Genomic DNA, 63,675 nt, shown 5'->3' with positions numbered 1-63,675 from the left:
CAGGTCGATCTCAGTCCTCGGGGGAGGCTTTGCCCTGGAGGAGGTGGGAATGGGGGGTAGGCTGGGGGGAAGGGGAGGGGGGCAGGAAGGGGGAGAACAAGGGAATCTGTGGCTGTTATGTAGAACTGAATGGTATTGTAAAATAAAATATGAAAAAAAAGCGATACTACCTACCAACACTGTCACACTTGAGACTAAATTTAGAGCAGATAAGCCCATGAGGGCCAAACCACATTGAACCAAAGAACTGTGGTGTGAATCTTGATACAATGAAGATCTGTATCAATCTTGGGACATTCCCACTAAAATATGTTTCTTTAATATTATTTTTCACCATACACACCAATTGATACCTCCCTATTGAGCATCTTTTAAGTGGCCATCAGGTACTTTAAAATTATCCAATTTTTTTTGTCTTATTTGGTTTGTTTGCTTGTTTTGTTGTATTTTAAAGAAAGATATATATTTAAAAATATATGGAATATTCAGTATTTTTCTTTTATTCCAATCAGCATAACTGGAGGCTCATTCAATCATTCATATTATTGCATATTATTGGCGGTCCAGCCATATAAGTAGTATGTTTAAGGACATTCCTAGGTAACACCTATGGTACTTCATTTTAAACCATTGCACTATTGATAGATTTGTGGTTGCATCCATTTTGGAAATATAATTGTTAAAATCATTTGTAAAGAATCTTTTAAAGGGCATGAGAATTTAATTTTTAAACTCTACCACAAAGACGATTATAACCAGTGTGTGTATTATAATTGCTTTTCTCTCTTGTATTTACAGTTTATATTCTATATATTAAAATATTTCAACTGGACTAAGATTGTTGGAGAGAATATCTTAGATGAAAATCAATATGATATCTCTTATGTCTGCATTCTCATAATTGATTTCAACCACATCAGTTGGTGAGCTTTCCATTGCAAGGCTTTATGGGAAGAAAGTTCTTTCAGATGCAGCATGGACTTGTCCTCTTTGTATGCATTCCATAGATATAACATAAGTTGTGTCTGTTTGTCTAAAACACAATCATACTAGGCACCTTAGTCAATCTTCCTACCAGCATTCCACTAATAGTGATTTTATTTACAAACCCAACCAATGGGAAAATAAGTGTAGCTTCCAAATCATTTGTGGATTGTGTATTTTTCCAATATGTAATCAAATTTAAGTAATATACAATCTCCAAGTAGCTCTAATATATACACATTCCCCATTTTCTTTATATCACTATTTTTAATCAATAAGTGCTTGGTGGCATGGCTATATGATTGTCTTGCAAAAATAACTGACATGGTGTTCAATTGGTTTTGAGTATTTTTAAGGTACGAAATTTTGAATAAATTCAAAATTATTACCTGATTTTAGTAACTTAACTCAACTAAATTACTTTTACCAGAGTAGATGCTACTGATTAACTATTCAGATGGTCTTGTCCTCTCATAATTTCCTGTCCACTGTGCCTATTTTACACCTCACTGCTGTGAATTTACTCACCCTCTTCGTATTAGTGTTTCTCCTGCAAACCAAGGGAACTGTGGGAAATCATGAGTGTGATTCCTCATAACTAGAAGATGCTATTATCATACAGAGACACATTTTTTTTGTTTGTTTGTTTTTGGTTTTTCGAGACAGGGTTTCTCTGTGTAGCTTTGCGCCTTTCCTGGAACTCACTTGGTAGCCCAGGCTGGCCTCGAACTCACAAAGATCCGCCTGGCTCTGCCTCCCGAGTGCTGGGATTAAAGGCGTGCGCCACCACCGCCCGGCTAAGAGACACATTTTTAATCTGTAAATCCAAAAGTCACATTATTTAGCTCAGTATTTGCAATCTTTTTGTGTATGCGTGTGTGTGTGTTTTAAATTTTGTTGGTTTTTAATCATCCTACACTCTATGTCCATTTGTGGGTTTTTTATGACAGCAAACTACATTCAACTAAATATTAAGGTTAAATGTTCCAGTCAATAGGTGGGCAGAGTGTTGTCAATACATCATTTAAAAATGAATACATGGCTGGGTGTTGGTAGAGCATGCCTTTAATCCCAACACTAAGGAGGCAGAGGAAACAGATCTCTGTGATTTAAAGGTCAGCCTAAACTATAGAGCAAGTTCCAGGACATCCCGGGCTATACAGAGAAACCCTGTCTTGAAAAAACAAATTTAAGAAATTAAATACATATTAATATATATATTTGCTTCAGTGAAGCAACAGAAAAAATATTTGCATTCTCCTTTATGTCAATCAACACAGCTTTTGACTATGTGTAAAAGAAAATTATAAATGTTTCTGAAAAATATTTTACTAAGTTACTGTGGAGTCTCCAGCAGTTAACAATGTCAATTCACTGTATAAATTTAATAGTTAATACTCTCAACAAAAAAAATTCAGAGTCAATTATCTACTTATAAAGTCAATAAAAATAAGAAATTGTGATTCAAAATATTCACAAGTCTGGATGTGTGATCATAATCAGTTAAGTTTCTACGTAATTTCTTTTCATGTTTTCCTAATTTTGGAACAGAATCAAAAGAAAAAAAGAATTAACTAGAGCTTGAAGCATAACATCAAATGTAAGCCTTGATGAGTTATTTTCTTTGTATGCTAATGATAAAATAATCATACCCAGAAAATAAACAATCTCTTGAAAACCAATAAAAAAATGTGAATATTTGTATTTTCATCAGCAAATTTTCAGGCTATAGCAAACTAGTAATGCAAAACCACCAAATAATAGTGAACGACAGTCCTTACAAACATTGAAGAGAATATAGAACAGATACACTCAGTTATATTTAGATATCACATATTTGAACATTTATTATTTTACAAAATATTTAGCAGCCTAAACTAAAGATTTTTATAATATTAAACCAGTGCATTCACTTCTTGGTAAATAACCAATCAAATATGTATCTATGTTCACCAAAATATGTACAGGAATGTTCCTAGTATCTTTAGTTTTCTTATTAGAAAACAGGAAAGAAACAGATTATTCACTAGTAGAATACGCTGTATTTGACTTTTACAATGAAATTGAATGTCATATAAAAATTTAAGCACTGTTCCCTTTCATAGAGATCCTTTCTCTTCATAGAATACTCCACACTGTTGATGGCAACTTTTCTCAAATTATACATATTCTTACAATATTAATCAAAATCTTAAGATATTTTGCAGGTATCAGAAAGGGAATTCAAAACTTCATGAGAAAACAAAACAAAAAGTAAAGAAAACAGAAGAGTCAACAGAATCCCACAGACCACATCTGGCATTATTTAGTTCACAATTGTCTGTAAAATAGAAGTGATTACGAAAGTGTGCAGAGTAGTATATGTCAATATTCCTGGAACTCCAGAGGTGGAAGCATGGAGAACAGGATGTGTGTGTGTGTGTGTGTGTGTGTGTGTGTGTGTGTGTGTGTGTGTGTGTGTTCTTCCTAATGTTTATAAGGAAATAGATTACACGTGTATTTCACTTATGAAGGGAAAACACATTAAGCTCTACTAATTTAAATGAATGGAAAGACTATGCTTTGAAGCATGGCATTTTATCAAAAGTCCTTTTCTCACCAGAAATCTCCTGTCAATCTGCGGTGGTTCCACAGTTCTCAAACATGTTAAAATGTGTTCAAGTCAGTCAGTGCATCCTAGAGCACGAACCCAGAACCTGAGTGTGGTGCCGAGGCATCAATCTCCACCCTCTAAGGTTTTAACCCTATTTATAAAAAGGCCTTACAGCAGCAACCAGCCTTCCTCGGTCCTCTTAACTGTGCCCTAGTCAAGAGGACCGGAGTCCAGGGCCCTTGACACACTTAGCAGAGGATGAACTTGGGTGTCAGTCATGTGACTCTAGTTCTGAAGCCGGCAATGCAGCATCTGAAGTCATGGCACGCGCCACACCCGCGCTCCTGTGCCTTCTGTGGGGGCCACCACTCACTTGACCCCGGCTGCCATCCTCCCGTCCGCGCCGCGCCTGCGCAGCCCGCCGCGCCTGCGCCCTTCCCTCTGCAGACATTGCTCCAGCCCTGAGACTTGGATGAGTCCTGGGTTCGAGAAGCACCTCCTCCCGTGGAGGCTGCCGTGTTCCCGGGTGGGCGGCGTGAACACCAGCTCCGGCGAGCCCGAGCGACCCTCCAGCCCCTGCCCAGGACCAGGCCTGTTGGGGACGGCCGGGTCGGTAGGGCTGACAACCGCCTGTGTCGCCAGCCTCCGGGGTCCCACACCCCGGGCCCCACGGGCCTGTGCGCACGTGCACACACACATACACACGCGCGGGAAATAAACGGGGAGACGGGAACAGTCCCTGGCTCCGGGCATCATTAGATAGCATGGGTGTGAGGCTGGTGACGCTGTCAGTTCTCGGATGCCCAGGGCGGCACTGGGGGACCTGCCCTCAGATCCTTTGTGGAGCCACAGGTGCTGCGGGTGGCATCGGGTACCTGCCCTGGCGCTGAGGGCGGCGGCAATGGGCCAGCAAGGCCTCTTGTGTAGGGCTGGGCGAATCCAGGTTCGCCAGGATGCAGCTGGTGATGCAAGGCAAGGCACTGTCTGCCGCCATGCCCGCAAACATTAAGGTATCAGCACAATAATATTAATATTATATAATATCAGCACCCAAATATTAAAAGAGGTCAATGTAACCTGCTTTCCACGTCTGCCTTTAGGTTCCTGTCGCTGCATTTATAAATGCTACACAAATGCCACCATGTCACCAGCATGAAGAAGAGAAATTCTTCCTCAAGGCTAAAGGCCAGATGGAAACCCAGCATCTGGGACTCACCCACCAAACAACTGTCTTTTGTCCTGCCTTGAAACCGTGTAACTTCTGCTTGAGTTCCTTCCCTACTTGGTAATTAGGGGAGAAAAGGAATCATGCACTGTTTGCCCTCACTGAGAGGAGTGCGTGGTTGGCAGCTGGGATTGGGAAGAGGGAAAGTGAGATGGCAGGATTGAGGCTTTCTAGAGAAGTCCTAGGATGAGAACAAGGGACATTCTGGGTGGCCTGAGTGACATCCCAGAGGGTCTTGGTAGATGACAGGCACACCTTCCCTGTGTGAATGGAGTATGCTGGGCTAGCTAACTCGTTTTCAAAAGCAATCTCTAACATATTTTTTCCCTTTGGTGCCTGTGACGGTGGATGAAGCCCTGAACTACCTAGAGAAGAGACAGGTATCACACTTCTCTTTCAATGTCACACCTCCAGTTAAAACTAAAGCAGGTCACCAACTGTAGACCCGGAGCTAGGAGCACTGTGGGAGGCAGGCCCTGAGCTAGGAGCACTGTGGGAGGCAGGCCCTGAGCTAGGAGCACTGTGGGAGGCAGGCCCAGCATGCAGCATGCTCCCTCCAGAGGCAGACAAACAGGAAGCTGGCATTTCTCTCAAGTCCCCTCCCTCACCTCCTAATTCTCTCTTGCCTGGTGATATAGATTGTGTGACAGTGGATGTGTGCGGCTCACTTCTGTGACATCTTTCAAAAGAGGTATGTACGTGTGTATATTTGTAGACAACTTTCAGCTGCACCTCCCCAAACCAAACTATCCACACCTGCACTTCAGGAGCTGCTAATGTTGGCCAGCAATTCTGCTGCATTTCTGCACTCCCTGACACAATCCCCTCCCTCCCACTTTCTCTTCCTTTCCCTCAGTGTGTGTTTCAGAAATCATTTAGCAGGGTCACATCAGATGCAGCCTGAGGTGATTTCAATATGGATTTTCATGGGGATCCCTACAGCCAATGAACTGTCAGGCGTTCTGTGTTCCAGTGAAAAGTACAAAGTTAATAGTCCTTAGAAAATTTGTGGGGTATGTTTGTTTGTTTGTTTTTTGTTCATTTTTTTTTTGTAGTAAGCTTAAAATTTCTTTTGTTGCTTGTTTTTGAAGTATGGTAGAAACGCACTTTTGGTAATTGTATGCATGTGTGTCTTAGAGAGTTTATTTAATCAAAAGTTAAAATGATGTTAAAGAGTTTAAAAATATCTGCAAAACAAAGAAAAGAAAAGAAACAGAAGAGGGGAGATGGCTCTGTAGTTAAGAGTGAGTGTTGCTCTTGCAGAGGACCTGGGTTTGGTTCCCAGCCCCCATGTCAGCTGGTTCCTAACTGCCAGTCACTCCAGCTCCGGGGGTCTGGATGCCCTCTTCTGGCCTCTGAGGGCACTCGCATACATTTGTGTATATACGTATATACACATACATATACTTACACACACATAAAAATAAAATAAAGCTTTTTAACAAAAGAAAACAGAAATAAGTACTTAATTAGGAGTTAGATGGACTGAGACAAAATGAGCCTATTGGACTAGGAGAGCCAAGGAAAGGACACTGGGACTGAAATGCAAATTCTAGTAAGAACTAAAGAGCGATAGTCAAGGCAGAAGGGTGTGGTAGCCCCAGTCAGCTTCCCCAAACCATAGTGGCCTCATCATAGGATGAACCATCCATTCCGCCTGACAGCTATAGACATTTCACAGAAACTGCCAACAGGCCAGAGAGGTGGACCTTCAGGATAACCTACTCACCTCCAAACTCCGTTTTCACTTAGAGTTATGAACAGATTTAAATGATCCTGTCACCAAACCCATTCAGTATAGTAGCTTTAAAAATTATGTGTCAAATGACAAATATAAATTTGAATTACACTCTAATTAGACGTTTTAAACCAAAACATCTAACAATCTTCTGGTTCAGGTGTATTCCTCAAAAGTGAGTGTGACTAACTTCAGGTGAAAAAAACAAGTTTAGGGCCTTTAGATGGCTCAGCAAGAAAGGCACTTGCTGCTAAACCTCAAGACCCGAATTTAATTCCCAGGACCCACATGGTGGGAGGGGAGAAGCAACTCCATGTCACCCTCTGGCCTCAACATGGCCACCATAGCCCTGCCCCGTATAAATAAATAAATAAATAAATAAATAAATAAATAAATAAATAAATAAATAAATAAATAAATAAATAAAAATAAATGTATGTTCCTTGAAGTTAAAAGAAAGGCTGTCCTTGGTTTCACTCCATTCTCATCCTTCCTCTCAAAAGTAAATGCTCTTAAGTCTTTACCTCACTTGGCACATGACCTTTCTGAACTGAATTTCCAGAAAAGAAAAAAGAAAAGCCACAGTTATGTAAAAGGTTCTGCAAGACTGGTTAATTAGAATTTCCATGACTCTAGGGAGCTATTGTGTTGCAGGCCCAGAGGCAAATTATTTTGTGCTATCTTTAGCCTTCCTGAGGCCATTCATTGTCCACTCTATATTTGACCAAGCATCTTTGTGACCATTAAGTAAATGAGTTTACCTAACTAGTGTAGACCACCAGCTTCTACAAGCCCAAAGGCTAAGAACGTCATCATATAACACTGAGACCTATAGCAGAGATCCACCTGCGTGAAAGCCATCTGCCTGCCTGGTGTTTACACCAATGTGTTTTAAATGTGCTTGGATTCATGATTCTCTCTGTTCTGCTACAGTAAAAATGTCATGGGATTGTCACCATGCTGGAGCATGGTATTTCAGGTGTCCTGAATCTGAGATCCTCAGCCATGGTCACACAATATTTGTCTTTCAGCATAAACTATCATCCCTTATTCCCACTGCAGAGAAATTTGTGTTTTCACATTGATACCTTCCATTCTTTTTCCATGTACTTACACACACAAAAGTGAACACACACTTTTGTTAGGCAAAATAAAATCCTCCCAAGGATATCTGATGTTCCCTAGGCTAGTAGTCTCTGCCTTCTAGGGAATAATTCCTAGAATAAATTATCAGGGCAAAAAAGAATTAAAACTGCTAATCAGTTCACTTAAAATAGAGAGATCATGTTGAGTCACCTATGTGGGCCCAATGCAATTACAAAAGTCTTCAAATGTTGAGAATGTGAGCCCAAAGATGTCACTATCACCTAACAATGAAAATAAGGGGGTCCAGATCCAAGGAAAAGATCTGTAGAAGTTGGAAAGACAATTATAAAATGGTCTGTAAGAACCTTCAGGAAGCAACAAAGCCCAGGCAGCAGTATGATTTTATTCCAGCAAGGCTTATTTAGGACTTCTGACCCTGATAACTACAGACACATTAAAGCGATTATAAGCCACTCAATCTGTGCTGTTTGTTACAGTGGCAATAGGAACTAACACACTGACCCTGGGGTTTAGATGTACATCTCTAGTCCCTTTTACCTAAAGTGAAGGTCCACCCAGATACACATCCAGGCTCCAGTTAGCTTTTCTTCTACTCACTATCAAGAGCCTTCAGGCAAAGCCACAGAATTGCACAAAGCCTCAGACATGAAAGGCAGAGAAAATAAAATGTTTGAAGGCTTGACCTTGGCAAATTGAAAGATTTCTCCTGCATGAAGTAAGCCCAACTTGTCTTTCTCCATCATGATTCTGAGTGTCCTGTTTTCTTCCTGTTCAGATAATGGTCTGAAATTTCATGTTTAGATTTTCTTCCATCTATCTGTAATGAGCCTAAGCTGATAGTATCAGCCTTCTAGGACACATACAGATCATAATACATACAAATATTGTGAGACCAAAATGAGTCATCTTAGAAATAAGACCAAAATGCTTTCACCCAAAAACTAAGCCTAAGATTTCTCCTTCTAGGAATAGGTCAATAGTTACTGAAACAAGTCAGTCCAGATTCCAGAAACCAGGAAGTGTAAAAGTACAGAGTCACAAAGTAGTCACAAGGTAATGCCTGCCGGACTATAGAATGTCCTCTCCCTGGTTTCCAGGGTAACTGACCACCGAAATGCCCCCACCTGAGGGCAGCCAATGAGAAATGGTGGCGGGCAACCACTCCCTTAGAAGTAAGATTAAGCCATGATTTCTAGAAAGCCCCTAGAAGTGAGCCTATCAGAATTGTACCCATACTAGCACCCCTAAATGATGTAACCTTGTGATTTTTCCCTTTAAAAGCTGAGCTTGCAGACAGGTGGGCGCTTCCTCCAGCCTCCACTGTGTTGGATGTATTGGACAAAGTCCCTGCCTAGGCTTGTATTGCTTTTGGATATCCAGAATTAAACCTTGCTTTTGCATTCCAGCAGGCTCGTCTTTGGTGGTCTCTCTGGGGGTCACAATCTGGGCACAACAATATATTATTATATTATATTATATTATATTATATTATATTATATTATATTATATTATATTATATTATATTATTATGTTATGTTATATTATATTATATTAGTATATTATATATTATATTATATAATTTATATATTATAAATTCTTCCCAACCGTGGATAATTCTAGCTCCCAGAGTTTAGGGATTAGGAAGTTAATGCCTACAAAAGTCATTTGAAAAAGTAATTTGTTGTTGTTTATTTTCTTACTCTTGGTCTCTTTTGGGGGCCCACCACCCAGCTCTCAAATAAATCACACATAGAGGCTTATTCTTAATTATAAATTATAAATAGTTTGTTACTAGCCAGCTTTTCTTAACTTTAAATTATCCCATCTATCTTTTGCCTCTGGGCTTTTCCTATTCTTTTATTTCTGTAGTTCTTACTCTTACTTTGTGGCTTGCTGTGTAGCTGGGTGGCTGGCCCCTGGAGTCCTCCTCCTTCTCAGGCTACTTCTTTTCCCTCCCAGATTTTCCCTTTGATATATTCTCTCTGCCTGCCAGCCCAACCTATCCTTTTTCCTGCCTTGCCATTGGTTGTTCAGTTTTTTTTTTGTTTGTTTGTTTTTTTTTTTTTTTTTTTTTGGTTTTTCGAGACAGGGTTTCTCTGTGTAGCTTTGCGCCTTTCCTGGAGCTCACTTGGTAGCCCAGGCTGGCCTCGAACTCACAGAGATCCGCCCGGCCTCAGTTCTTTATTAGAACATCAGGTGTTTTAGACAGGCATAGTAACACAGCTTCACAGAGTTAAACAAATGCAGAATAAACAAAAATAACACACCTTAAAATAATATTCTACAACAGTAATTGTCAACTTAAGAGAAACTAGAATCACCTGGAATATGAGCCTCTGGGCATGCCTGTGTGGGATTACCTTGATTTCATTATTTGTGTGTGGGGGTGGCATTCCTGGGGAGAGAATCCTGGGATACAAAGTAGAGAGAGCAAGCTGAGCACTAGCATGTTAGCATTTACCTTTTCTCTCTGTTCCTGATTATGGAGAAAGTAAGGCCAGCTTCCTCAAACCGCTGCTGCTGTGACCTCCCCCTGCAATGGACTGTGACCTGCTACTGTGAGCGCCAAATAAACCTTTCTCCTGTAAGTTGTTTCCACCAGGGTGTTATATCAGAACACCAGAAGAAATTAAAACGAGTAAGTTCAAAGGTCAAGGACAAAGAAGAACAGTATTTATCACAGCCCTGTGTCTTCCCCATCAGCAGGTGTGTCTTCCTGTCACTCCATTTCTATATTCCTGAATTCCTTTTGCTTCCTTCCCTCTCTCCAGGCTCCAGAATTCCAGGTGGAAAGTTCCACACTGCCTGGACAGACTGACTTTGCATAAAAGCAACCGGAGAACTCTAATCACAGTCCTATTCTCAACACTTGGAGCAACTTTCACAAAAGGCAGTTGCCCACAGCCCACCCTCTGGTTCCTGTTGCAGAGGCAGAGTGGAGGGGTATTTACAAGACCTTTATTTCCAACAGAAGGTCCTGCTCTTGGTGTTTTTCCTTCAGCCCCCAGGGGGCACCATTCGTGAACCTTGGGCCTTGGTTTGCGTCTCCCTCAAGGAGACTGCTTAATCAAAATTCTTTTAGCTTCATCTAACAACAGGGGTATGTTGAATAAAACTCCCAGAGTGAGGAGAGGGCCCTGCCTCCTTGAGAGGAAAACAGCGAACAGGAAAGGCATCCCACTGAGATAAAAGCTATGCTAACAAGTGACAACATTTCCAAAACAAACCCCTGGAATGAGGGAGAGGAGGAGGGAGTGTGAGGGAAGAGCACAGGATGAACTGGGAAGGCAGGAGCTGGCAGAAAACTTTGATAGAAGATTTGTGTTTCTCACAGCTTCTTAAAGCCCCCTTATTTCCTTCCTATTCTCCATTTGCCCCACACTTCCCATTTTTTCAAATGTGCATGCTGAGAGGCCATGTTAGACTCTGGTTCTGTGCCAAAAATTATTTCCACCTTTTTCCCCTACTGCATTATTCCACTGGAGAGAAACAAGGAGCTGGTTAGGAAGAGCGAGCTTCCTTCAGCTCAGCCTGGCTGAGGAGTGGCAAGGAGAGCAGAGAAAGTGTGAACTATGCAAGCTTTTGGATGGTGGGGCCAAGATCAACCTACATCTCTGTCTTCTCTGTCTCTGCAGACAAGGCACACATATGTTATCTCAGAGAGGGTGGGGGATGTACAGCAGGAAGTCTTCACAGTGCAGACTTTCTTAGTACTTTCTCTGTGACAGGATGTGTTAGGTTGAAGGAAGCATAAAGATAAGCAAGACACTTGTATACCTACCGAGAGGCATGTCATCCATAAATACAGTGGACAAACAAGGCATGGAAGAACCAACCTGCCTCCATCTTAGGCTTGAAAGCCAACTTACAGTAAAAACAACTAGGCTCATTCCTGTTTATGGTTAAATCAGTTTCTCAAGGTTTGGGCAATGCCCCACCTGTCACCTTAACTACAAATGGTTCTGTACTGCATGTTCCAGGAATGGCAATCATGTCTGTGTTTCAAAAAGTCTTAATAACCATCTTGCAACCCTACCTTTGTTCCAAAATGTTATATGACCACCTATTGTTATGATATGGCACATAGGAGGCCTTGGCAGGTTGGGCCAAGGTGCCCCAATGGGTGAGGGAGACATGCCATGTAGACATGGTGGCCGGTAGTGGCAGGTGGCATGGCACAGTGGAAAGTCACTCACCCCAGGCACGGCATCCACATAGAAGTTTATTATAATAGAGAAATAGAGAAAGAGGGAAAGTGAAGGTATGCACACCTCATGATGAGAAAGGAAGGGGGAGAGAGGAAAAGGAAGGGAGGGGTTTTTCCTTAAAAGAGGATTTACATCAGGATGCCTGGCAGGTCCCCAAGTGGTGGGCCAGAATGCCAACACCTATGACTATTTGTTATGATTACCTGTTGTTATGACCACCATGTTATGACTACTTGTTGTTATGACCACCTTGTTATGGCCACCCTGAAACCATGTCTTTGTTTTAGGAGTACTAACCTGTTATGATGCTGTGCTCCTGTAACTCCACCTATTTTGCCTACCAAATCCCCCTTTGGAACCTTCATACCCCTGAGCTATAAAAGCCTTGTCTTTCTCACATTCAATGCTGATCTCTCCAACCCTACCTAGGTGAAGGCAGCCCATGTACACAAATAAAAAAAATCTTGCTTTAATTAATTTGGCCATGATTATTTGTGTCAATGGTCTTTCTCCTCCCATCTTTGAGATTAACAATATAAGCCAGTCATTCAGCAAGACTTGGTGACTATCTTCATTAAAATATCTTTAGTGCTAGATGGTGGTTAAGAGTATATACTGCTCTTGCAGAGGATTGCAGTTCAGTTCTCAGGCTCAAAATCAACTGCAACTTCAGCTCTGTGGAACTGGTCACCCTCTCTGGCCTCCACAGAAATTCCTCATCCCCACCCCAACGTGTATATACATACTTAAAAAATACTTTTAAAATATATTGGTGCATTGTGTGAGAGGAAAGATAAAACATCAGGAAACTCAGGAAACCCAACCCCAAATAAGATGGCTTACATCCTGCACATACATATTTGTACATCACATAAACAGAATTGAACTTTGGCTTTCTTTTTTTTTCTTTTTTCTTTTTTGTATTTTCAAGACAGGGTTTCTCTGTGTAGCTTTGGTGGCTGTCCTGGAACTCACTCTGTAGACCAGGCTGGCCGTGAACTCACAGAGATCCACCTACCTCTGCCTCCCGAGTACTGGGATTAGTATTAGGCCTTTGCATGTGCCACCACTGCCCGGCGAACTTTGGCTTTCATTAAACAAGTCTTGGCTTTATTTTGCAGGTTCTATTCTATTACATTTCTAATAAACAAAAAAAAAGTTGGAAGAATTATATACCCACCAGTTAATTTTAACAACCCAACCTAGTTTTAGACATTTGATTGATAAATGTTTCATATGTACATTAAAAACTAGAATTCAATGTCAGGGTTTTTTTTTTCCTCCATACAATCTCATATCACAAGTCCCCTTCTGATCACCACCTTCAAGTGATAATGTACATGATGTGTACTGGCTGAATGATGGACATGATGTGTACTGGCTGAATGATGGACATGATGTGTACTGGCTGAACTAACTTTTCTTTAAGACATGACATCACGGTCTTTCTGCTTTGGTGCCATCTCATTGGCTGTGGGATCATGATGTTTTTGCATGTCATGTTCTTTGGTGTTGGATGTCATTGCCTTCACAATGAGCTTACATCATGTATCCAATGACCACATAGGTGTCTCTTTGTTATCCAACAGTGAGAAAATGGATGAGCTACATAAAAGCTGATAAAGAATCATAAATGATATCTCCTTTCTATTCTACTTCTTGATAATATTACATTGGGGGCAGACAGAAAACAATTAGATGAACAGAATACTCTACTTTTGAGACATGATCTCGTGGAGTCTAGGATGGACTTGTTATGTAGCTGAGGCTGGTCCTGAGTCCTGATCCTCCTGGCTCCATCTCTCAACACTGGGATTACAGGCACTTTGATATCAAACCTGGCTTCATCTTTTTTCTTAATACTTAGCTCCTTAAAAGATAGCAGAATGGTTGAAGTACAAAGCAAAGTTCTTATTTTCCTATATGTGAGTTTTCCTTCAGTAATACATTAACATTCTATATCACTCCTTAATTGCACAGGATTCTAGGGGAAAGAGGCTGGCTTTCCACACATTAGAGACCAGGATGCTTAAGATTGATTATTATTGCCTAGAAATGTCTTACACTGATAGAATATTCATTTTACATCATTCTAATGTTCTTTTATTTAAACATTTAGCATTTTAACCATAGCAGGAAATGAACAACCCTACTGAGAAAAGCATGTGTCTGTGTTTGTAATAGCATTAATTTTCTAACTCTTTGGACAATTTCCATGCTTCTGAGTGTGTTTACTCTGGCCTTGCCCATCAACAGTGAACAGCTATTACCATAAATTAACATAGCTGTTGCAGCCCATAAACAATTGAGATAAGGAGTTTCTGTTTCCCTAGCCATGTAAAGTCTTCTTCAAGGTTTCCAGCATCAAATCGTATGGGTCAGATTGCTACTCTCTGTCAGATAAGGCACATGCTCCATGAGATGTTTTTAATAAACAGTTCAGACCAATTTTCTGCAAGAGCCACCCACCACTGACTCCTAAAACTAGCAATAAAGCATTTCTAGTGCCCTTTAAGAACTCCTTTCTTCTCATACCTGGAACAATGCTTCAACTGAATAAAATCAGAAGAATCATTTCAAGAAAATGTAATTATGAAAACAGCCATAGTAATAGTGCCATCATCTTGAAATGTTCGTACCCGGGCCACACTCGGCTGTGCATGTTAAAAACTCGGTGATGGGTCGTGTCAGCTGGTGCCACGCTTTCCTGCTGTGCAACTTCACACCTCCAGTCTCCTGCACAGTCCTACTCCTGGGTAAGCCACACGCACGCCACCCTTCTTTGTCCTGGGCAGTGTCTTCTTAACACACCATAAGACACCTTTCAAACCTTGAGCCCCAAATGGCCAGAGGGCCCCAAATACAGTCTGCTTGGAGTAGAGGGCAGCAGCAGGATCATCTAGCCTCTCTGTGGTCTGAATATTTCATTTGTGAGTTGGACAGCAATTGGTGCATGAGTAACCCACCTCTTACTTATTAAAGCATAGTCTATAGAACTGCTCATGTAAACTGTATGTATATCATGGAGACAAACCTTTATGTTAAAGGACAAAGAGTTTCCAGGGTTGGGAAAATATAAAAAAAAAAAAATGTTACTACCTGAGTGGTCCTGGCCAGTAGGAAAAAAACATAGCTCTTTGCTCTTAAGGACTGGGAAAGAAAAACTGGGTTGAAAAATAGTGAAATCTATAATGAAGGAGTTTGAATACAAGGTGGCATCACATAATATGGAGAGAGAAGAGTAAACTCAAACTCAAGGTCACAAGTGGATGGAGCATCACAGAGCATCCCATTTCTGCAATGTCCAGTAAGTGTGTTAACAAGATCTGTTCAATTAAGTGTTTCCTACTATATTCTCTGGAATACAAAGAGGATGCTGATATAGACAGATGATAGATGATAGATGGATAAATGGATAGATAGATAGATAGATAGATAGATAGATAGATAGATAGATAGATAGATAGATTTTGATGGTTTGAAGGAGAATGGCCCCCATAGACTCAGAAGTTTGAATACTTGGTCCTTAGTTGGTAGCAGTGTTTGGCTAATCTTAGAAAGTGCAGCCTTGCTGGAGGAAGGATGTCACTGGGGGCAGGATCTGAGTTTCAAAAGCCACCCATCATTCCCTGTTCACTTTCTCTGGTCTTGCTTGCAGTTCAAGATGTGAGCCCCTGCACCTTGCTCCAGCCTGTGGCCTGCTGTCATAGTTCTCTGCTATGATGGATTCCTATCCCTCTGCAATCTTGTCCTGACTGGGGTTTGTGGATGTTGTTGTTGCAATTGGTTTGTTTTGTTTTCTTTTGTTGGCATAACCTAGAGTTATCTGAGAAGAGGGAGCCACATTGAGAAAAAGACTCGATAAGACTGGCTTATAGGCAAGCCTGGGGGACATGTTCTTAATTAGTGACTGATGTGGGAGGGCCAAGCCTGTTGTGGGTTACAGCAGCCCTGAGCAGGTGGTCCTGGGAATAGAAGAAAGCAGGATGAGCAAGCCGTGGGGAGCATGGCAGTAAGCAGCTCTCCTTCCAATTCAGTTCCTGCCTCCAGCTTCCTGCCTTGAGTTCCTGCCACTTCCCTCGAGGATGGAGTGTGATCCAAAGCTGTGAGCTGAAACAGACCCTTTCCTCCCCAAACTGGTTTGGTCAGGGTGTTTTATCACAGCAATGGAGATCCTAACTAAGATGAACCATCAACCCTAACAAACCCTTTCTCCACCAGTGGCCTTTGCCACGATGTGTTATCACAGCAATCAAAACTGACCAATACCAAACTTGGTACTAGGGAGCAGGACATCGCTGTGATTGATCTGACCACGTTCTTTTTTGGGAAATGTGGAAAGCTTTGGAAGTCTGGACTAGAAAGGTGGTTGAACATTGCAAGAGGCCCTTCATGGGCCATCCTAGCAGGAGTTTGGAAGCCAGTGACCACTGAGACTGTAAAGGCCCAGGTCAAGAGTTTCAGAGGGCGAAAATACTAGCAACCAGACTAAAAAATAAAAATAAAACATGTGGTTGCTTTCTGCCCTTGTCCTAAATGTCCTTGAACATGCCTGAAGCCAAATTTAAAAAATAATGAACTAATTTATTTGGCAAAGGGAATTTCAAGACAGCCTAATACTAGCCTGTGGCATGGTTGGTAAACACTCTCACGTGGACCCACAATGAAAAGGAGGAAGTGGAGCACAAAGAAACACAAAATGCACAGTGAGCAGAGGAAAAGAGCACCAGGAAACTTAATGGAGCAGCCAAGGCTTACTGAAAGAGATTAGGGGATTAAGGAGACTAGAATCTGCATCGTATTAAAGGGACAGATGCCTTCAAGGCAGCACCTCTTCCTAGGTAAGCTTCCAACCTGTGAAATGAAAAAGCCTAATGAATTTTCTGCTCCTAGAAAAGAACAACAAACAAACCCTAGTGCAAATGTGATTCAAAGTGGCCAGGGTTCTTCCCAAGCTAACCAGTCTTGGCCTGTCATCCTTGTGGTACTGCCTTAGAGTCATGAAGGATACATGAGTGAAAGAGCTATGAAATCTTCCTCCCTCTTTTCAGAGAGCTGCTGAGACAGGCCAGGAAACGTGTGCCAGGAGAGTCCCTGCCAGGAGGTCCTGAGAGGCCATTCCACAAACCTGTGAAAGTGAAGCCTGGCTTGCACTGGAGACACCAAGATACTGGAGATGACAGCGCTGTGAGAGCTCGCCAAGGTGGCTGCACACGGGCAGTAGAAACATCCCAGGAGGGAGGAGGATGTCACAGGCGGGGACAGCAGAGCCACCCAGCCTTTTAACGTGGGATACGGAGCAAAGGACTTGGTATTTGTTCTGCTGGATTTTGGTCTTGTATCCATCCAGTATCTCCTCACTATGCTCCCATTCTTCCCTTTTGGAATGGCAATGTTTATTTTGTGCCACTGAATGTTGGAAGTATGTAATTTGCTTTTTGACTTTAGAGAGGCTTACAATTAGAAGATTCTCTTGAGTCTCAGGAGAGACTTCAGACTTTTAAACAGTCTTGAGACAGAGAGTATGGGGACTTTGGAAGCTGGACTAAATGCACTTTGAATTATGATGTGGCCAGGGAATAGAATGTGGTTGCTTGAACGAGAATGCCCCCCATAGGCTCTGGCATTTGAATACTTGATGCCCAGTTGGCAGCATTGTTGAGGGAGGCTTACAGGGTATGGACTTGCTGGAGGAGGTGTGTCACCGTGGGCAGGGTTTTAGGTTTCAAATCCCAGTTTGTTCTCTCCACTTTTCAGTTTGCAGCTTTAAGGTATGAGCTCCCAAGGGTGCTCCAGCTGCCATGACTGTCTGCTGCCATGCTTCCCACCGTGATGGTGATGGGCTCTTCCCTCTGGAACCGTGAGCCCAAATAAACCCTTCCTTCTGTAAGTTGCCTTGGCCACAGCCACGGAAGAGTAACCAGTGTACAGATAAAAGGTGATTAGATATATAAATAACAAGCAATAGATATATAAATGATAGACAGACAGACAGATAGACGGTTATGGAAGTCAGGATTTTTCTTCACACCAAGACAGCTATCATGTAATTCAGTCTAAGTACAAAGGTCTGGTCTATAACAACAGGAGATAATGGATGGCCCAGCCACACAGAAAGTGAAATCACCTTTTCTACCTTGTTCTGTATTCAGATGCTCAAAAGATTGGATAGTACTGATGCACATAGTGAGTGTGAGTCATCTTTACTCAGCCCAAAAATTCAGAGATTGTCCCTTCTGGAAGCGCCCTCACTGACACTCTGAGATAGAACTACTTTGCCTTTACAGGCATCCCTTATCCCAGTCCAGATAATCTGTAACATTAATCATCATGCTGACAGATCAGATGAAGCAGATATGGTTCTAAATACTATTCTGGTTTTGAATAAAACATTTGATCCCTGGTGGGGCAATCGGGAGTGGTAATTACAAATTATTTCTGGCATCACTTCCTGTGTATCTTCCTAATCTTTCCCTTGGAAGTTAGACGCAATCATTTAGTTGGTATGTGTGACCAAACTCCACTCTGACAACTGAAATGACGGTAAGAACGTGTCAAAATGGTGTCTCTGCCTTTAGTCTGTGACCGAGTTTTCTTCTGAACCTGCTTTGGACATGCAAAATGACTTCAAACTAGGATTCTATACTAGACAATTTTATGAGTTAAATGGACAACAAATACAATTCAAAACAGTGTGGTTATTTTTGCTGATTGTGAGCTTGTGTTAAAACCACTGGGAGTTGGGCTTGTTTTCATATTGCACCATAACCTAACCTATTCTGACTGACATTTCAGAAGGTTGAAAGATGGACCATGTAGTTTTCAGCATGACTCTCAGGGTCAATAAAAATGTGGGTTCCACATGTAGGCCTGAGGTGAGATCTGCTCTATTGGCCTGACAAGTCAGAAACCTGGTAGGATCCAAAACACTTGGCATCCAAAGGAAGGCCCTCTTTCCCCAGATCTTGGGAAGGAAATGCTTGCAAGGGGGCAGCATTCAGATAGAAAGCAGCTGACATCAGCAGAGTCTCTGTGTGAATTTACACGATTCAGCTTAAGAGTTTGGCTGGGATCTCCCCTTGTGAAGCAGAGAGAGCTGACTCCAGCTGGAGAAAACTGGATTTGATCAGAGCCAGCTGGAGAGGAAGAAACAGATTCTCACACTTTTTTGTTAAGCAGGCGCCCTCAGGTTTACCAGACCTTCTGTGGATAGCTGTGGGATGTTCTATGGTTTCCCCTTCTTGACTTCTCCTACATTACCTTCCTGCCTTTTGAAGGTTTGGCCCTCTACAGAGAAGCACTCTGCATGGGGTGACAGCATGGCAGCCAGAGTGAACAGACAGATGCCTCATCTCTGGAATTCACCCCAGAGACCCACAACCCAGGTCTAAACATGACTGATCCTTCCACTTTTTGACTCTGGATACAGTGAATGGCTACCACCTCATACCCCTGCCACTTCGCTTTCTACCCGGTAGACTGTATCCCTCAAACTGTAAGCCAAAAATGAATACTTCTCCCTTTAAATTGCTTCTCATCAAGTGATTGGTCACAGCAGAAAGAGAAGTAAGGAATACAATGATGAAGTGCACAGGCCAGTTTCTGTGAAGCCACACCCCAGAGGAGTTCAGGGCCAAAGCCCTCCACTCCACCTCCACATTTCCAGATAAAGGCTTCTAGTAACCCCTAACAAGAAGACAATGATTTGAACACAGCAGCCTCTGATAGAGTGATCATCCCTATAACCCCCACACCACGCCCCAGGGAGGACCTGTTCCCTAAGTGTGGGAAAAGATGCATGGCTTCCTATACATAAACTCACGTGGTCAGAATATATGCAATGGCTTTATTTTATTTTATGGTTTTTCAAAACAGCATTTCTCAGTGTAGTCCTGGCTGTCTGGAACTCGCTAGGTAGACGACACTGGCATCTAATTTACAAAGTTCCATCTGCCTCTGCCTCCCGAGTGCTGGGATTAAAGGAGTGCAGTACCACACATGTAAGTTTTGTTGTTTTGTTTGTTTGTTTATTTGTTTTTAACCTGGAAAGGACAGGTAGGCATTTCTAATCCCTCCCCCACACAACCACCAGCGGGAGCAGGGTTCCTTTTTCCTAGCAGTGTATATAGTTCCCCACTGTTGGTTGGTTGCCTGGCACAAGCTAGGGTCATCTGGTCAACCTGATACAAGCTAGGGTCATTTGGTCAACTTCACATAAGCTAGGGTCATTTGGCCAACCTGACACAAGCTAGGGTCATTTGGTCAACCTGACACAAGCTAGGGTCATTTGGGAAGAGGAAACCTTAATTAAGAAAATGCCTCCATAAGACTGGCCTATGGGCAAGTCTGTGGGGCACTCTATTGATTAATGATTGATGTGGGAGAGTTGTGCCACCCCGGGCAGGTGTCCTGGGGTGTGTAAGAAAGCAGGCTGAGTAATCCATAAGAAGCAAGCCAGCTTCAGTTCCTGCCTCAGGTTCCTGTCTTGAGTTCCTGCCCTGACTTCCCTTGGTAACAGAGTAACCTGAGAGTTGTAATAAACCCTGAAATAAACCCTTTCCTCCACAAGTTACTTCTGGTCATGGCATTTTAGCACAACACTAGAAACCCTAACGAGACACTGAGGGAGTTTAAATTCCAGTTCTTTTCTTCATTTCTCTCCAACTCCTCCCCACTGAGCCCAGAGCTGCGGGATGTGGAGCCTGGCAGAAGGGCGACCTTTCTGATCAGATCTCGCCATCCCCAGGGAGTCCAGCTTAGTTGTGTTAGCCTAGGATGTAATCTGTGCATTCAGGTTTAAAGTCCCTTACAAGTAAGGTCACTGCCCTCACAGCCGAATCCCTCCTCAGACCACTGGGAAGAGGCTCTTCCAATTACTGTGACTCCAAACTGGCCTGCCTTGAGAGCTTGGTCAGAAGAAAGACATCCTTGGTTGTTGGCCCAGCAGCTTTGAGGAGATCTGTGCTGCTGCTACAGACACAGGGACAGTGAACTTGGACTTGATGCATTGTCAACAGGCCCATAATACTCTCTCTTCCCTTGCTTGCTATTTTGGTACAGATAAAAATCAATATAAAAATAGCTTACTGTGAGGGCTGTAACTTAAAGACTTAAACCATTTCACTATTTAAAAGCATACAACCCCAGGTGATAATTTGTATCAAAACTATAAAATTAAATTGAAAAATTATACTACTTATCATAGGTAATTATTAGTCCTTTTATTTACAGAAGTCTTTTGCATATGAGTCTTTGGGAAGCAGCTCCTCAGTGGCAGAAAGGATATAAAGGAGCCCTGAGCTTAGACGGGCTTCCTGGAATTCTCATCACTGTCCTCAGGTCAATGGAGGCAAAGCCCTGAATCTGTCAGCCTGGCATCACCAGATGCCTGCTGGGCCCATGGCCTCACCCTACTACTCACTCTTCTTTGAAAGACATTGAATTGTAACCCAGAAGAACACATAGAAAAAGAACAAGGTCTCTACTTCCATACAGGAGCTAAGAAAATTAATATACATGTTGTGGAATATTATTTTAAAGTGTGTTGCATTTTTCTTACTGCTTTTGTTAACAATGCAAAGGCATGTTACATTTGTTTGATTAAATAAAATTAACCCGCAGTCAGGAGGCTGAGTCAGCAAGTAGCTGACAGGAAGTGGTACAGAGGAGCCATGTATAGCAAGGGTTCTTAAGTAGGGGCTGAGCAGAAGTATGCCTGGTTTTTTAGAAGACGCCAGCGAAGGGAGAAGGTTAGCTACTTGCTATTCAGCCTCTCTGAGTGAGCAGAATTCCCCCTCAACCTGTGAATCCTGAGTTCTTTAGAGGGATAGAGATCTAGGTCAAGTTTCCCTCAATAGTGTTGAAAGAGTCGGTGCCGAGGGAACAGAATCCCCTCAGACTGCGGTCTTGGCAGCCAGACCCCTGCGGCAACAGCAGAGCTGCAGGTCTCTGATTTGGAAGCAGTTGGTTGAGGGGCAGCCACTGCGAATAATAATAATAATAATAATAAAAACAGCATATAAAGAGTAAAATAAGGGTGGAATGGTACAGTGACGCAGAAGAGATTAGGAGTCACTAAAAACACTTCCTCCTGACTGCTTCTCAATTGATGGTGGTTTGCTCTTACACTAAAGGTTGAGAAGCAAAGGCATTTTCTACTTCTCTGGTGACAGATATTTCAGTATTTTTGTTTGTTTGTTTTGTGTTTTTTCTTTCAAGACAGGTTTTCTGTGTGTAGCCCTGGCTGTCCTGGCATCTGCTCTGTAGCCCAGGCTGGCCTCGAACTCACAGAGATCGGCCTGCCTCTGCCTCCCGAGTGCTGGGATTAAAGGCGTGTGCCACTGCTGCCTGTCGATAATTCAATGTCTTACAAAGGATGATAGCTTCCATTCATTTACTCAAATGAAATCCTTCATTGGTGTTTTGTGCTCGCCCATGGGTGTTAGAAGGACATCTCTCACTTAGCTCAGGTCGACAGATTCTTAAGATCTCAGCATGTAAGCCATGCTTCCTTGAGTTGCTTGAGGAGCTTGGTTGCTGCAGACACCAAGGAAGACTCTTCCAGAACTTTCTAAAGGGAAAAGGGACTCAAAGTGGCAAACACCCACAAAACAACTCTAGAAGGTGTTCCCAAAGTTGTGTCAACAGATGTAGTGTGATGCTCAGACTGTGCTTCCCTAGTGGCTATGAGTCGGCAGCCTCCACTGAGCCACACTCCCATGAGTTTCTTTCCCAGCCAGCTGTTGCAGAGACAGGATGGGGTCAGCAAACATTTCTCCATATTGTGACTCTCCCTTTTCCTGGTGATGTTGGCCACCAAGCTACAAGGACTAAGAGAGCTGAGGCAGCGGACAGGGCTTTGTATGGCCTGTGAGTACAACAGAAAGAGCCTTCCAGGAGTCAGCTTCAGTGAGACAGCTCAGCTTTATTCCAGAGTATGGGCAATATATAAGATGGGGACAGCGGCTGGGGTATCTGCACTTGGCAGCATGGTCCTATCATACAGCTGGAGCACAACATCTGGTTATCAAACGGGCAGCAGGGGCAGAGCATTTGCAGGGAACTGTGTCAAAGGTCACACTTAAGTCAGGCATCTGGGCCTGGAGACACTATCCGAATAAGGTAGAGAGGCAGTCCTGGGGCACAGGGGTCCTCCATATTACACCGAGCTCAGTGAGGTGCCTGAACTACAACCTTAAGCAGCAGAGTCTTTCAACACCTACGGCTGAAGTCCCAGACTTTGACTTAAGTTTGGGCTGCCCAGTGTTTCCAAGCCCAGATGTCTCTGTCACATACTCTCCATAGCAAAGCCATATACTATCCTGGAGCACCTATACTATTGGGAAAATTATAAAATTCAGGGCATCCCTCCATTCCCCAGACTGGACTTGCACACCTCCCCTTAGGTTCAATTCAGGAGCAGAGTCCCTAGGGAGTGGGCCAAGGTGAGAACGGAATGGGCTTTCACCACCACGGGGCCCATATGTTGGACCAGCTCTCTCTCCCACTAACTACCGTTACTCTATCTGACACTCAAGTCCTCCACCGAGGCTCAGTGAGGTAAGACCTGGACCCACAGTCACACAAGGTCAAAAGAGATGAAGCCGGGACATAGATCTGTCGGATTCACAGCGTGGACGCGCTTTGCAGGTCACCATGGCTTCCTGCCTTGTTCTCTCCATAACCCGATATAGGCAGATGCTGGGCATAAATGGAGAGCCCACCGTCTGAGAGAACCCACTTCCCATCTTCAGAGGACTGTGCTTAATCTCACCTGAAATACACCTCTTTTTCTTTTCTTAAAGATTGTAAATTTTTTAATATTTGAGAATTTCATACATCAGTACCGTTGTTTCCGCCTCCCCTTTCCCCTTCAACTCCCACTCCTTCTCAAATTCATGAATATATATTATACTATTTAATATATAAATACTGATATATATTCATGTAGTAAAATATAACTTTACACACAGACTCTTCATTTAGTGTTGCTGCTTCGTATGTGTGTTGAGGGCTGACCACTTGGGATCATGTAGCTCATCAGGGAGCTTGTCCCTGAGAGCACTGACGTCCCTCCCTCGGCAGCTGCTGATGGTTGCCTGTAGTCTTTATTGTGCAGTGGGGCCCTGTGAGACTTTCCCCATCCATGCCGGCATGTCAACCGGGGTTGTCATTCTGCAAGTCTTACTTAGGAGCCATAACGCTGAGATTTTACAGGGGCGGCTGCCCTGTCATGTCTAGAAGACACTGTCCAGCAGCAGGTGTCCTGGTCCTCGGGCTTCCATGATTTTCACCGAGCCTAAGACACTGGGGCTACACTGTAGTTGTGTTAGTTGGAGTGGAGCACCCCACAACTTAGTCTCTGCATTTCAACCAGCTGTGGTTTTCTATGCTAGTCTCCATCCGTTGTGAAAAGAAACTACTTTGATGTGGGGTGACAGCTATACTTATCTGTGGGAATAAGGAGGAATTTAGAATACAGTGAGGAATTATATTCATTTAGAAAAATGGAAGTCGTAAATACTCTAGGTTCCATGATCTCTCCAGCCATGGGTGCTTGACTTGGTTTACAGTACTAGACATGAATTCCCTTGTACAGAGTAAGCCTTAAGTCCAGTTAGACTGCAGCTTTCACTATAAGAAACCCAAGGAGGGCTGTGCATGGCAGTCCAGGCCTGTGATCCCAGGACCTAGTCGGTCCCAGGACTGGGAGATGAAGGCAAGAGCATCTGATTCAAGGTTATCCTCACTACGCAGTAGTGAGGCCAGCCTGCTTACATAAGGTGTATCTTCAAAGAAACATTGAAGAGAGGAAATTACAGCAGCCCCCAAAGCTCCTTTCTGATGTTTTACGGTACACCAAGCTCCTTGGCAGTTTATGAGAACATGTTGTAATGCTAAGGTAGAGCTTTAAGTTAGAACCCTGAAATGCTGTTACTCAAGGACATTTACTGAAGATCATTACATACCAGGGCTGTGTATAAGGACTTAGATCACTGAGAGAAAAAAAAAATAGGTCCATCTTATACAGGGAGGCAACTGGAGAGAATTGTTAACCATCCAATAATCTGTGAAAGGAGGCAGAACTTGAGGTCAGTTATAGGCAGGGCACAGGGAGGGGGAGGCACCGGCCTCACGTGTCAGGTGCACGAGGCGAACACAGAGCAGTGAGTGGGTGATGGGCCTGTGGGTGCCTGAAATTCAGGCCTGCCTCAAGGGACCAACACAACTGCCTTCCTCTTGCTGGTGCTCGTGGGATGTGCAGACACGCATCTGAAACCTCTTCCCTTTAGTATACTGGCTGAGGTACATAACGCAGCTCCGTGTCTCCTTTAAAAGATACGTCTGTGGGTAAGTTCTGCCCACGGGTCACCACACTGACGTCACTACTCTGACGCTGTCATGTGCTTGATATGCTTCCCCCAGAGGTCACTAGGCAATGCCATTTCCGGTTTGGAAATAAAGGCCGGGCAGGCGAGATGGCTAAGTGGGCAGAGATGCTGCCATCCTCCTGACACACTGAGTTTGATACGCAGAACCCACTTGGTGAAGGAGAGCACCCACAAATTGTCCTGTCCACCACACCACACACACACACACACACACACACACACACACACACACACACACACACACCTAAATAAATAAATGAAAGACTTTTTAAGTAAAAATTTTCTATTATAAAGAACTTGCAAATTAAAAAAAAAAACACAGTTCAATTAACAGCAGCCCTCAGCAAATGCTCACCCAGACCCAAAGCTGTGCCCCTCCATGAACTTCTGTCAGTCGGAGCGGCCATCCTGAGGCCATCCTGGGGCTACACTTGTAGTTTTACACCCTCACTGTCAATTACACTTTAATCCACGTATCCACAACAAAACAACAAGTCCGTGACAGAGTTAAAACCAGGAAAACATTCGCTTTAAAACCTCTTCCACAGCTCCTGCCTTTGCCTACCTTCCATCTTTCCTCATCACTAAGGAGATGGTAGGAGAGTGAACAGCAGGCCCACACAGAACACCGTACATCCCAGAGAAAGATAAACCCACAGAATCCTCAGGATAACGGATGGACTCAGAATGTACACTATCACACGAGGTCACCCAATCTCAAAAAGAAAAAGAGAAAGGACGGAGAGAAGGGAGGGAGAGAAGAAGGGAGGGAGGGAGGGAGGGAGGGAGGGAGGGAGGGAGGGAGGGAGGGAGGACAGAAGGCCCGTTCTTCTCCAAGGCAAGCCCTAGGATATAATCTGTACACTTATATGTGCTAACAAATGTACATGTTGCATAGTATAACATGAGTAAGGAAAATAAGAAAGGTAATATTAGGTGATTCAAAACTCTTTTTAAAGAAACAAAGGCCTCAGCTTCCTTCCCTCCATCCTCAGGTGGCACAGACATCCAGCTCTGCAGCCCTGCACCCTACCCCATGCCAGGAATTTCCCTGACTGCCACTGTACCTTTAAAATGCCAATGCCGTAGCGGAGAGTTTTCAGTACCAGTTCTCCGGAACAAACTTCCTCAAAGGGTTTGCACAGTCTTGGGAGTGTGGATGCCCTAAAAGGCAGAGATACCTAGGACTTGACATGACATTCCACCTCCATCTTCATGGGTTACTTTTATCATGGCCATTACCAAATACCTTACAAAGGCCAGTTTAAGGGAGAAAGGGCTATGATTTAAGAAGGGATGGAGTCTAGCATGCTGGGGAAGCGTTTAGCAACAGGATGGGGAAGCTGGTCACACCACATCCACAGTCTAAAAGCAGAGGGCAGACGGGGAGTGAGACTGAGCTACCAACATCAAGGCCCACCCACAGCCTGAATGGTCCACAACCTTCCATAACAGCACCATCAACTAGAAACCAAATGTTCAAACACATGAACTACAGGGACTTTCACATCCAAGCCATAGAACAGGGTTTCAGTTATATAGGGCTGCCTTAGCCTTGGAAGCACAAAGAAGGCCCTCAGCTCTAGCATTTGGGGAACTTACCAAAAAAAAAAAAAAACTTGAATGCAAGGACAGCTGGGCTTGGATCAGGGAAATGGTTTGGAGTTTCAGGTCTGGCACTAAATCACCATGTGACCCTGGACAGTGGGGCATTGTCTGCTGTCATCTTCCTCATCTTTAGAGTGCCCAACTCATTGAGAATTCTTTAGCTGTCCCCTCTGGTTCTGGCTGATCCCCCATGGATGATCTGAGAGGACAGACTCTGATTATTTTCATATTGCACAGCTGTCCCTGCAGAAACTAACACTTGGGGAGAAGTCTATAGATTGACACATGACAGATTTAAACAATGACTACAGGGCAGGATGGGGGAAGGGGCATCTTCTGGAAGCATCATATTCTTTGCTAAGCCATCAAATGATATTACAGAGATTTTGGTCACAAAGTTTGTCCCCAAATGCTGGAATAGTATGAGGACACACAGTGTGGGCCCAGGAGAAATGGACCACTGAGGTCTTCCTTTCATCCTCCTGAGCCCATTTTGCAATGGCAGGTGATCTGTTCTGTGAAAAGGAAAAACAGAAGTCCATAGAAGTGAGGAGGGCAAACTCTCCACAAGGGTCCAGAAAGTCTTCCAGAATGGCCCTAAAATAGAGCCCTAAAATCTGAGCTGGAGCCCACTGTACAAGTGGGAAGACATGGCACATTCTAATCAAGGATGACGGGAATTAGAAAATCCAGGGTTGTAAGTCTCTCAGAGAACTGGCTAATGCTCCATGGCCACAGAATGGAGCTCAAGGAGTTGGATGCAGTGAGAAAATGTATCTGAAGTTGTGTCGAGCCCCAGCTTGTGTGACCAATCCGCTCTCCATTCATTTAACATTGCCTCCCACTCATGCCCCACCCACCCTGCCTGGCAGCTCTCCTCCTGTCATCCACCCAGTGACAACGGCTCTCCCCCCCCCCCCCCGCCCCGTCCTTCCCCCCACATCCCTCTCTCTCTCTCCATACGTGTGTGCAGGTGCATGTGTGTGGACATGTTTGTGGGTTATTGCTCCTCAGTCATCATCCACCTTGTTTTTGAGGCAAGCTCTCTCACTGGCCTGAAGCTTACCAAACAGACTAGATTGGCTGGCCAAGAAGTCCCTGAGATTTGCCTGTCTTTTCCTCCCTTGCTCTGGATTATAAGCATATGGCATCACACCCGACCTATTACAAGGTTTCTAGGGGATCAAATACAGGTAGATCCTTGTGCTTGCAATGGAAAGAGTTTACCCATTTCACTGTCTTCCAGCCCTAACACAGTGGTTCTTAACTGTAGCTGTAAATTAGAACTGCATACAGAATTTATGTTTCCAGTGCTCAGGCTATATTCCAGACCAGCTAAAGCAGAGTCTCTGGGGATGGGACTCAGGTGTCTTCCCCCAAAGACTTGAAGCTGTATTAGTTACTTCTCTGTTGGCATGATAAAACACTGACCAAAGCTGACTTACGGAAGAGTTTATTTGGGCTAATAGTTCCAGAGGGAAGTTCTGTAATGGTGGGGGGAGGCGTGGGAGCAGTTGGCCGTGGCTGCTGGAGCACAAAGCTGAGATCACATCTTCAACTGCAAACACAAGGCAAAGAAACCTGGAAGTGAGCGAGGCTGTGAACTCTCAAAGCCTCCCCTCAGTGCCATACTTCCTCCAGCAAGACTCCACCTCCTGATCAGCTTCCAGAACAGTTCCACCAACCGAGAACCAGGTGTTCAAATACACGATCTAGGGGGGGAATTTCTCATTCAAACAGTAGCTAAGTTTACAAACCACTGAAAGAGTGGACTGATTGGTATACCTGCCAGGTCAACTAATCAACTGCTCTACTTCATCCATGTTGTTCTACATGTTGTCTTCTCCATCCCAGGCCTGTGACACGCATAAGACCAGACATTCAATCTAGGCTACCACTAGTTGTTACGATACCCCTGTACATGTTAGACTAGGCATCTTTTCTTCTAGGTATGTTTCTTCATTATATGTGAAATAGTCATTATATATACTGTATATAACATATGTTATACTGATTATACCACAAAAATGGCAGAAAATATAAATCAATAATATCCACAGTATTTTTAGAGATTCTCTGCACAGTGCACAAATGTACACTCATATATGATCACCCTCATTTAGTTATGAGAATTGTGTGACCCCACCCCTTCCAGCTCTCACAGATCCAGTCATATTACACATACTTTTTAATGCTTTTCCAGTTAGGATGCTCCACAAATAGGGTGAATGAATTTCCCAAGTCCAAATTAGTATTTTCAATCATAAAAAGGCTTTTTGTTCTTGTTATCATTGTTTTGATAGATGCATTTATTTAAATTAAAGGGTCCTACAAGGGGCATGCGAATTAAATCATATTTAGTTATTTAATGAATTATATTTGTTAAAAATAATTACACTGCATGAAATTAGAATGGTCTAGAAAGTCTACAGCTCTACTCTCCTGTTCCCCATGATGGGACGTTTGTACCAAACTGGTCCCTTTGCCTAGTTCCTTGCGGTGTACAGACCCCGGTGCCTGCAGTGTTCTAGTGAGGATGCGGAGGCTCAGAGAAGCCCGGCCCAGAGCTCTCCCTCCACGGCCTCTCATGCATGGGGAAGGCTACTTGAGAAGGAAGAAGGAGTCCTCTGCAGGCTCTCTACCCACCCTTGAGGACACTGATGGATGAGGAGAGAGAAACCTGACAGAGTACAATGATCACAGGAACCCTCAGGGAACAATTGTCCCACAGATGACCAGAGGCGGAAGATGTGCTTTCTGATGTGGAGGAGTCATGTGGGATTGAGGAGGGCATTTTCTTACCCACAGAAGCCAGAGCAGGAAGACCAAACAGAGACACGGCACAAGCAATAGCTGTGGGAGCCATGTGCAGCCATTTCTTGTTGCTGTGAGAAGAAGATGTAGAAGGAATGCGTAAGAAGGAAGGATTTATACTGGGCTGTGGTTTAGGGCCAGCTGTCCACTGTGGTGGGGAAGGCGCGGGGGCGGGAGCAGCTGTGACAATACGAGGTGGCTGGCTGTAGCTGGAGACAGAGAGGTGGGGAGTCAAGAACAGGCGGGCAGTAACCCCATAAGGCCCACCCTCCAGTGCCCCCACTTCTCCCAGATTATCTCCATCTCCTGAACATTCCACAGCCTCCCGTAAAGTGCCCCCTAGAGGGACCCCAAGTGCAAATACCGGAGCCGGTGGCACCATTTAGTATCCAAGTCCTAACACTATGTTTGGCCCCAAAGACCTATTATGAAGGTACAGAGGGAACATAACAACCTCATGCGTTATACTGCATTCTCTGCCCAAAGAATTCAAGAGCACAGTAACATCAGTGATGTTCTGAACGATAAGACCCCAGTACCAGTCTTTATAATAAACAGCTGTTGACCCTGGCAAGCCACCTCACCATCTGTAGGCTTCTGGTCCACATCTGTGTAAGGAGGGAGAAGTAAGAGACTGGAAGTTCCCTTCCTGGTAAAGACGCTGCACCATACAGAGAGCAGACGGGCTAAGGCCAGCAGGAGCATCCTGAGGCTCTAGGGACCTACGTGACCTTGAGCAAACTACTCATGCTGTCCTTGCCAGAGCATGATGAGGATGAAGGTTACTTCACAGTGCTGCTGTAGGAGTAAAGAAGATCGCAAATGTAAAATGCTTCAAGCAGAGCCCGATGCATAAAAGCACAGCTTGTGGAAGTTCTCCGAGGAACTGGAAGCCACATGATGGGCAGGATCCATGTTCTGCCCTGATACTCGTTAATAGTGTCTGATAACAGCACCAGACTGTGGCGTCAGACGCTCAGCAGATACTGATTGGAAGGGTGGTTGAGTGAACCAAGGCTCCAACCATGGCTTCATGAACAGACTTTGTACCTGACACTGCTCTGCCCTTCCCCCTCTCTCACCACTTAAAGTTTCCTACCATGTTACTGCACCGTAGAACTTGAAGAGAGAACAAATGTGTAAATCACAATTAAAAGAAAAACTTACAATGACAGACTGCTTCTCCAAATGGCTGCAACAGTATTTCCAGCCTCAGATGATCTCCAGAGCCTTGCCACCAAGAGATGGAGTCTAGCTTCCCTCCCCAGCCCTCTAGAACATGGATAGGGCCTTTTACTGCCTTGGCTAATAGAGAATAGATGTGATGTCATGCAACTGCCCAAGGTTGAATCGCAGGCTCTCTACATTTCTTGAAAAACTTGGGACACTGAACTGCTCTGCAGGAAGTGAGCCAAGGAAGCCCAGAACAGACTTCATGGAGAGGCCACACAGAGGCCCTGAGACACGCTGAGGAGGAATAGATGCTTGCCACCTCTAGCTACCCCAGCTCCACTGCCCTTGTCTGGCTCACTGACAGACCTAGCTGCATGAGATTCCCTAAGCCTTAACTACCCAGCTGAGTTGTCCCTTAATTACTGGCCCACCGAAATAATGTGCTGTTTCCAGTATTGGGTTTTGTTTTAAAAATGAAACAATAAATAATCTTGACCAACTTCTTGGCAAGCATAACACCAAGAAAACCTGACTTATTCAGTCCCAATAGTTAGAAAAGTGCTCAAACAAAAACTTACACACAAATAGCTATTATTGTACTATTTACAATAGCTGACAGGTGGGAACAACCCAAATATCCACCAACTGCTACATGAATAACATGTGCTATACTCTGAGGGGAATACTATTCAGTCCTTAAAGGAATGAAGTACTGATATACCCTGGGGCCTGAAAACATAATGCTAACTAAAAGAAGCAAGACAAGGAAAACCATACATTGAATGATTCCATTTATCTAATATGACCAGGATAAGCAAAGCTGTGAATCATGAAACAGAAAACATGTTAGTGGCTTTCAGGACTGGGCATATGGAGTAACATGGAGAGTTCTATTAACTCAGTACCCGATTTCCTCTTTGGAAAGATGAAATGCTATGGAGCTATATAGCAGTGAATGTGAAGGCCATAAATGTTTAAATACCACTAAGTTTCCACCTTAAAGAGGCCAGTTTTATGGTGTGTGTCTTTTCCCACAATAAAATGGAGTATGCAAACAGCTAACACAGCTTCCACTCTTCATAGGTGTTCAGCGAACATTTCCTGTTCTTCTTTGACTGGTTCTATTTGCTACATTAGTCTGTTCCCTCTAGAACCCACAGATGGAGACAGCACTCAGCAGCAGAATTAGACTTGCACCTGGAACTCTAAGGCAAGGAAGCCTAGGAAATATCAGCAAAGAACTAACTTGGAAAGGCAACAGGGTGGCATTCTCATAGAGTGTGCAGCCAAGGGCAGTGGATTCCACAGCCATTGTCATACAAGAATGTGGCCCCATCTGGAGAAGACACACTTCTGGGTCCACCAAAGATTCTGCTTCAGGGTTGGGCTCAGCATCTTAACTTCAAAAATCTGTACAAGTAACTGCACCTCTGAGATTGGAAACCAAGGCCAATGAAACGGCTTAAGACAATACTGTATGAGGGAAGAAATGAGAAGTCAGAGAGTATGCTACATGAGCTCAACACAAGCCAGAGGGAGGCTCTGCTGGAGGCGGGGGCAATGGGGAAGACCTGGATGCAAGCTTGTGAAGGGAAAGGCCCTGCACAGAGGGACGAGAACTCGGGCTGACAGAGGAAAATGTCTCAGGTAGAAAGTGGGGGAGGCTTGGTCTAGACTGAATGTTTTGTGTCCCACGCACTCCTAAAATCATGTTGGAAGCACTAACCTCTGGATTCAGGGGGGGGGAAAGGGAAATAATCAAGGTTTAATGAGGTCATAAAGGTGAGACTCTAACCTGATAGGCTTAGCATTTTCCTCTGTTTGAAATATTTCCTCCAGAGAGACCAGAGAAGCTCCTAAGACTCAAGAAAGGAAATAGAACTTTCAAGGATCAGTAGCTCCTGAAATTTACAAGATTCACAATGGCCTCCCTAAGGTTACATTAGTAATAACAATTACTGATAAGAGGTGTGGTGACCATTATGATGAAAATAAGAGACTGAAACTTTTGTTAGACCTTGCAGCCAGAGTTAATAATACCCTGTGAGGCCACTCAAGACTTAAGACCACAGTCCTACTGTGTACTCAACCTGGTTGTTTAATTTGCCTTTAAGAGAACAATGTTAAGAGAACTGCCTTTAAGAGAATTTTACATGCCTTGCATTTCCCATATAATCAGCTTTTACAACCTAAGCTAATGCATAGCTGTAATCTTAAATTTTGTATGCCTCCATGCTCCTGACCCAGATAATGCAATGTGTATGTACACATGACATGGTAGTCATTTGTTGGAAACAATGAATAGGTTAAAAAGCAATCTTATAAAACAAATGTCCATCACAAATGCTGGAAAGCACACAGATGTTTCTCAGCAGGGTTTGTTTTTTTGTTATCTGGGTCGGTTGGGGTCAGTTGGAGTTGGTGACTGCTGTGGAACAATCTTTTGTACATTGTAAATATGTATTACTCTCATTGGTTAATAAAGAGCTGACTGGCCAATAGCTAGGCAAGAAAAGGATAGGTGGGACTTGTGGACAAAGAGAGAGCTCAGGGAAGAAGGGCAGTCATGGGAGTTGCCAGCAAGGCACAAAGGAAGCAGGATATAAACTTGCTGTGCTGAAAAAAGATACTGCCATATGGCAGGATATGGATAAGAAATATGCGTTATTTTTAGTTGTAAGAGCTAGTTAGTAACAAGCCTACGCTATTGGCAGAGCATTTATAATTAATAATAAGTCTCTGTGAGGTTATTTGGGAGTGGCTGGAGGGTCAAGCATTCCTGATGGAAAAACTCTGCCTACAGGTGGCTTCATCCCTTGTAAAGCTCTGTTAAAGATTTTGGTGAAGTATCCTATTCCTTCCCCATGTGATGCTTTCTAGGCTGTTCAATATAGAGCAAAAGCCCTTTGTTAGGGATACATTCAGACAGACATAGGGACAGACAAGACAGCATTCAGGCAGGCACAGTTTCAGACTCATACAACAGACAATTACAAACAGCAGACACCGGAAGAGAGAAATAGAGAATTCAAGCTTGGGCTTGCTCTTGGTTAAATCACTCCACAGGTAAATGCTTTCAATTTCTTGTCCCTAATGTGACACCAACACGATATTAATGACTCTGAGTTCCTCAACAATGCATTCAAAGCAGTGCAGAGGGAGGTCTCCGAGGCAGAGCTGCCTGCCAGTCGTGCAAGGGGTTCAGGGTGCAGCTTTCCCAAGATATGTGGACTACATTTTGGTGACACAGCTGCTTTTGATTCATCCATGCTCCTGTAAGCAGTCACAGGAAGCACTCGGGTGCAGGAAGCCGGACACAGCGGAGCATTTCTTTGGTCAGTCATCAACACTCTATTTGGGGTGAATAGAGATTTGTTCACATCTTGCCAGGGAAAGTCACACAACACCTCCTTATAAGAAAAGTCACTCTCCAAGACAGAAAAGGCCATTGAGAACACAAGAAAGCACCCATCAAAAGCCAGAAAGAGTACTTACCAGAACCCAAACATAACAACACTTTGCTTTTGAGCTAGCAGCCCTCAAAGGGAAAAAAAGTTTGTTTTGCTCAGGCATCCAGTTCATGATGTTTCATTGTGGTAATCTAATCAGATGAACACACTTAGTCCACACAAGATGCTTCAGCTGGTAAGGACTTCATCTGCAAGGTAAGTCGGACCAGATCCTGGAATTCTGCATGCCAAGTTTTGGGTAGATCAAATTTTAGAGGAGGCCTGGGGGTGTAGTTCCATGATTGTTCACCTGCCTAGGACACATAAGTTCCTGGGTTTGATCCCAAGGCAACACACACACACACACACACACACACACACACACACACACACACACACGAGGGGGGAGGAGTGAAGTTTCTATAATGAATCTCATATAACAAGAGCCCAGTAGGAAGCTACATTTGTTACTTCTGAAAACATTCTTATTTGAAAATGGGTTGCTTGCCTTCAACCTAGAAAAGCTGTCCTACTGGGCTCCAGCTCTGGGACCCACAGGCATCAGGTGGTTTACTCTGAGGTCTGAGCTGAGTCAGCAGGGAAGACAAAATCTAGCTTAATTAGGGGCACTTGACCTTGACCAGAGCCTCCCAATACCCACCTCTCAACAGCCATTGTTCCACAGGCCTCAGGAGACTCCTTAAATGGCCTTTGATCCTGGGAAACAATGAATGCTGAAGAACAAAATCAGTAACCTTGTCATGAAGAGAGCAGATCAGGTGGCCAGGACACTACTCATAAACTAGGGCTGGGGTGGAATGGATGCTCATTCCACATTCCACTGTCAGAGACAGGTGTTCAGAGGAAGTCCCCAGGACACCATGCTTTCTAGGACACATCATGGCGCCTCTGCTGCAGCTTGCAAGACCTGTCAGCTGTGTTAAGTACTTCACAATTGAGATTCACCTAATGTTGTGACAGCTCCGTGAGTTAAATCTATTCCCCCAGTTTAGGGATGAGGACACTGAAGTTCAAGGTAAATGTCAGAGTCTCTCTGTGTAGCCCTGGCTGGCCTGAGACTTGCTCTGTAGACCAGGCTGGCCTCAAACTCAGAGATCCTCCTGCCTCTGCCTCCCGAGTGCTGGGATTAAAGGCATGCACCACCACTGCCTGTCTTCAATGTGTCTTCTTTTTGGAAAAAAAAAAAGCCAGGGAAAGGAACCCAAACAGAATATCAAGGCCACACCCTTTTGGACTCCTCCCCTTCCGCATACCACCGGACTAGCAGAAAACTAGAAGACACCTGGAATGGGTTGTCCTAACCACCTCGTCTCCAAGATTCTCATTATAAACCCAGCTGAAGAGCAGAGACAGCAGGGGCTTAGAGAGAGTGGTTGAGACCATTTGACTTTCTGCTCTGCCAAAAACCATAGTTCAATTATCACCCACATGGGGCAGCTCACAACCAGAGGACTGATGCCCTATTGTTGCCTCTTTGGTCACTTGTACACACACACACACACACACACACACACACACACACACACACACACACACACACACACACGGCACATATACATGCCCACATGCAAATAAATATGTAAAATAAGTCTTTTTTTTTTTAGAATAGGGACAACAGAAGTCAGCATTGTTTGCCCTGGGTACAACTGGACCATCTGTACTTTGAAAAGTGCTCTCTGACAAGTCTTGTGCGTGCCCTGGCTATGATCTTGTTTACTAGGTCAAGCAGCCTTCCGGCAGATCCTGGCCTCTGGGTTGGCTAGTTTTTGCTAGCCTGACACACACTAGAGACATCTGGGATGAAGGAACCTCCAGTGAGGACTTGCACCATCAGATCAGCTTGTGGATGTGTTAGTGGAACGTTTCATTGACTGCTAATTGATGGAGGGGGCCTATCACACTGGACGGTGCCAACCCCAGCAGGTGGTGCTGGGTTGTGTAACAGAAGTAGCTGAACATGAGGCTGGAAGTGTGCGGCACTCCTCAGGGCCTCTGCTCTAGTTCCTGCCTCCATGTTCCTGCCTTGGATCCCCTTGGTGGACTGTCACCTATAAGATAAAACAAACCCTTTCCTGCCCAGTTGTTTTTGGTCATGGAGTTTATCGTAGCAACAGAAAACAAATTAGAACAGCCCAAACTCCTCTTCATACTAATATTCCAGCATGCCGCCTGAGTCCACCCACGGCAAAGTTCTCACAACCACAATGATATACGTCACATGGCATTCTATTTGGAGGCCCTCTCCAGAGGACAAATAAACCCTCGGAGGTCCAATTAGATGCAGCTTCCTATCTCAAGTGGGCTAAATTGCAATCAAAAGTCCACCGTTGGCTTTATTACTGCAAGAAATGGTTTTATCACTGTGATAAATAGTTATCTTAAGAATTCTAATTATTTTTGCAGATTGCTATTGAATGTCTTATATGATCTTGTAGAATGACCCCCTCAAATGATATGCTAAAGTCCTAATCAAGGCTACCCGGGAATGAGAAGTTATTTGGAAACAGAGTCTTTGTAAATATAATTAAAGATCTTGAGATAAGACTGTGTAGGGCTTGGTGTGGGCCCTTAGTCCAGTGCCTGGTATCCTTATGAGAGAAAGGAGAAAATTTGGATAAAAGAAACAGAAGCCAAGACTGGAGTAATATACCAGCAATCCAAGGAAGGCCAGAGCTTATCTGCAGCTACCAGAACTAAGAGGGAAGCCTAGAATGAGGTACCCATCAGAGGCCCCCAACATCAGGATTGTGGACACTAGGCTTCTGGAACAGTAACAAAATAAAGTCCTGTTACTTTAAACCATGAACTTTGGGGGCACTTGTTACAATAACTCTAGCAGGCTAATACATCATTTGTGTTATGTCACAATACCAGAGATTAAACTATAAACGGGATGAAAGGAAGCTGGGTTCTCTCCAGATGACCATGTATGGACTGGAAAGGAGGAAGAGGTCTGCCACCTGGCAGTGCCCCACTTCTCAGACAGCTCAGGTGGGCTTCAGTTCCTGGTCCTGCGTTTGTCTACAAACCCCATTACTTCCCTCTGTTTCTGTTCTCTTTCACTTTACTATGCATGTGTGATTTTCCTATGAATCACCTACAGTCCTCTTTGAAAGGAGGCGGCTATAAAAGTGTAAATGATAACTACTTACAGAATAGCGAGGAGAAGGATCTCAGACACCACACTCCCTGGACTGAGATCCCAGCTCCGAAGTGTCGGAGCTGGAGGCCGTGGTGGCGGCACTCTGTCCCACCTCCTCAGCTGTCAGGTGGGAATATGAACTTATCCATAAGTGGATATTGTAATGGACCAAGTGAGTCAACAATGTACAAGGCCCCGAAGTATCCGTCCCACGAATGCCGGCTGTTCCTGTTCTTTGTGGATGGTAGTTTTAGTTACGTTGCTGCTGCTCCATTGCCTGCAGGATGAGGCTCAGAAGTCCTTCCACAGCATATGGCTTGGTCTGAAGATCACCTTCTGAGGAGTACATCCTATCTGATGCTTCAGCAATGTTGGCCACATCCATACCTTTGGCTATCACTCTGACAGGATGCCCCCGGATAATTCCTGCTACCCTAAGGCTTGACCTTCTCTAGGTATGACCTGGGCTTAGCAGGTTTGTGCCCTACCACAGCACACCCAGATCTCCAGCTTCTCCCCATGACATTCCAGGCCTCCTCTGCTTAGATACCTTCTCCTCCCTAGGACACAGAATACAAAAGCCCAGACTCAGTGCAGTAAGTGTGTTTGGGGGACAGAGGCCTGGACCAGCACAGGAGAGAATCAAGACAACAGGGCTGTGAATTCATAAACAGCAGGGGCCCTGATGCTTCCAAAGACCTTTGGAGGCTATCCTTTTTGGTACTTTCCACCATTCAAGGTTGTCTAGACGTTCCTGTTCTCCTTCCTTGCACAAAGATCAAGGAGTTCCCAGACACAGTAATAAAAGAGATGGTGTTGGAGGAACAGAGAGCAGGGTCTCAGTAAAGCCAGCCAGGATGGTAAGAATGGAGTGTGGCCAGCCAGGCCTGGGTTACAGTGGAGAGAGAGAGAAGGAAGACAAGAGGCAGGCGTTGGTGCCAGGTTCTCTTCCTGAACTGACCAACTACGGAGGCTAGAACACAGTACAACGTTTTACACACAGACCCTGGCACCACTGGCCTTTATGCATCCCTGTCTCTCAGCCTCTTCACCCACCTGTTCTAGCCTGTCGGGGCTGATGGGCTGGCTGAGGGCCTTGCTGCTCACTTATTCTCTGTTATTCTCTGGCCCAGTGTGTGTCAGGCAGCGTACAGGAGAATGGAGCTCAGGGGACTCTCAGCAAAGAGCTGGCCTGCCTCAAGCCGGAATCGCCCCAAGCATCTGACCCCTCTCTAACAATCGAGTCAAGAAGAAGGCAAGACACAAAGTCAACATCACCTCATCTGCAGGGCCAGGGTTGTCTGCACTGTGGCCCACAGACAAGGTTGAAAACCGGCGGCAATCAGGAGCTGGAGTCAGCTAGTAAGCAGGTAATTATTCACCTCCTTGGGCGTCAGGCACTCTTCTGGGTGAGGTCAGAGTAGCGGTCAAAAGAATGAGATCTGCTGTCTCCACTGAAAGCAGTGAGCCGACTGAAGTCTGAAGAGCTAGCTGTGGCAGTGACTCTTCCAGGGTTCGATTCCTCCCATCCCTTCACATCATATGACCTCACAGGAGCTGTGTCATTCTCTCTGCCTCAGTTTCCTCATTTGCTAAATGGAAATGATAAGACTGACAGCCGCAGTGAGGAAGACACCAGTGAGGTATTTAGGACGGTGTCGGATCCCGACACTAATGGTCCTCAGCTTCCATTCCACTCCCCAGTCCTAGGATGGCAGAGGAGTGGATGCCCCTGCTTGCATAGGAGGTACTGGAAGGTGACCCGAGGCCGCCAGCAGCAGACTCGGGGCTGACGGTTCCCCCATTTGCCATAGGAAGAGATGGCCAGGTAGTCTGATGGCAGAGGGGGACTTGGCTTCTTCTGGGCACTAAGGTTTAGAGAAGTAACAAGTGCACAGGTATGTGCTGAGATGCAGTCATGATTTCCTAGAAGCTATACTTGAGTTAAATTGGCATGGAAAAGACTAACTGAATGAGACCTGTTAGTTCTCACACCTGGGGACAAATGGCTAACAGTGGTGCCTATTTAACACATCAAAGTGGTTCTCCCTAACCTGTTAGAGGGTGAGGCTGGCCCACCCCATGCCCTACCCTACACTTCTCCAGCCCGGGGCTGGGCTGCTGTTCCCTATATAATCCAGCCATTTTGGTTACCTGGATCTTTTTTGTCTATCCTTTACTCTCCCAGCCCTCCCCTCCCCCTTCTCCTCACAATGTCTGGCTCAGGGTCATGTTCACTCTGGATTTTTCCAGATATCCCTGCCTCTAACTATCTCCCTTTTATCTTCAATAAATCTTCTCCTCCACCATACCTAGGAGCAGTCAAATCCTTCCTTATTTCACTTTTTCATTAAAGACCCAGACAGACCACATGATCTCTCTCATATTCATCTTCTAGTTGGAAATATTTAGATTCACCTGTGGGGAGTGGGTACAGGGGAGGAGAGTTCAAACCTAGATGGTCATGAAGGGATAGGGAAAGGTAGAGGCTGAGTGAAGGGCCCACCAAAATTAAAGATGTATAGCAAAAAACCTATGGAAATCTACTGCTGTATAAACTACATGAAAAACATAATTTAAGAAAGAGTTTGAGTGGAGGTGTCATGCATGAGTTGATAATATTCACAGATTTGTGGGGGAAAGTTCCAGTGCCAGATAAGACACCTCCTCATGAGCTGTTGATGAGAGAGCACCCCCAGAAGCTCCTGAAACAAGAAGTTATCACCGTTGCTCTTGGTTACCTACTAGAAGTAGATGGTTAAGACCCTACTCATAAATACAGCGTATGCCTTGGATTCAAGACACTGAGAAATCAATCTGGAATTGCTGAAGCTCCCTCACAACTGGAAGCTTCCCATAGCACAGGAAATTACCACACAGACTGCGTACGCCAATCCTGACCCTCCAGGCAAGATGTGCCCACTGATGCAATAGGGATAAGAACGCTTTTGGGTCAACCAAGCACTTCCTAATCAAATCTGAGGCCTGTTCCGCAGGAGGAAACACATGCCTCATGCATAGTTAAAAGCCTGTGGCTAGGGGAAACAGCTCCTAGGGGAGAGCACACTACAAATGTTTGACTAATGGACATGTAGCCAACTGCCTCCTCAGCGTTTAAGCCTGGAGACTAGGGCTATTCTTAGCTTGCGTCAGAGAAGGTTGAGAGTTAATAAAGAGTCCTGCAATTGGTCAAAGTTCTGAGAATAACTGACTGTTGATTGCTTGGACCTAAAGGAAACAAGCGGTATTATCACCCCCTCATGGTCAAGGGAACATCTTGGAAGAGGGACTAGAGATGGTAAAAACCAGAGGATGGATGGAGGGAAGTGCTGTGAAACACTATCTTCTGGATATGCCATGGGTATCAATCACCAACACATGGCAGCTACAGCCGCCTACCAAGCCCTGAACACACACACACAAGCCATGGAGGTAAGATGAGGGGAGTGAGCAAGAGCTGGGGAGTGAGCAAGAGCTGGGGAGGGGTAAGAGAGGGATGGTGAGTATGATCACCACACAGTCTATACATGCATGTGTTTACCAAAGATAGAATTAAAGGAAAAGGCTAATCAATGAACTTGGGCAATTCACACAAACTTTGATTAATCTTTTAGTATTATTTGTGGTGTGTGTGTGTGTGTGTGTGTGTGTGTGTGTGTGTGTGTGTGTGTGTCCTCTACAGCACACATTGTGGAGTCAGTTCTCTCCTTCCACTTTTATGTGTATTTTTGGGACACCAGAATCTCATGGCCAGTGCCCTACCCACTGACCCACCCCACCAGCCACTAGCGAGGAGAGGATTCAGTGCCCTGAACAGAACTCAGAAAGACTGTATTGATTGTTCTGAATTTCCAACCCCCGGCACAGTGTCCAGTTTCATCTTGAAGTCATCTACAGTGTTCAGGCTCTCTACACTGCCCAGTATGCCAGCCTCATGAAGGCCTGTGGCAACTGGGCACCTGAAATGTGGCTCAAGTTGAGCTGTTTTATGTATGTATCTTGAATGGTAAAGGCTTACTATAACAAATTCCTAGAAATTTTTCTGCTGTTGATTAGATATAAAATGCTAGCTTTCTGGATAGATTGTACTAAATAAAATGTTCTTAAAATTAATTGCATCTGTTTCTCTTTCTTTGATGTGTAGCTTTATGATATTCTATTGATTAGTGGGGTTTACACAGTGGATGGTGTCTTGATAATTCTGCCTTCCCTGGTATGGGGGCGTACTTGAGCCATTCCTAATTTCTTTTTCTCAAATAGTGAGCAGGTTTAGCAATGGAGAGTACACTTGGCCAGGAGCCTACGGATGCAATTGATCACTTCACCTGAACCACTGGGTGCTGTGTGGCCTTGGCAACAATGATTTTAATAGGAAGATGAGACAGCCATCCATAGGCCAGGCACTGATCTCAGCATTTGACATATGTAAATTTTTCACAGACTCTAAGAGATGGGATCTATTATTAGCTTCAAGTGAAGCAGTTAAATAAATAACAAGGCTTGTGATGAAAAATGATAGAGCTAGGACTCAAACCCCAGGCAGCCGCAATATGAGCTGCTTGATTGTCTCAAGTTAGCCAAACTAGCATGAATCCTGTGTCACTGCCTATGAAGAGAGTTAATATATGTTCTTCTTACCACATAGAATCATAGGAAGGTCAAAGGATAACAAGGACGACCATGGAGTGTGGTCAGAAGCTCAAGGGAGAAGATTCCATTAGAAGATCCTCCACTTGAAAGGCTGGGATGGTTACCTTTATTGTTAACTCAACACAGTCTAGAATCACCTGGCAAGAGAATGTCTACAAGAGTTGTCTGAGTGAGTTCTACATCTTGCAGGCAACGGGAAGTCAACTGAGACACTGGACAGTGTTCTGAGCATGGGAAACCTCAAAGCCTGCCCCCACAATGACACACTTCCTCCAACACGGCCATACCTACTCCAACAAAGCCACACCTCCTAATAGTGCCACTCCCTATGAAATTATGGGGCCAACTACATTCAAACTACCACATTCTACTCCCTGGCCCCCCTAAGGTTGTAAAAATATCATAATGCAAAATTCATTTAGTCCAACTTCAAAAGTCCCCATAGTCTATCACAGACTCAATGATGTTTTAAAGTCCAAAGTTTAAAGTCTCTTCTGAGATTCATATAATCTCTTCACTGTAATCACTTGTAAAATCAAAATCAAAAAGCAGATCATATACTTCCAATATATAATGGCACAGGATGTACATTGCTGTTCCAAAACACAGGGAAGGGAGCATAGTAAGGAAATATTGAACCCAAGCAAGACTGAAAACCAGTTGGGCTAATTCCAAACTCTGCATCTCCATACAGACAAGATTGGTCTGCAGGCCTGTCTATAGGAGATTGTCTTGATGACACTGATTGATGTAGGAAGACCCAGCCCACTGCAGGCAGCACATTCAGTGAGTTTGAGATATGGTCCATATGGCTGCCTGTGGAGAATGGGCTGGAGGGGATGATGAAGGCTATTGACTGAGTTCTAGAACACATGGGGTCCTGATGGTCCATATGGCTGCCCGTGGAGAATGGGCTGGAGGGGATGATGAAGGCTATTGACTGAGTTCTAGAACACATGGGGTCCTTAGTAAGGATACTAATAGGGCTGCAGAGGAAGGAAGGAAGGAAGGAAGGAAGGAAGGAAGGAAGGAAGGAAGGAAGGAAGGAAGGAAGGAAGGAAGGAAAGGCTTGAGGGGGATTTATGTAGGAGATAATCTCAGCCTGGCCAAGTTCCAGTCCCCTTCTCCCTGCATTGGGAGACGGTTCTTGTCTGCAACCTTACTATCCAAGTCTCTCAAGCCAAACCAATGCTGAAAGACCTGCTGCCTGAAGTCAGATCACCTCTGCTCTGACTCATCTGGGACAGCTGCATGGCTGCCTCATCCCCAGGGAGTTCCTCCATCTTTGCTCATGCCTAAGTCTGTGTCTCAGCAACCTGCCCACGAACACTCGGGTCTTCTAAAATTGGAGACGTAGCCAACTTTTCTCACTTCTTCTGACTTCCCTAAAGCCTTTCCCCTGGACATCTGCCTTTCAGTGGCCCTGGCTAACACCTTCATCTCCTCTGCACTGCTGGATCCCGGGGCTACTGGGAAGTAAAGCCCTGAATGCCTTCTCCCATCTACCCTAACACCAGGCTACTCTCTACCTATTTGAAGGCCATATCCAGTGGCTGGGTCTACTTCATTGCTTATCAGTAGTTGTAAACAATTGAGACATAGTCTCACGTAGCCCAGGGTGACCTCAAATTCACTCTGTAGCCAAGATAGCATTGAAGTTTGGATCCTCCAGCCCCCACCTCTCACATGTTAGGATTGTAGGTATGCACTACCACATCCAGTCTCATGTGTTGCTGGGAATCAAACCCAGACTTTGTGTATGATGGGTAAAAAGTCTAAATGGTCTTTCCCAGATCCCTTTCTCTCCATTTCTGTTTTTCATTTTCTCATTTTGGAACAAGTAAGATTTGAATTATCCTGAAGGCCTCTTACAGGTCAAACATTCTATGATTCTCAAATCTGATCCATGATAGCAGAAACTATCAGGTCTTACATGACTAAGTCTTGACCTATGGTTGGAGTTGTCCTCAGACTTACCTAATGGCCACATAATTTCTACATTCAGCAAAGGCAAAATTTATCAGCTAGCCTTGATTTTGGTCAATGTACCAATAAAACATGCACTGGTTTCGTGTCAATATGCTAAGCATCTCTTTAATGTCCTTACACCCCGCATTCTAATGTTTCCCATGTCTAACTTTAGAACGTGCACCCCTTTATTCTCCTCAGTTCTGTAAATGAAGGCAAAATGCTGCACATTCCCTCCCCACGGAGCTTGCAAAGCAGCTACCTTTAAAGAGGTCAAAACAACAAAGATGCTACTTGAGGACAAATGAGATCATGCCTGGCCCTTGGACTTGTCTCTTCAAGTTCTGCTCTGTTGGCTGTACACAGAACCAATTTTGGCTCCCAGCTGGCTGTGATGGCCTACACTCAGGGACATTGTGTATGTGGGCAAATCACAAGGTCTGGGTCATCATTTTTGCCAAAGTCCTTGTAAACAGGAGGTTCTGAATCCCAGGGACCCCCCCAAAATGGAAAACTCCTGCAGGGCACCCAAGGTAGACTCTCTGTTTTACAACTAATAAAACAAGGTCCAGAAATGTCAAACACTTTCTCCAAAGTCTATAATGACTCTCCATTTGTTTGATCTGAAAATTCCACTCTGTAGAGTTCATATCAGGGGCCCACTCACATAAGCATGATATTGTCATCAAGGTTACCCAGCACCTCAGAATAGTGGAGATTGGAAACGGGGTTACTGTCCATCCATAGAGAACTCAGTGTCCATGGCTTCATAAGTGTAAGAAGTCAGCTTTCAGACAGAGAAAGAATCCCCGAGGCTTGCTGGTCAGGTGGTGTGGCTGAACCAGTGAGCCCCAGCTTCAGACTATATCTTCCCGTAACAACTCAAACCCCACAGAGCATGCCTTCTCAAGGTGGCTGTACTCTGCAATGGCATGAGAATTCCAATGACAGCACAGCCTCACCCCAAAGCACTGTATAATCACCCCTCCAACTTCCTAAGACGGTACCCTTGTGCAATGGGGCACCTTGCAGAGGTCTGATAGCGCCCTGAGGTATCGATGCAGACAACATGACTGGTGCCAGCATGGACCCATGCAGGGGTTGAGTATGAGTCAGCTGCAGACGGTGTCCATTTCCCAAGGTGTCCCCAGTGACTGAGGGAATGCCTCTGCCAGAACACACTTGTAAATACTTTCTCCAGCCAACTCTGACTCTTTAAAGGACAGAAGAGCAAAGGTGTGGGAGCTCAGGCCCAGGCAACCCTTGCCGCCTCAGGAGAGGGAAGGAAGCCACAGGTCTCTGTCAGCAGAGGCATACAGAACTCAACACAGCGGAGACTCCACACACTTCTGGGATATTCCATTTCCCCATGGTGAAGCACAAACACAGCATCCTTCTGAACCCTATTTGGTGAGCTATTATAACTCTGTCTCCTACAATATCCTACCTTCTGGGAACAACCACGTTCATTCTTCCTCATTTGAGTCTTAGATCATCAAATTAGCCCAATGCTGGGTCTGGAGTTCCAGTTTGGGGTTCTTTATTCATGGCCAACCTTGCAAGCCAGACTGATTCTGAGAAAACTTTGTAAGAATCAGTTTCTCTGTCTCCATCAGCTATTCATTTGACCTAGGTTCAACTTCCACCCCCCTAGAAAGTCTAAAATTCTCTCAGTTCAGACCCATAACGCTTCAGCCTTGAGCCATCCTTGTCCTGAATGGCATCCAGTTCCATTATGCCCATGCACAATTGACTTTTCCAAGGCTTTTCCACTTTATTCTGAAGGTTTTCTTGTGAAAACAGAAGGAAACTATATTCACCAAACTAAGAGGGTTGTGTGACAGACCCTCTCTATGTCAACAGCTAGCTTGTCTAAAGTTGTCTTCTATGAAGTCAAACCAAAACCAAAGCCATCATAAGGAGAAATACCAGGTCTAATTTGGCAGAGAAATAAGACACCAGCTTATTAACATATCATCTCTCTGTCCCTTGTTTCTCTCTGCAAACATCTGCTACATTTGGCAATTGTATGGTGTCCATCAGTAGTAGTAAGGAAGTTACTCCTGAGGCTCTAACACTGGACACTGTCTTAGTCACCATTCTATTGCTGTGAAGAGACACCCTGACCATGACAAATCTTATAAGGTAAAACATTTAATTGGGATTATCTTACAGTTCAGAGGTTTAGTCCATTATCATGGCAGAAAGCATGGCAGCATGCAGGCAGACATGGTGCTGGAGAAGGAGCTGAGAGTTCTACATCTAGATCTGCAGGCAGCAGTTAGAGAACTGGCTTGAGCTTCTGAGGACTCAGAGACTACCCTCTAGTGACACACTTCCTCCAACAAGGCCACACCTACTCCAACAAGGCCACACCTCCTAACAGTGCTACTCCCTATGGACCAAGTATCAAACATATGAGTCTATGGGGGCCATTCCTGATCAAACCACCATAGACACCATGACCAAGGCAAGTCTTACAAAATAAATTATTTAATTATGGGCTTGCTTACAGTTTTAGAGGGTTAGTCCATGATCGTCATGGCTGGACGCAAACAAGAATGGCATTGGAGAAATAGCTAACAACTTTGCATCGTAATCCACAGACAGCAGAGAGAGGGAGACAGTGGACCTGGCATGGGCTTTTGAAATCTCAAAGCCCACTCCTAGTGAAACCCTTCCTCCAAAAAGGCGACACCTCCTAATCCTTCCCAAATAGTTCCATTTCCTGGTGACTAAGTGTTCAAATATATGAGCCTATAAGGCCATTCTTTTTCAAATCACCCCAGACAGACTCATGCATTTAGTCTTTCTTCTTTGTGAATTGGCTCAACTCTAGTGAATGCACTTCCCATTGGATTTCAGACTATTAAATAATCTGTCGTAAAACTATATTCCTATTTTGCACCAAAATATTTGAGAATTTGTATTTACTTAAGTGTGCTATCCTCCCTGTAAACAAACACAATTTGCACACAGATACTTGGTCACATTCTGGATGTTTCCTCGGAGTGGGAGCCTGAAGTGGGAGCTAGATGACAAAGCTGAGAAATAGCCTGGCCATTCTTTGTCACCATTGACTTGGGTAATTTGGGCTTCATAAAAGTGCTTCTGACCTTGAACTCATATTCTCCTAGAGCAAGTGGGAAAGTGTAGTGGGTAGCTGTTCCAGCTTTGACCTGGAAGTACTACCCCCATTGAGGCTTCCGGTTACTGTCACACCTACGAGGCGGGGCCAAGACAGGAGCACTTAAGAACCAAGATCCGAAAAAAAATTAATTAATTAATTAATTAATTTAAAAAAAAGAACCAAGATCCAGATGTGCTGGCTCTCTTGGTTCCTGGATCCTGGACACTGGAGGTAGACGGAGCAGAGTTCTCCAGAGAACACCGCTGGACTGCACTACACCTTTCCCAGACCCTGAAAACTATCCTTTTACTTGTAAGTTACCCCACAAAATAAACCTTCCTTTTAACTATGTAGAGTTGCTTTAATACTTCCACCAATAGGAAAGAACTACCCACTCTACGGTAAGGGAGCTTCACACTGGAGTTTTGCATCCACACAGCTAATCGACAGGCCATGCAGCTCAGAGAGCCATTAATCCTGGTAGCAAGAATGACTCCACTTAAACACTGGTGAGCTGGGTGGTAGCCAGAGAAGCTGTGGCAGTGCAGACCCCCAGGACGGCCTCACTGAGGTACTGCCCTGGATATTCCTTACCCGCCAACACCAGTGGCGACTTCTGTTTTCAGCACTGATCATGCCCCAGTTCCTTAGTAACTGCTCAGTTGACCCTGAGAGTGGCAGGGGACAAAGCAGTGTCTCGTAAACAGTGTTGAAGCTGAGGGCTGACCTCTGACTACCAATGAGTGCTTTTCTTCTTCTTCTTCTTCTTCTTCTTCTTCTTCTTCTTCTTCTTCTTCTTCTTCTTCTTCTTCTTCTTCTTCTTCTTCTTCTTCTCCTTCTCCTTCTCCTTCTCCTTCTCCTTCTCCTTCTCCTTCTCCTTCTCCTTCTCCTTCTCCTTCTCCTTCTCCTTCTCCTTCTCCTTCTCCTTCTCCTTCTCCTTCTCCTTCTCCTTCTCCTTCTCCTCCTCCTCCTCCTCCTCCTCCTCCTCCTCCTCCTCCTCCTCCTCCTCCTCCTCCTCTTTCTTCCCGCCTCCCTGCTCCCACCCCCAGCATGTGCCTATCACAAGCTTCTGTTTAAGGGAACACATGGGACCTCTGAGCCAGGGTTTCATTTTACATGGCGAATTACTATTGGCTGCTAAGAAAGTCATAGTCATCAGTTATGGACAGCCTATCTGGCAGAGGTATGAGAAAGGGAGATGGTTGATAGCAAATGCTCCTGGTATTTGCCATTCACATGTGATAGAGTCAACAAGAACTGCCCTCTCCACCGTGTGTGCATGCATGCGTGCGTGCGAGTGTATGCATGTGTGTGTTCACAGAGCCCTCCTTATCACTAGCAATCTATTAATCAGTGTGTTCAAAAAATACCTCTGCGTCCTTCTACTTGTGAACAGAAACTGAGGAGTAAAGACTTGAGGCTGGGAAGGAGAATTTGAGGGACTAGACATGAAGAAAAAAAAAACAGTAAACAATCTTCTCCTCCCAACAAGAGTCTGAAGTTGAGACTCAAACAGAGTGCTCACAAGCTGAGCAATTCGGTGCTCAGGCACCGAATTGCTCAGGCCAAGAGAGGAACCCTGAATGCAGGACACTCGTGACTTTGAAATGCTCAGATGTCACCTTTTGGGAGTGCCCTCCCAATGCCGTTCTCCATCCCTGACCTTGCTCTGTGGTTGTTCAGGGCCCTTTTCTCTGCCTAATCCTACACCGAGTTTGCCTGAGTGTTTGTTGTTTGTATCCCCACACAGCCTTGTTCAATGCCTGGGAGAGAACCTAGAACAAGGGTGAGCTGTCAGAGACTGCTTGTCAGCATGACAAACTGATCCAGCCGATGGGGAATGGAGACAAGTTAGAGCTCAGAGAAATCACTACACATCCTGCAATATACAGGGTGGCCTCCTAGTTCACATGGCAGCGTTGGCCAGTTCCAAGCTGGCAGTCAAAAGTGGCAATGCCAGGTTAGAAACTATGGGGAGGGTGGAAGTGGAATGGGAAGCTGAGGAGAGAACTTGTGTAGACTCTAAATGATGGCATCATTTACACATAGGGAGATGGGTATGGGTCGTGGAGGGAGAGACTTAAGTGATTGGCCAGCGTCCCCCTTTCCATTGCCAGCTCCCTACTGTAGGATCTTTTTAAGCCAACTTGCATCATGGCCATGCCATCTACCCATCCCTAGTTGTACCAACATCAGCAACAAAAAATTTCTCCTGAAGATAAAAACAGCCTGTGGTGGAGAAGCACTAGCGTTTCCATAAGTGGGTTCTTGCACCTCTGTGGGAAATTCTCTGTGCCTTGTGGGAGAGCCTGATTGAAGGCTCTGGCCAGGCACCGGAGAAAACTGCTTCCTTCCACATGCTCCTTGTCTCTTCTACAGGACTGGGAGCCCTCCATCTGCCCATGTGCTGATGCTTAGGTGGCACACTACTCTGGGGTCTCTCAGATGTAGGAACAAGGACCATCCGTGACATCAGTTTCTAGAGCACTCAAAGGAGAAATGTCCAAAATAAAATCAGTCTGAGGATTCTGGCTACCACCGTCTGCCTTAAAGCTGTACGGGTGTTAAGCTGCAATGTTGGACAGAGACATGAATAGTTCATAGCTCTGGCATTACAGGGAAAGCTTTTGAATGTAAATACTGACAGTTCTATCAATTACCATGGAACATGAATGAGAGCTGAGAAAGGAAAGAAACGTGGGTTGAGGGCACCCATACCAAGCAACTTGTTTGACAGTTCTGACAACAGTCCCTTAGGGCACCCTTAAGGGCTCAGGTGACTTATTTATGATCATTCAAAGGGAAGAATGATTGGCTTTTGTTTGCTTTCTGGTTTAGTATCCACCCATCCATCACCCGGGGTTGATGGATTTCACAGAAATGCTTTGCCCACATCACCTCTAGCTTCATTTTTCAGTGTTACTGACACCCACAGTTTGGATGTCAGCAAACTATCGTCTGTAACTTTCTGTGAGGAGCTGAATGAAGTCCCCCTTGCACTTCCACTTGCCACAGGGAACAACAAAGAAAGCGACACACGGGCAGAAAGCCGGTCTAAAGACACTGTCGCTCTAAGTCACGGAAGTATTGGGATCCATGCTGGCAAGAGCAATCATGGGTCTGCAGTCTCATGTTCAATTGGAAGACACCACAGAGCAAATTTAATTTACCTTGAAAATAATTAGTGAGATGCAAAGGCCTGGAGATGGAAAATTCCTTGAGAATTAATTACTGCTGCTCAAATCTAGCCTGTCTGTTTGAGCAGCAAGGGCAGCCTGCACACAGAAATCCCATCTTCATCTCTTTCGAGCTGCTGAAGGAGCTGTTGGAGTCTGGTCTCAAATCTGTTTGAGTTTAGCATTCAAGGGTCTGTACAAGGAACCTGGTAATCAGAGGGTCGGTCAGCTGAGCTTCCAAAGGCAGAATGGAACTGAGCAATCCAATCCAATTTAAGAGGCCTCTGCTTGGTCTAGTAACCCTGGTAACAGTCAGTTCCTTTGTGTGGATGAGGAGATGAATGTCTCCCGCACTGATGAGACTCAGAACGCCATCACTCACCATAGACACAGAAATGGAACAGGGTGACGCAGCACGTTATAGCACAGACTTCACAGTGCCTTCCTGGAGAGCATGCTAATTGCTAAGACTGGAATTGTGGGCTCAGTTAAAATCATCAGCCATGACTAGGAAGTAAACACATACACAGGGCGAGGTCTCATATTCCTCAAGGAGAGGAACCTGAAACAGAGCTGATGATTTCCCAGTGCCAGTGTGTCCTCTGTCCTTTACAGCCATGTCCACATCTCAGCCAGGATAGGAACAAAGACAGAATCTCCTAAGTGCCTCTGCTCCTGTATCATGCAATGCTTCCGGTGAGTTGGGGAAAGATAAGTCCACACACAGTCATGACCATTTGACCCACAAAACTCCCAAATAATCAAAAGGACCATGATCTTGGGTTTCTGGTTTTTCTGCTTCTACAGGAATAGCCAAGATGAACCCTCAGACAAAACTGAGAGCCCCTTTATCACTGCTTCTATGGATGCAACTCTGTGTAGAGATGGGTCTCTTAGGCCATGGGTTGAACTACAACACACAGAAGAAAGGAGATGGGAAAGAGAAATAGTTATATATGCATATTTAAGAAACAATAAATAGATGTCCATGTGTATACTTCAGCCCATGGCAATACCTTCCTTACCTCCTGAAGAACCTTAGGGAAAAGCATCCCCATCCCAGGACGGAGATAGGAGCAGGTGGCAGGGTAAACTTTAGGGAGCAGGTGCTACACCAACATTTTCTTCTCTATCAGTGTATTCCAGGAAGAAACCAAAGGCATATTCCTGTTAGGATGATCCAGATAGGGTTAGGGTGAGCAGGTTATCAATAGCACAAGGCCCCTAGCCTGAAGAACTGAGCATCAGGGCACCACCAGCCCTTGCAAAGGAAAGACCATACAGAAAGGATCTGCTCGACACCAGCTGTGACCCCTCAGAAAGAGCCAGCCAGAGGCAATCCCACAGGAGACCAAGAGATTCCAGGCTTACTCTGCTCCACCCGCTGCTACACACACACACACACACACACACACACACACACACACACACACTCCACCTGTTTCTTCTAGACCTGACTCCTCACTGCAGGCTACAGAAGGTAGAGCCTGGGTCTTGAGACACATTGAGAAATATCCAACTTACTGTCCAGGGCAGGGCATCTGCAGCCATGCATCCATATTTCAAAATTGTTAAAGTCATAACCCCAGTGCTGCACTGGACTGTGGGGACACAGTGACATGGCCAACATGGGTCTCCAACCCCAGTGCTGCACTGGACTGTGGGGACACAGTGACATGGCCAACATAGGTCCTTAACCCCAGGGGTCACTGGACTGTGGGGACACAGTGACATGGCCAACATGGGTCTCCAACCCCAGGGGTCACTGGACTGTGGGGACACAATGACATGGCCAACATGGGTCCTTAACCCCAGGGATCACTGAACTGTAGGAACACAGTGACATGGCCAACACGGATCCCTAACCCCAGGAGTCACTGGACTGTGGGGACACAGTGACATGGCCAACACAGGTCCTTAACCCCAGGGGTCACTGGACTGTGGGGACACAGTGACATGGCCAACATGGATCCCTAACCCCAGGGGTCACTGGACTGTGGGGACACAGTGACATGGCCAACACAGGTCCTTAACTCCAGGGATCACTGGACTGTGGGGGCACAGTGACATGGCAAACACGGGTCTCCAACTTCAGGGATCACTGGACTGTGGGGACACAGTGACATGGCCAACATGGGTCTCCAACCCCAGAGGTCACTGGACTGTGGGGACACAATGACATAGCCAACATGGGTCCTTAACCCCAGGGATCACTGGACTGTGAGGACACAGTGACATGGCTAACAACATGGGTCTCTAACCCCAGGAGTCACTGGACTGTGAGGACACAGTGACATGGCCAACATGGGTCCTTAACCCCAGGAATGGAGTTTGCTGCTTGAGAGCCGAAATGGCTGTTTTGAGAGTTTGTTGTCTTGTTGCTGTTGCTTTGCTTGTGATTCAGAGATCCATCCAGAGTCCACAGTCTTGGGAATGGGGCCTTACTTCCATCTCTGTGACTTATCCCTCTATATTAGGAGACCAGAGAGGGCTGACATGATCCCGAAGGCTCCTGGCAGCTTGTATCTTACAGTGCCTGTTTATAAAATACTGCATTATTAAAGGTCTGAAATGGAGTGACAGACTCATAACGACAGTGTGTGGTAAGAATATATACGTTTAGGGGGAAACCAAAAGCACATCTGAAAAACAAAGTACAAAAACCAGTGGTCTTTTCTCTCTTGTCAGAGAATCCAGGAGGTGTGAGTTCCTTTTCTTTCTGGTTGTTGTTGTTGTTGTTGTTGTTGTGGTGGTGGTGGTGGTGGTGGTGGTGGTGGTGGTGGTGGTGGTGGTGGTGGTGGTGGTAGTTTTTGTTTTGTTTTGTTTTGTTTTGAGACAGGGTCTCTCTGTGTAGCCCTGGCTCTCCTGGAACTCACTCTGTAGACCAGGCAGGCCTCACACTCTGCCTGCTTCTGCCTCCCGAGTGCCCACCACATCCAGTTGAGTTGCTTTCCTGTGGACAGTGCTGACTCACCGAGGATTCAAGAATCAGTAACGAGTCTTCACTTCTCATTTACAAATGGAATACACGAGGAAATTGCTCAGCTGCTCAGTGTGGTTTTCAACAGGAATTTACCTCTCTCTGTGGATGGGCTGAATGCTTTCTGCTGCTCGGAGAGGCTGACTGACCTACCAGCTCCAGGGAAGTCTTGAAATGTGCCGCTCACCATTGCTTCATTTTCATGTGAATAACCCATGCAGCAAATTGTCTAACCTTTGATAGCACAGAACTTACACACACACATACAGACGGACATACACACAACACACACACATATACACACACATACACATACACACACATACACACAGCACACACATACACACAGCACACACATACACACAGCACACACATACACACACACACACTGTACTGTTTGGACACTGTTCAGATAAAGAAAAAATTGGCAATGTTACATTCACTAGCCTTACATTTCCCCCACTTTAATATCAAATGCATTGGCTGGAAGAATTTGTTAGCCCTCATGTGACAGGTGAAGTGTAAGTGCCTTCTCATACTAAAAAATCAAGTAAAAAAAATCAATAAAACCCTGACATCATTAAGTAAATGGACAAAGGATGAGAACCAGACAATGCATTCACAAATCATATTTACTGAACAAACATGAAGGGAATATTCAACTTTATTTCCAATTCATTTATTTGTGAGCTAGTTAGTTCCTGTCCTCTGTATGCTGGGCACCAATAAGATCCTGGGAATATATGGATGATCAAAACACAGACTTCATCTTTGAGGGTTCCCACATTACTAAGAGACACTTGCAAACAAAATTCATGGATGTCATGTTCAGGGCACAAAAATCAATGAAGAAAATCAAAATGCTAGGTGATAAAGGTGGTCACGGGAGAATGCAACATCCACAAGAAAGATAAGCATTCAGGCAAGTGTTATTTTCAATGAGGAAAGCAGTAGCTGTTTTAATGGTGATATTGAATGCTATAAGCAATAGTGAGTCAGATTGACCCCGTAAAAATTCAAGTAGTGATTGTTAGAACACCAGCCTGTATGACCGTTGTCACTCTTAAAAGGTTAGATTCCACCACCTGAAAAGACAGGCCATGCCCGTCCACTCCACTCCTGACTCCCATCCTGCCCCAGCCCCATCCTGCACCCGGGGGAAAGTTAAGAAGCAGCTGTGCTGAAGTTTCAATGTTTGGTTTGGGTTGTGATTTTACACCCCAATCAAAGTTTCCCCTCCCTCCCCTCTTCCCAGTTCCTCCCCTACACCCTCCCTTTCTCCCCCCACCCCCTCCCATCCTCTCCTCCTCCACTGTTTCTCTTCAGATACAGGCCAATATCCCATGGACATCTACCAGCCACGGTATATCAAGTTGCAATGAGACTAGGCACCTCCTATTCTAACAAGGCTGGATGAGGCAACCCAGTAGGAAGGAAGTGTCCCCACAGTCAGAGACAGCCCCTGCTCTCACTGTTAGGAGTCCCACCCAAAGACACAGCTGTAACATGTATACAGAGGGCCCAGGACAGTCCCATGAAGGTTCCCTGGTTGTTGGCCCAGTCTCTGTGAGCCCCTGTGAGCCCAGGTTAGTTGGTTCTGTGTGTTTTCTTGTGGTGCCCTTGACTCACTGAATCCCACAGTCCTTCCTCTCTGTCCCTGCCGGATTCGTGGAGCTCTGCTTAATGTTTGTCTGTGGGTCTCTGTATCTGTTTTCATCAACTGATGGGTGAAACCTCTCTGATGACGGGTGGGCCAGGCAACAATCTGTGAGTAGGGCAGAATAACAGGGATCATTTCATTGACGTTTGTTTCTATTCATGTTTGGTTCTATCCTGGTCTCTGGGTATCCCAGCTCTGGGTAACGGCCCTCAAGGGTGAGCTCCCTCTCAGAATATGGGCCTCCAGCTGTGACAGTCATCCCACAATTTCTGCGCCATCTTTATCCCAGCACATCTTGTAGGCAGGACAAATTGTAGGCCAGAGGTTATGTGACTAGGTTGGTGTCCTGGTCTCTCTTGTGGAAGTCTTGCCTGGTTACAGGAGATGGTCGGTTCAGACGCCATATTCCCTATTCCTAGTGGTCTTAGCTGGGTTCCCCTCATAGATCCCAGGGAGTTTCCATGGCTCTAGGTTTCTAGCTCATTCCGGAGATGCCCCAGATTCCAGTTGTCTCTCCCAGTACTCTCTCCTTCCACCCTCCCCCACCTGATCCCTCCTGTTCCCATCACATCCCTTTCAAGGCCCCTCCCCCACTCACTGGCAATGTCCATTCTATTTCCGCTTCACAGTGAGATTTGTGCATCTCCGCCTCCCTAGAGGCCTCCCTGTTACTTAGCCTCTCGGGGGCTGTGGATTGTAGTCTGGTTCTCCTTTACTTTACAGCGAATACTCACTTATGAGTGAGTACATGCCATGTTTGCCTTTCTGAGTCTGGGTTACCTCACTCAGGATAATCTTCTCTAGTTCCATCCATTTGCCAGCAAATTTCCTGTTCTTCACAGTTCTTAATTTATGTTGCCTGACTCTTCCACACTCTTTGTTGTGGAGCCTGTAATAAACTAAATCATGTGATGTAAAACTTCCCGCCAGCACCCCAAAGTTATACATCTGATATTTCCTTTGTTCTAGATTGCTTCGGGAATGTCTATGGAGACTTTCCCTGGAAAGCCCCATCCCATCCCTCTGCCACCCCCTGCCATCCTGGCCACCCCCTGTCACCCCTCTAACGGTGGCTACCTCTGCCTCTGCATCTCCCTCTCCACTTCCTTTCAGTCTCACTCTGAATGAAGCTCCTCTTCCAGTCTTGAAGGGAAGCCTCTCCTTCCCTGTGAGGGCCTTGTGTTTAGATCTTGTATATTATAACATCTGTCCAATGTTCTTCCTCCCACATTGAGGCCCCACACTTGGCCTCAAAGCTCTTTCTGCAGTAAACCCCATTTTCTGAAGGGGATTCTATGTCAGTTTTCCTTTAAGCAGAATGACCAAGACCATCATTATTTCTATTATTGCTTTGTTTAACAGTAATAACTATGGCTATCTAATTCTATACAGTTAGTTATTAAATGTACAGTTCATTGGAAAAGCTATATGTCATAAGATGTTTTTATATTTTCTCATATATATTTATATGCTATATAGAACAAGGAAACATAGTCCTTAGTGCCCAATACTCACTGAAAGATTCAGTGACTTGAGTGCATCTGTTTGCCTGGGTACTCTGTATTCATCAATGCCGATGTCAGGGGCTAGGCTTGTGGTGGAATGCTTGCCTAGCATACATGAAGCCCTGGACTTAACCTCCAGGGTCACACAAGCCAGGTGTGGTGGTGATGCGTTCTGAAATCCAACACTTGAAGGTAGAGACAAGAACATTAGAAATTCAAAGTCATCCTCAGTTATAAAGTCAGGCTAGTGTGGGCTACATGAGACCCTGACTCAAGAAAAAAAAAAGTGTTTGATATACTAACTAAAAACTCCCTGAAAATATTATATATGCTAAACATCAACTATTTTACATATGCATAGAAAAAAACAGGAGGAAATGCATTAACATTCTAGCCATGATCACACACATAGTACTTTTTTCTGTATCTCACATAAAATGTGTTTTATATGATTACCCTTTTTTAGAAAGAAGAATTAAAATTTCATAAAATGAAAAGTTGAGGAAAATATAATCCTACCCAGGTCCTCTCAGCAGTGGTAGTAGTTTTCCACTGGCTTGAACTCAAGCATTTTTAAAAGAAAGCAGCCCTGGTGTAATTTTGGCCAAAGCTCTTGGCTCTCTGGTTACATTTTTTTGGAAAATAAAACGGAGGCTCCGGATTCATCCTCATGCTCCTTCTGGTCCCTAAATCTGTGACTCTTGATGAAGAGTGTGTGCCTGTATCACTGATTTCAAATGCGGCCAGAGAGACCTCACATGAATCGAGTGCAGAATGTCAGACAGGAAAAGGCTTACTCGGGATAAATGCGTTTGCCTCAGCAGGCACAGCCCGGGAAGATGAGATGGAGTTTTCCCCACTGAACTCATCCCATCCTCAGAGTCTTGGTTTTCAAATCAGTCTCTGCACAGGAACAAGCTTTGTATGTTACTTACCACAGCTTACAGCTGTTCAGGCGCAGGAAGCAATGTTTTAAACGGGGTTTAGATTTCCTGCACCAACGCAAGAGCTGTGGCTGGGCTGGAGTGATGATGCTTCAGTGGGTTACAGTGGATGCTCTGTAAACCTGGCAGCCTGAGTTCAGTTCCTAATCCCACAGAGAGAACCAGCTCCTGAAAGTCATCCTCTGACCTCCATGAGCATACACCAAACGCCCACACTCACCGCCCTCACACACACACACACACACACACACACACACACACACCACACACACACACACACACACACCACACACACACACACACACACAGACACACTGTAATCATCATCATCTGCCCTCCAGCCCTCCAGCCTCTCACCCAGTTCTTCACAACACAGCATCCACAGAGGCAGTGTTTCAAACTAAAGGTGACTCTGGACAAAGTCACCCATTCAGAATTGGAGCAAAGTGTAGCATCTATATGGCGTTTCTTGACAAATGCATGTTACAAGCAACTTGACTTGAATAAAATGAATACCCTCATTTTATTCTACCAGTTGATTCAGTTGGGGACACAACAATCAATAAAGAAAACAAATCGCTTAGGTGAGGAAGGCTGAGTATGGTCAGAGGAGCCAGAAGAGAAATGAGAACTCCAAAGAAGCATGTCTAATTTTGGATTGGATGAGGTCTCGAGGCTTCCCTAGTTGACAGAAGTTAATTGGAGGTTGACAAAGTATGACTGAAGTACCTTTCATATCATTAGTGGCCTTCATGCATAAACCCGTTTTTTCATTTATAAAACAGGAGTCTCAGTGCTTAGCCTTCCAAAGGTCCCTACCAGCTCTTCTATCGTTCACTGGACAACATCTACAGTGGCTGACTGAGCTCGGCCTCTTGAGCAGCTGGAAGATGCAAAGGGGAGTTTGTGGTGTTGCAGCTCTCGGGGAGACCCACTGGAGCCCCTGGCACCCAAGGAAAAAGGTACACATGGCAGAGTACCACTCTAGTGTAGGGCTGCTCACAGCCACCACTGACCCTGACTCCCCTCCCTTAGGAGGGTCCTAGAGGAACAGACACACTCAGAGAGAAGAAGATAGGCAAAGCTCGACAATCTGTCAGAAGACATTCCCTGGGTAATTAATTCCCTTGGCACTGGAGGGTCAGTGGTGGAGACAGTATCTCTACAAATCCCCAGGGCTGTGTTCCACCGGCTGGGAACTTACTCCACTCATGACTGAGCATCTCTGGAATGTTACATGTAGATGTTACAGTCTTATTAAATAAGAAACACAGAGCCAAATGCAGAGTTAAAAGCCCAAGAGGTCAGAGCAGTAGCTAAGAGCTGAGACTAAAACTGCCTCCTTACTACCTGCTGCGGCTGCCATCATTCTGCTCCCTGAAAGAGACCTAGTTCCTGTGTGTCTGTCTTTTTATTGACTTTCTGTTCTGCCTTCTCATTGGTTGTCAACCCAACCACATGACCTCCTCGTCACTGCCTGTCTGTACTGACCTCCAGGTCTCTATGGTTTGTATTGAGATTAAAGGCGTGTGTCTCCAAACTGGCTCTGTCCTTGAACACACAGACTCTGCCTGCCATGTGATCCGATTAAAGGCGATTAAAGGCGTGTGCTACCACTGCCAGACTTCTGATATTAGCTCTGACCCCCAGGCAACTTTATTTATTAACATATAAATAAAATCACATTTCAGCACAAATAAAATACCACCACAGCTACAAGTTCTCAAGTGGGACCCATTCTCTTCCCAGCTACACAGTGCCTTTAGGAATCTCATCATCATGCTGATGCAGCTCACAGACACACTGCCATCCCCAGCTGGAGGCCTCAGTGGCCTCCTCCCCAGTTCAGGTACTAAAAGAAACTCTGGATTCCCTGCTTCGTGGTTCTGAAACTGATGTTTCCTGAAATTGCAGGAGCCATGGCTGACACCTCCCTTCCCCTCCTCCTTCCCAGTCATTTTGGATGACAGCTCTGGCTTCCAGGCAGACCTGCTGTCCACAGTCTTGTCTCTACTGGCGTCACTCACTGAGGTGCCCCCCGGCACACCCTGTCAGGGCCTGTGCCAACAGCTACACGCTGACTTTCCTGCCTCCAATCCCTTTTCCCACACACCCGTCAAAAGCTTTTTCTAACCTGGCATTTGCTGGCTGTCTGCCTGAAGCTTGTGCCCACTCACATCCCCTTTGATGCTCTGGTGTTCTGATCGTGTATGGTGGATCCTTCCTCCCCTTACAGAAGGCCACACTCCCGTCTGCCCAGCACTGTAGTGCTCATACGCTTAATCATCACAAACGCGATATTTTCCCAAATGTCTCACAGCCTTTACTCCGGCTGTTCCCTTGTCCCCACAATCCTGAGTGAACGACTCTTAAGGATTGCCTCATCCCCACACGCTTTGTGTGGCTTGTCTCCTCCCCTTCAAACTACATTGTCAATGTGAGCTGTCACTGGTTGCTAGTGTGACGTGTGCACCACGGTTTCTACCTGTGACAATGGCCTGTTCACTTTGTTCTTGCAATTATTTTCTGTGTTGGTCATTGGATTGCTGTCCTCATTTCGTCTAGTTTATAAATCATGGTGGAGCAGGCATCCTAGCCATATCCTTCCCTACAGACCTCTCATCCAGCATGGCACACAACAGGTGCTTACTGAATATTGGTTGGCTCAGTTAACCAATGGCAGAAGGCTGTGAGTTACTGCTGTCAAGCTGTTAGGGAGCCGATATCTGATTAACCTTACGTAATTCAGGCGTATTATTTTTGCTCACTCCAGTTTGTTGTAAATACAGTTTACTTGCACCAGGCTTTTTTTTTAGGCCACCAACCAGTTCCCAAATCATGACACAGGCTTATTATTAGTTTTGAATGCTCCGCCCAGCTTAGGCACGTTTCTCTTTTTAGCTTAAATTAACTCTTTTAACGTGAATGAGCCTGTTTCTCTTTATCTACCCTTTGCCCCGGGATTATTACCTTCCTTACTTCTGCATGTCTTACTTTCACTGCTTCTCATGTCTGCCTGGCTGACATCCACCTGCCTTCTGGACCTGGGCATGTCCCTCCTCTCCTCCTCTCTCTCTCTCTCTCTCTCTCTCATTCTCTCTCATTCTCCTTCTTGAGCCTAGATTTCTCCTCCTGTTTATTCTCTCTGCTTACCAGCCTCACCTATCCTTTCCCTGCCTAGCTATTGGCCGTTCAGCTCTTTATTAGACCAATCAGGTGTCTTAGGCAGGCAAGTGAAACAGCAACACATCTTTACATAATTAAACATGCATCCTTACATCTTTAAACAAACACAGCATAAACAAAAGTAACACACTTTCACACAGTTAAAGTATTATTTTGCAGCATAAACAAATGTAACACATCTTTGCCTAGTGTGACGTGTGCACCACAGTTTCTACCTGTGACAATGGCCTGTTCACTTCATTCTTGCAATTATTTTCTGTGTTGGTCATTTGATTGCTATCCTCATTTCATCTAGTTTATAAATCATAGTGGAGCAGGCATCCTAGCCATATCCTTCCCTACAGACCTCTCATCCAGCATGGCATACAACAGGTGCTTACTAAATATTCGTTGGCTCAGTTAACCAATGGCAGAAGGCTGTGAGTTATTGCAGTTAATATTAAAATAATAATCCACAATATTTACCACTGCAAAGAAAGGTCCATTTCATTTTTAGGTGGGCATCTGACATGACTGTTCTAAAGTATCTCCTCTAAAAGGTTTCGTTGCTGAGCACTGAGAATGCTAATTATAATCATTTATGGTAGCTGTTCTCCATTTTATAGCCAATTACCTCGTAGCCCAGTAACATTTATGAATGCCATTAAATATGTGTCATTATTTCAAACTATAGCTCAAACAGTACAGTTGTACTTGAATTAGCACGTCAGGAAACAATGTGCCAACTACATAGACTGCTATGCTATCATGTGAAGTCATTGCTATGTAAACATAGTAACAGCAATGTTTATGATTTGTTTCAGATAAAGCCAGAACACAAGGTAACTCTGATATGTAATTAAAACCATTAAAGTCTGTGTACAAATTTGGAGCAATTACTAACAGGCGGCAAGAAAACAGGCTGACTTTCTAGGATTTTAAATTTATGTCTGTTTTAAGATTGTTTTAACCGCCTTGGAACAATGTTGCCATACACTGAGCTCAGAGGGAAGATGAGCTGTGACGGGGCTGCCTATGTGCCCCTGCATTGGGAGAGGGACCGGACACCTGGGGTTTAGTCCCAGAAAGGCTCTGCAACATCCCTGTTTGTGTGGACTGTCTAGAAACCATGCCCTTTGTTCAATGCCTTTATCAGCTGATTAAGTCTGTCACTCAAACGTTTCAATCAGGAAGGAGCTGCCCAAAGGAGCCGCTTTAAAATGTATATTTCCTACCTGGTCACTGTGAGTATCAGGTACAAGTGAGTGTGATCTGGAGAGAGGAAACGGCAGAAGCAGTGTGTTTAAAGGAAGTGCAACAAAAATAAGAACTGCAATTAGTAAGATGGGTTTGCATGCTTCGGTTGGAACTTTTCCAAAGGTATTTTATTCAGTTAATCTCTTTAAAACGTAAAACGTGTATATATTCTACTACCGTTTCTAATGTTTTTAAACTGATTCTTTAACAGTTTTACACACACACACACACACACACACACACACACACACACACCTGCCTTCTGATTCCTCCCCCAAAATGTGCCTCTCCTCCCTTCACCCCCTTCTCCTCTTCCTCCTCCTGCTTTAGATAATACACCGAGTACAATTAGTACTGTCTGTATGATCATGGGCAACCAGCCAGCAGCCACACCCACGCTACCATTTTATGTAATTAAAAACATAGAAGTGTACAGACATGGAATACATAAACTCAAGTGTGCACACACACTTTTATTTTTTTAATTACATACAATGGTGGTGTGCCCTTGACTCTCCTGGCATTGGATTCCCTTGAACTACAATTACCTACAATTGTGAGACACCTTGTACCTGTGCTGGGAACTGAACCTGTATCCTCTGCAAGAGAAGTAAGCTACAAAGCCATCTCTCTAGCCCTCACACCGTACTTTACAAAAACAAAATAAAACAAGGAAACCAAAGATTATGATACATATTCATGTTCATATTTATACCTACATAAAAATTTTCATCAAGCATAGATTTGCATAAATATATGTGGCGTGTCTATCATATGTTTGTAGACACACACACACACACACACACACACACACACATACACACATATATTCTGCATAAACTTGTTTTCAAGAAAAGGTACACCTAGAAATTTGAACAATACAATGATAATAAGAGTTGCCTTTAGGGAAGAAAACTTAGGAAACAGGGAACTGAGGGGTGAGTGAGGCACATGTCTTGCTGTATCGTCTTTCATATTGTTTAAGATATTTACCACAAGCATACATCACCTATCCCAACAAAAGGTTAAGTCATAATCAGTAAAGATAGAGAGCAAGTTCTGATAAACCAATATAAATGTATAATGAAGTAATTTAAATGTGTTTAATGAGCAATTTTAAAATATAATACAAGTACCAACAAATATAGTAGGTGTTAAATGCTGTCTAAATTACACACTGAATATTTCATAAGGCACAAGAGGGCAAAGATGCATTAAAAAAGTATGAGATGCTATTATCTGTATTAGTTTGCTACGGCTGTTATAACAAAAATACCACCAGTGGGTTAAACAGTGGAAACTTATTTTACCACACTTCTGAAGACTAGATGACCAAGGCTGCTGTGCTACAGATTTAGTCTCTCCTAAGGACTTCCTGCAGTTGGACTCCTTCCTATGGTCTTGGCTCCATACATTCATACCCTGAGCCTCTTCTAGTGTCTAAATTGCCGTTTTAAATAAAAATAGCATGAGAATGAATGAGAGCCCACCACAATATCCTATTAGCTGACTTTTGAAAGCTCTGTAATCCAAATTCAGTGCATCTCAATAGTGGTGGTTAGCGCTTCAACACACAAACTGTAGGGAGCCTGGTTCACCCAAGGCATCATTCCTAAGGACTAGTCAACTTAGTAAAGTTAACCATATGTTCTTGGGGTTTAAAAAAAAAAAGTGTTGAGGTAAATATCAAAGTGAATAACAACATTGAAACTAACCGGCCTGGACTTGCTAGATCAGCGGCATCTTCCCAGGGACAAAAGGTGAAAACTGGGGCCAAAGAGACGGTC

The 63,675-nt window shown here is 44.6% G+C and overlaps 1 long non-coding RNA gene across 2 annotated transcripts; it reads left to right on the top strand.

The window, feature by feature from the left end:
• The first annotated feature begins 4,013 nt into the window (after positions 1–4,013).
• On the top strand, positions 4,014–12,330 carry LOC143273814 (uncharacterized). 2 transcript variants are annotated; one of them, XR_013052007.1, is made up of 5 exons: positions 4,014–4,587; positions 4,678–4,862; positions 5,157–5,182; positions 5,441–5,493; positions 10,419–12,330. It is a non-coding gene; the product is annotated as an uncharacterized LOC143273814 (long non-coding RNA). The 2 variants fall into 2 exon arrangements; XR_013052008.1 differs by having other exon boundaries at positions 4,015–4,186.
• Positions 12,331–63,675: the final 51,345 nt, after the last annotated feature.

The sequence above is a fragment of the Peromyscus maniculatus genome, chromosome 6, assembly GCF_049852395.1.
Source record: "Peromyscus maniculatus bairdii isolate BWxNUB_F1_BW_parent chromosome 6, HU_Pman_BW_mat_3.1, whole genome shotgun sequence".
In the NCBI taxonomy this organism is placed as follows: Eukaryota; Metazoa; Chordata; class Mammalia; order Rodentia; family Cricetidae; genus Peromyscus; species Peromyscus maniculatus.
This window is presented reverse-complemented; position numbering and strand designations above follow the sequence as displayed.